Source organism: the organism of the source record quoted next, unplaced genomic scaffold (genome assembly GCF_019419815.1).
Source record: "Pyrus x bretschneideri cultivar Hongxiangsu unplaced genomic scaffold, Pyrus_bretschneideri_v1 Contig15, whole genome shotgun sequence".
NCBI lineage: Eukaryota > Viridiplantae > Streptophyta > Magnoliopsida > Rosales > Rosaceae > Pyrus > Pyrus x bretschneideri.
In genome coordinates this window covers 750373-822461 of record NW_025999446.1, presented here as the reverse complement: position 1 = coordinate 822461, position 72089 = coordinate 750373, and the positions used below count along the sequence as shown (strand labels likewise).

The following is a 72089-nucleotide window of genomic DNA, read 5'->3' as shown; positions in this document are numbered from 1 at the left end:
TAATATTATATTCAAAGCTACTATATTCAATTTTTTAATAATTTAAGTCATGTTACTTGCATATAATACATATTGAAGGGTAGATTGGTAATTTTACATAAAGAAATAGTGTATGGAGTTAACTTTGGAGGGTAAATTAGAAGTTAGATCCACAACCTATATGAAATGTTAAGGGCTTATGGGCGAGAAAATAACGGTATTACATGCGAAGTGTGTCAAGTGATTTGTTAACAAGAAATTGGATAAAATAACTTTGAATATAATAGTAGGGATGAAATTAACAATTTTTAATGAATTTAGAGACTTATTTTACCAAAAATATAATTCAGAGATCTAATTTTCACTAAGATCATAATTCAAAGACTAAATCGGTACTTTACTCTATACTCTTTCAACCCCCAAAATCAAAAACAAATCAAATGGAGGGAAACCTATTCGTCCCATCAGTATCCATCCTCATAAGCTTTCCCAAATCTAATTTCCCAATTCGATTTTCCCGATTACAATGGCTTACACTCTGAGCCCTAATCCGGCAACCAAGTAGCGGAGGCTCCCAATGGCCGCTCGTCTCCAGTCTCCAACCAGCCCCTTCTTCCTCGGCTCCAACGACGACAATCGCGAGCGTGCGCAGGCTCGCGCACCACCCGCCGCCGCAATTCGAAGGAAGTCCATTGAGCTCAATCTGCTGCCACAGCAGGGAGACCCCAATCACAGCCTCGGAAAGGCGCAGATCCTCGAGCTGTTCCAGAATTGCATCAAACTCGCCAGTGAAAATGTCAGTTTAGATTTTTCAAGTAATTGAAAGTTTTGAAATTAATTTTTTTAACTAAAAGTTTCAATTTTTTTTGAATTTTATTTGTCAATTGAGTGAGCCATTTTTACTGTATTAGATTTCGATGTTTGTTGTGAAATTTTTCTTAAATGTTCGATTTTGATCTGTTAAAGGAGCTCATCTGTAAATTGTAATAGTGATTTCGTTCACTTTGGACCTGTGCTCCATTGATCTTGTTAGTATCTTAATACTGTTGTAATTTTAGATACCAGAGTAGAGGATGCCAATGCTGACAATGGAAAAATGCGGCTAGTTTCAATAGTGCGAGACACCAGAAGAAGGTTTACTGTTCTATAGTGTGAGATGCGACATAAATCCAAACATGCAGATATCTCCCTTATCAACGCTGGAATCATCTTTTGAGGCTCTAAATGTAAAATAGTTTATCCTTATTACTAGTTTTATAGTGTGAGATGCGAGGCCAAGTTTAATACAATTTTGATTGTATTTTCAGTTGCATTTGCAGTTGATCCCCTCTATCATCAGAGAGCAGACGTCTGCACAATTTGATGAAGGTGGGGCCAAGGGTCTTTTAATGAATACTCTTGAAGTATATGGTGGAAGCTTCGAAAGTACCAGGGAAGCGCATAGCATCTGATAATCAACTTGATAAATCAGATACCATGGATCCTTCTTTCGCTGGTGGTGAGTTCCGTTTTCGGTATTCCATTGAGTTCTTCGAAATCGCATCTTCCCATTTTTTTTCCAAATGAGAATGATGTGGTTTACTAAGATTAATTTTTTCTTGATCTTTTATACAATATGTAGAACAGATGGTATTGAACATGCGAAATCAAAGACGAAATTTCACCAATTCTCAGGAGTTTGGTTGATCGATTTGATGAGGATAACGGAAGGCCACCAGATATATATATACATACATGTGATCAAGAATCAGCAGAGCAAGTTGATGCTGCCTATAACAATGAAGCTGATTTTGATTGTGATGTATCTGAGAATTGCGGGAACTGGGATTATGATCATGATGACCAAACAAGCGTCGTGGAGGACCTTAACTGTGAAAGTTCAAATTTCCCTAGTTATCACGAGGTTTTTCGAACATACTATTCATATTAAGTTTGAATCGTAAATTTTGTTCCATCGGTTTTTCATTTTAGTTTTATGCAATGTATTAAAAGCGTGAGGCGTGGGCAAGGCGTCTAAGGGACAGCCCGATCTAGGCATGAGGTGTGAGGCAAGTCTCACGGGATCTAAATTTTTTAATATATACATCGAGCATACACATAAATTATATTAAAACAAAATATTAATTAATAATCACCTTAAGCACACACATATATTATAAATATACACCCATATATATATACATATTATATATATATATATATATAAATAATAGATGATGAAAAGCACAATGAGCACATATATAACAATGCACGCAAACAACACACACATCCATTAGAGCAACTCCAGCGTTGCAAAGACCCCTTAGGGCTATTCACTATTGAATCCACCAAGTGAACAGTAATTGCCCTTAATGAACCAATAACTGCTTTTTGCATCTCCACCCCTAAAACTGAATAGCCTTGGTAATAGGCAATACAATATTAGTATTTTTTTTATTTTATAAAATATTAGATTTTACTCACTAAGCAAATCCGTCATCATCCGTCCTCCTCACTCATCGTTTTCACAGCCTGCAAATTGGTGATGTCGGATAGCTTCTTCCTCATTATGCCACCCAAAGACAATCTCTTGGCCATTTTCTCACTTCCCGTACTGTTCGAAACCGATTTAAACTTCAAGATTCACAATTGGGCATTCAGGAAATGCAATTCCAACACTAAAAATAGTGATGTTATTAAAAAAAAAAAAGGCGGGGGGGGGGGGGGTGGGGGGAGCGGGGAGGGGAAGCACTTCGAGTGCAGAGAACCCAGAATTCGAATTGGAAAATCTAAATGAACAAGCGACTTCGGAGATGAAGCTTGTGCCATCGAAAATCAAGGTCAAGGAGGACGAAGTTCAAATAGAGGGCGACATCGATGAGCTTGGTCTAATTGGTGAATCGGACGACAGAGCTCGTAGTTCTTCGATTAAGGCTCGAATATGAGGCCTCTTCACAATTCTGAGTAAGGGGCGATGAGAGAGAGAGAGGAGAGCAGCAAAAAGAAGGGAGAGGAAGTGAGCAGCGAGCTCTGACGTTAGCGTTGCATCATCTGCACCTCGGGCTCTCGGGCCAGATTCGTACCGAGCATGTCGCTTGGGCTCCCTCCGGCGCTGAAGCCCGCATGGGCTGGACTTGATCGCCCCAACGATTTGCTCCTGTGCAATCCACGGTCCATCAGGCTAGTGGCCTCACTGGAATTGCTCTTATATAAAAAAATAAAAAAAAATCAGAAAAAATAAAAAAATAAATAAAAAAAAAGGCAGAGAGACAATAGTGCAAGGAAAAGGTATGAGATGGTTAAGACCCTAGCTAAAATTTGGGTTTGGAAGTTGAAAAAAATAAATAAATAAAATAAGTATCCAAACAGAAACGCCTAGGCGCCTTGAGGCGAACCTCCACCCACTCTCTCAAAAAAGAGATGGCAACCCTCACACCCAGTCTCAGAGGCTGCCTAGGCACGCCCTAAGGCGAGCCTTTTAAAACATTGGTTTTATGAATAATTGAAGAATGACTTCATTCCTCATAATTTTCAACTTTTGTAGAATAATGAACCGGGTACTTACCATGAGCTTGATATGGATGAGAGACTTGAGAAAGTTGATGGGTTTTTGTTCTTAATTCTTGGATTTACTTCAAAACAAAATGCCTGGGTAGGTCCTGATCATTGGAAGCATCGAAAAATTAAAAGGTCAGGTTCAATGATCATGTCATCAACTAATATGTGCATGCGTATCTCATGTGGTTCAATAGTAATGTAACACATCACACAATCTGTTTTTTCAGTTTCAGGAAACGATCGTCCTGCAGAAAAACCAGTAACAGTTAAACAAAAGAAGACCAAAGTACAGCAGGATCTTGATTTCACAAAATCCCTGGATGAAGAGTTCTCAGATATTTTTGCTCCTCCCAAAAATCCAAAATCCTTGCTGCTTCCTGCAAGTGGAGCACCCAGTAATACAAAACTTCCTGAGGATTGCCACTACTAACCAGAAGAGTTTATAAAGCTATTTCTTCTACCTCAAGTAAAGGTAATGTGTGTCAACTGTCAACAATCATACCACATATTTTTGGTGTACTCTTTCTATTTCATGATATGCTCTTTTTTGCTCTAGTGCCTTGGAAGGCGACGCAGGAAGTCCTCAGGTAATAAATTCTTTCTTGATAACGAATAGATATACCAATAATTAATTTTTTGGAACGTCCATTTGTTTTCTCAATCCTTTTATTTATTTATTTATTTATTTATTTTATTACTGATGAAATGTGCAAGTAGTTTATATAGAGTACTTGATGCTGCATCAGATGAATCAGGGCAACACTGTGATGACGATGGGCAATTTCCATACTTCGATGATGAAAGTGGACTTGGGGGACAATATGACGACGGAAATATCCATAGTGATGTGAAGGACTTTAGCACACTTGTTTCTCAGCCTCGCCAGGTTGGTTCCAAACTTTTCAGCTTGATGTAATTTAAGTTAGCTCCACGAGTCGGGATCTTAGTGTCATATGGCCTATGACATGAGTTGTGGTGGTTTTACCAACTTGATTTCAACTCATGTAGTTTAAAGGTTTACAGTTGGATTATGTCTAGTTTTATGATTAGTTTTACACTTTTAGTATGTAATTCATAATCCGTTAAAACAAATATGTGGAGTTTTTTGCTTTACGGTTTGCTTTCTACATCTAAACAATACAGGTTAACAAAATCGAAGTCCACTACGACAAGACTTCCAACACAAGTCGATGTGCAGGCTTTGAAAGAAACTCTTTGAACCATGTACAAGAATCTGTTCAAACGTTGACCCAGGTCTGCTAAGTCATTTGCTCATATTTTTTCAGGTTTTCTGTTTTATTAGGCAATATAACATATAGGAAACCATCTTTAATAAAAAAGAAGTTAAATTACATAAGAAAGTAAATACCCCCAAACTTAGCTTTTTGCTTGTCCTCAAGCAAAATAAATCTAGAAAACAAAAATAAAAGCTAATGAAGTAAAAACTTAAATGAAATTTAAATAAATGACAATTTTTAGTTTAAACTTTCGATCCAACCCATGTAGCGAGCTTTAAGTCAATGACTCTCAAAATGCTAGGGCACTAGGTGTAGAACATTATTAACTCGAGCTGATTAGGCATGACTAGTACGGTTACTAAGTAAAATCTCAGGTGGAACAATTATTACTTTGATTATAACAAAAACTATACTTTACTTTATTTAGATCAAAAAATAAAAAATAAAAATAATTTAGACTAAAAGTAAATGTTTCAATCTCACTCCCCACAAATCATGTTAGTGTGGTTCAAAGTATAACTCATGAATTAGTGTCTAAGCAACGATAAATGGAAAAGACTCTACTATGGGATTAACATTTACCATGTCTATTTGTTCTAATACTTAACAACATCTATAAATATTAACTTAAAAATAATGAAATTTTTTTAAACTAACTCAAAAATTAAAAACCTAAATGTTCTTACCTCCCACCCCAAACTTATTTCACACTTTGTCCTCAAAGTGTGGAAAATAAAATAAAAGTAATAAGAAACATAAAACAACAAAAAGAAAAATAAACAAAGATCCTATTTTACGAAAAAGAAAAGACAAAAATGAAAACTAGAAGAAAAAATATAAATAATAATAATAATAATAAACAAAACGGAAAATAAAAGAAATAAGAGGGAATTGGACACACCTGGAACCCAAGGGATGACCTCGTGCTTGATTGATTGATGTGAACTATTGGGCTGGGAAAGATCCAAGTGAGCTACAAGCCTGAGCAACCCATTTGTTTGTTGAAGTTCAATCTCGGAAGCAAGCCCAGAACCAAAAAGAGAGAAAAATGCTGAACATGTAATAAGAAAACACCATCACGAGGTGTCAAACTTATTAACTACATTGCAAAAGATGCAGAATTGGTACAGAGGAAGAGGATAGAGAGAAACTAACAGGAGAGAATGTACTGATTGTTTTGAGAAAATGTATACAACTGAACTTAAGAAAATGATAGCTATACAATCCCTTATATAGCCATATATCCTAATTACTATAATACCCTTCTAACTATATTTTTGTTATATCAGTTATTACTCCCCCCTCAAACTAAACTTAGAGTATCCAAGTGAAGTTTGAACTAGCCATGTATTTGAGATTGATCTAGAACTACTAGACTAAGATGTCTGCAATGCTTCAAGAACATTGGACTGTGTGATCCTTTTGTAAATACATCTGCAATTACTGTTATGAAGCTAAACACTGCAGAAAACCCCAAACCCATGTCTCTTGCAGTTTGGAACTTGCTACTCAAACTTTCACTCTCTGTGAACTCGCGACTGCAACAAAGAACTTCAGGCAATCTTTCATAGGGGAAGGGGGATTTGGGCGTGTATACAAGGGGCAACTTGAGAGCACTGGTCAGGTGATTGCTATTAAACAATTGGATAGGAATGGACTTAAGGGCAACAGAGAATTTCTTGTTAAGGTTCTCATGCTCAGTCTTCTGCATCACCCTAATCTAGTGAATCTTATTGGGTACTGTGCTGATGGAGGCCAACGACTTCTTGTTTATGAATTTATGCCCTTAGGATCATTGGATTGGAACACATGAATGAAAACAACTTCTGGTGCAGCCAAAAGATTGGAATACCTTTGATACAAGTTCCACTTTTAATGCTGACAATAACCATTTCTGATAAATTTGATGATCCAACATTGTAGCACTTTGATTAGAATCACCAACTTTGGATTAACCTGCTGCTAACAAGAAAGCACCCCCAAAACCAATCACCAAATCTTCTAGCTTTCCTAAAACCCCGAATCAAACAAGTGCACCCCATGACACCTTTGTAACTGCTGACCAAAAGATTACTGAGAGCTTTTGCAGCTTCTTGAAGAGTTGAGGCACAAGACTACAACTTATGCCGTTGGTGAAGCCACGATGAAAAACACAAGTACAATCTAGAAATCAAAACAGATAAATTCTTCTAGGCAGCAAGAGAATGACACTCTTGACACAAATGCTAAGGCAACAAGAGAATGACACTCTTTACAAATTCTAAGGCAACAAGAGAATGATACTCTTGACAAATTCTATGGAATCAAAGAAAGAATGATACTTTCTTATCCATCAAGAAAGAATGACACTTTCTTGAAATCTTGTAATCCAACCAAATCACTGAATGAAATAGTAGTTTATCTTAGACAATTCATCCAACAAACAACAAAACAACTTGACAAACGTGTGTCTTCACCAACTTCACAAAACAACTTAAGCTGTGCATTTCTTCAAACATGTGGACTGCACAAAGTTGAGAAATTTTCTCCACAACGGAGAACAGAACATGGATCAAAGTGCCAGATATAGAGAACAGAGTACACAAACGCTAATCACAGAATACACAAAACAGTAATTCCTTTGAGCAGCAACCCCAAACTGAACACATTCTAGCCCCAACAGCATCTCTATGAATCAAAATTACTAACCGAGTAATTAGCAATAGTTTCTTCATAAACCCAATTAATAAATGAGCCCCAACTTGCAGGTTGCCACCTCCATGAATCGAAAACTGTGCTAATCACCTACTAATGAAAGTACCTAATTGAACTCAATTCACAATCCACTCTATTGATCAAAGATCTCTAAGAACCATCCAAGAATCAACAAATCAAGCTACCTAGGAATGAAATTAAGCAATTGAGTCGGAAATGTGACGTTACCAGGCAAGTAATGCAAACACCAAGAATTGCCCAACCGCCATGATCAAGACATCAAAGAGTCCTCTGCAGGCACAAGAATTGCTTCCACTTCCTCCAATAATTGCTTCGTCTTCGCTTCCAGGAAGCTTTGAGATTCCGCTGCTTTTTTGAAAGACTCAATTGCAGACTCCGTTTACTGAAATTTCATTGATGCATAAGATCAAACATGTGGTAGGCAAGAACCCATTAGAGAGAAAGAATACACAAATTCCAGATTCCAGCAAACAAGAACCACAAGATTGTGGTGAAGCAACACCAAATTTTGAGGAAAACCCAGATCCCAACGAAGCAGCAGAACATTGTCACTCCACTTCCATATTCCAATTTGATCCCACACCCTGAGCGCACGGTGCCGTTTCACCTCTGGAGAAAGCAGAATCAGGATGGGGTCCAAGTCGATGGGGAAGTGGAGTCTGTAGCATCGGTTTCAACACCTGAGTTTGATGAGACTGTTCCGGTTTTCATTGGACAACAAGCACAAGTAAACCCACTGAGAATCAACTTCAATGCGTCCGATTCTGGTGAAGCGAGTAAAGCAGAAGCACCAAAGCTTATGAAACCTAGAAACCCAATGAACAAGAACAAGAAACCCAGAAAGTAATAGAACGATCGCGGAAGCACTCAAAAATTTATTGGAACATCTAATGAAAATTTGGAAAGAAACCAAAGCTATAAACAGATGAAAAATAATGGGAAGTTGAACCACCAAAATCCATGGCATGAGCCTGTGGCTTTGATACCATATTAACTACATTGTAAAAGATGAAGAATTGATACTGAGGAAGAGGATAAAGAGAAACTAACAGGAGAGAATGTATTGATTGTTTTGAGAAAATGTATACAACTAAACTTAAGGAAATGATAGATATACAATCCGTTATATAGCCATATATCTCAATCACTGTAATACTCTTCTAACTATATTTCTATTATATCAGTTATTAGAACTGACCTGCTGGTCCAACATGAGCCTCTTCACGCGGGCCACAGGTGCTGATGGCAACCATAGCAGATTCTTATATAAACTAAGTTTTAGTTCTCTCCCGAAACTTAGTTCTCTCCCAGAGCCGTGAGGGCTCTTTCCATCTTGCTCTCAAACCTTAACCCATCTCAACTTCATTTCTCTACCATCATCACAAAATCAAAACTACGGCGGAGCTCTCCAATCAAAGATGGCCCCAGCCATCAGATTGTACTGCTACAATGGCGGAATGTAATATGTCAACTGAATACTTCTCTTCTTTCTAGATGGGATTTGTAATGTTTGCCTTCTTGGACTGATTACGAGATTTTGGCCCCTTAAAGTGCAGGCTAAAATTTTTTGTTCATCTTGGATGCAGCAACATAGATGAGCTCTCTATCTCAAATGTTCCTCTTGGATCTCATAGGTATGCAATACTTTCTTCACTAAGCTCTACTATTGAATCACTTTCCTTTAAGTTTTGCTATTTTTTTTCCCTCAAGTCCAACTTTTAATTTCTTGCAAATGCAGTTCCTATTTATTTAAAAATCTGACCCTTGAGGAATTAATTTTCTTAACTGAGGGTAATTAGCATTATAGGTTAATATGCAAGATTTAATTTAAATTGAGAATTGCCGAGTTTATATCCTTCTGGTGATCATTTGCTTTTGATGGACTCATTTATATGCTACTGTGCATTGAAACTTGTTTGCATTTCAAGGAAAGGAAATTTACCTTCCATGATTATGTAACATCTGATGCAGATTTTGGACTCATTTAGTAATGGCCTATGCTTTTACAATTTGGACATCCTACATATTGAAAACAGAGTACGAGAAGGTTGCAACAATGAGGTTGTGTTTTCTTGCATCAGAACAGCGGTGCCCTGATCAGTTCACAATAAGATCAACTTGATTATTCCTAAGCTTATGTGATAAATTAATTGACATTGAAGCACAGTAGTCGGGACATAACATTAACAGCCACTAGCTAGGGCTGGGGTCAAGCAGTTAAATGTACATCATTAAATTGTAAATGTTCAATATGTTTATATACCGAGTCTTGTTTACTCGTTTATCTTTCAACATGATCCTACTCCTATGCACCATCCAGTTACATTATTGAGTGGGAAAACTATAAAATTGGTGTTCTTTAAACATTTCTTTTCACTGTTGTGGATCTAACTGTTGTGAAATACGTAAATTTGGTGTAGGTACTGGTTAGAAATGTGCCACCAGATCCTGATGAAACAGTTAGTCAGCTCGTGGAACATTTTTTTCTGGTCAACCATCCAGACCACTATCTCACTCATCAGGTTTGGTCCTCTTGCTTTTCTTTACATCCTTAATAGTTAATACTGATTCACACAGAAACGGGCGTTCAAGTTATAAAAAAAAATTTCAATTTCAACAGTCGCTGCTCTGCTTTCCACAACTATAGAGGGGTCTAAATAAAGTAGGGTTGTTCTATAGTAATAGTTGTAATGATTACTGTGAAAAGGGATTTACACCTGTGCTCTTCTTCCATGTATTTCAGTTATATGTTTAATTTCTTACTGAACTATTTGCATGCAGGTTGTTTACAATGCAAGTAAACTTTCTGAATTAGTCTATGAGAAGAAGAAAATTCAGAATTGGCTTGACTATTATCAACTTAAATTTTCTAGAACTTCATCTAAAAGACCATCTAAGAAGGTATTTGCATTATTCTTCTGATTTCTTTCTTCGTTTTTTTTCTTTTTGTTTCCTTCCCTTTTCTTTTCATCATGCTATTTCTCATTTCCATTAACAACGTCTTGTAAGCAGACTGGATTTCTTGGTCTTTGGGGTAAACGGGTGGATGCAATTGATTTTTATACATCTGAGATTGAGAGGCTATCAAAAGAAGTAATTATCCCTTAATTACTGTAAAATTTCTTCCACCAGTCTTGCACTCTTGCTCACTGTTGCTTCTATTTGACACTGGACAAGGAAAGCTTCGGAGTTAGCTCAAGCCCTGATTGACTACTTCTTTGTCTTTTATAGATCAATCATTATAGGAACACTTATGTTCTTTCTTTTTCAAATCAAATTTATTGTTGACAGATATCTTTGGAGAGAGATAAGATTACAAGTAGCCCTAAATCTATCATGCCAGCAGCTTTTGTTTCCTTCAGAACTCGATGGGGGTGCCGCTGTTTGTGCACAAACTCAACAATCCAGAAGCCTAACTATATGGTTGACTGAGTGGGCTCCAGAACCCCGTGATGTTTATTGGGATAACTTGGCTATCCCCTATGTTACATTGACAATTAGGAGGCTTGTAGTTGCCGTTGCTTTCTTCTTCCTCACCTTCTTTTTTATGATCCCCATTGCATTTGTACAGTCCCTTGCAAACATGGAGGGTATTGAGAAAGTAGTCCCCTTCCTAAAGCCCATTATTGAAGTCTGAGTATTTTCTTTCTATATAATATATCTTTGTTTGAATGTGTTAGACGAGATCATTCTGCTAAGTGCAGAATCCTAGTCGGCAAGCATGGGTGTATGTACCTGCCATCATTACAACTATAGTCATCATTGCCATAAAGGAAAGACAGCAAGGAGGACATGTGATTGCTGACTCATGGACAGCAGGGAGGATATTTTATTATTGCTGTGCTATTGCATCCGATTGCTGTTGTGTGCTGTTGCTATGCTGCTGCATGTGTGGCGTGCAGTCACTTGTATTTTAAATTGTAAAGTTTGTATGTTGTAGTGTATATAACAAAGCCTTCCCGTAAGGCCTGAGCGGGAGAGTGGATTATTTATTTAGATCAGAAATTATAACATGGTATTGAGCCTTTTTTTTGTCTAACGACATCGATTCTCCTTTTCTTCCCACGCTTCAATGGCTGAGAACAATGTTGTCCCCTCCTCCTCCGCTTCCAACCCCACTTCCCCTCATCCGTTCCACCCCTTCACCACTGTCGTTAACATCAAACTTGACAGGACCAACTACCCACTCTGGTTGGCCCAAATTCTCTCAATTCTCAAGAGCAGAGATCTGATGGGATATGTTGATGGAACGATGGAGTCTCCTCCCAAGCATCTGCCGGGTGTAACAACTGTGAACCCTGCGTACACTGCATGGGTCCAACAGGATCAAATGATCCTTAGTTGGATCAATGGCTCGTTGACGGCTTCTGTCCTGTCTATCGTGGCGAGCAAGAGGACTGCTCGAGCCACCTGGGAAGCACTCGAGCAACGGTATGCCTCTACTTCACAAAACAGGATTTTGTTTCTGCGAAATGAATTATTGCAGACGAAGAAAGGTGATCTTACTGTGGCCGATTACCTTGATCGCATGAATGCGATTGCTGACAACCTTGCCCTAGCAGGGCAACCAGTGAGTGATGATGAACTGGTCCAGATTGTGTTAAACAACCTAGGACCTGCCTTCGAGATGACTGTCAATGCTGCTCAAGCTCGTGATTCTCCAATCACTTACCCTACTCTTGAGGCACTGTTGTTAACTACTGAGCGTAGAATGGCTGCGTACACTGCTCCATTGGTGGAATCTGTGCAGGTCAATGCTTTTGTTGCTTCTCGTGGTCGAGGTGGTGACCGCACTCGAGGGACTGGGAGAGGTGCTTCTTCATCCTATCGAGGTAACGTGTTCAACCAACGAGGCAATGGTCCTCGAACCAACAACAACTCTCGCACCATGCCATGCAGTGGAGAGCGGGTTGGCTCTAATGGTGAGAGAATTGTTTGTCAAATCTGTGGCAAACCAGGTCATCCGGCCCTTGATTGTTATAATAGGATGAATGCTGCGTTTGAAGGACGAATTCCCACTCAACGCCTTGCAGCCATGTCATCTGCCCCTGTCACTCTCAACAAACAACAGAATGGTACCTGGCTGTTGGACACTGGCGCAAATGCTCACATAACTCCTGAGATTCAGAACCTTGTTAACCCTAAACAGTATAATGGTAATGAAACTATTGGGGGTGTAGGTAATGGCTCTGGCATTTCTATCTCTCATTCTGGTTCAAATAAATTACATACTCCAACTTGCTCGTTTGACATGCATAATATCCTTCATTGTCCTTCTGCCTCCCAAAATATACTTTCTGCGCATAAGTTCATTTTGGACAACAATTGCTATCTTCTAATCTTTCCATATTATTTCCTTGTTAAGGACCTCAAGACTCGGAAGACGCTTTTCCGAGGGAGATGCGAGAATGGATTATATCCATTTCCATGTGGCACTGGACAACTCAAGCATCCAATTTCAGCATTTGTAGGCCTTCGGTGTTCGGTGAATACATGGCATGCAAGACTAGGTCACCCTGCCAATTCTATAATTAAGTTTTTAATTTCCAAAAAATTGGTACCAATTCACGGTACTTCAAATGTAAGCTTTTGTCAGTCGTGTCCCTTAGGCAAGAGTACAAAGTTACCTTTCAAATTGTCTGAGTCAATGTCTCAATCTCCTTTGCAACTTCTACACTCTGATGTGTGGTGTTCTCCCATTAATTCTAATGAAGGTTTTCGTTATTACGTTTTGTTTGTGGATGACTACTCTCGTTATTCTTGGATCTTTCCTATGAAAAACAAGAGTGAAGTGTTCGAAATCTTTGTTACATTTAAGGCCAAAGTTGAAAAAATGTTTGATTTGTCCATTAAAACCCTTCAATGTGATGAAGGTGGCGAGTATAAAAGCCATGCCTTTCAAAAATTTCTCAATGATAATGGCATTTCACAACGATTTTCTTGTCCTAAACACCCTGAACAGAATGGAATTGCCGAGCGAAAACATCGACACATTATTGAAACAAGTATAGTCATGCTTTCACAATCTCACATGCCCAAAAATTTTTGGTTTGATGCCTGTTCCACGGCAGTTTACTTGATAAATCGTTTGCCAACTAAACTTTTGTCTTACGCATCCCCTTATGAGAAACTTTTTCAAAAAAAACCAAAGTATGATGTTTTAAAGGTGTTTGGTTGTCGATGCTTTCCTTGGTTAGTGCCTTATACACAAAATAAACTTCAACAAAAATCCAAAGCTTGTGTTTTCTTGGGTTATTCACTGAACCATCAGGGCTACAAGTGCTTGGATCTGTCTACAAGACGCATTTATGTGTCTCGCCATGTCCTATTCGATGAGGACTGCTTCCCTTTTCAAGGACTCACATCTTCTTCAGAAAGCGTCACATCTTTAGGTATCCTTCTGACCCCAGATCTCTTATTGACATTTGACACCCCTAGCAAATCTAGTTTGCATCAACCACTTAACCCTAATCCTGCTGTCTCATCTCTTTCCCAAGACGTTAACCCTAATCCAACCACTCTTGCCACAGGACCCTCTCCAACTGACACCCATCCTAACCCTATTTCATCTCAACCTTGCCCTACAATACCTGTGCCATCCCCTACTATCCAGTCTGTTGCACCATCAAATGAGCAAGTCGCTGAACATTTTGAACCTGTGCTCCCTGCTACTCCTGATGTTCCACACTATCAAGTTACTACTCGTTCCAAGTCAGGGATTCATAAACCCAATCCCAAATATGCCATGCATTTAACTGTTGACACGTTACCTGTTGAACCAACGTGTTTTAGTCAAGTTGTTAAGTATCCGGAGTGGAGAAATGCGATGAGTCAAGAATTTAATGCATTGCAGCGATGTGGAACTTGGAGTTTGGTTCCCCATCATTCCAACATGAATTTGCTTCCTAACAAGTGGGTGTTTAAGTTGAAGAGACGTGCAGATGGTACGATTGAACGACATAAAGCGAGGCTTGTCGCCAATGGGTTTCATCAACAGGCTGGAGTGGATTACAGTGAGACCTTTAGTCCTGTTGTCAAGCACAGTACGATCAGGCTTGTTTTAAGTCTTGTTGTGTCTAACAAATGGCAGGTCAGGCAGCTTGACGTGCAAAATGCGTTTCTGCATGGGTTTCTGAAAGAAGAAGTTTACATGCGCCAGCCGCCGGGGTTTGTTGATCAGCAATTCCCAAATCATGTGTGTAAACTTCAACGTAGTCTTTATGGTTTGAAGCAAGCGCCCAGGGCTTGGTTTCAGAGGTTCTCAGATTTTTTGCTCGAATTAGGGTTCCAGGAATCCACATGCGACTACAGTTTATTTGTGTTCAGACACAACGGTGTGTATTTGCTTCTCCTAATCTATGTGGATGACATACTCATCACAGGCAATAGTTCTCACCAAATATCCCGATTGATTCAGCGCTTGGGTACGTTGTTCTCCATGAAAGACTTAGGAACCCTTCATTATTTTTTGGGGGTTGAAGTCAACTATTATGGGACTGCTATGCATCTCTGTCAATCTAAATATGCATTGGACTTGCTATCTCGCACCAAATTTACTGAAGCCAAGCCTATATCTACTCCCGTCTCATCCGGTCAAAAGCTCAGTGCGCATGGGGGCGAACTGTATGACAAACCAGATGTGTATCGTAGTGTGGTTGGAGCACTACAATACCTGACAATTACACGCCCAGATTTGTCCTATGCTGTCAACCAAGTATGCCAGTTTATGCATGCTCCCAAAACAACTCACTGGATGGCCGTCAAACGGATTTTACGATATTTGAAGGCCACACATACTCATGGTCTTCTCTATAAACCTGGACCTACTCAACTCAGTGCTTTCTCTGATGCGGATTATGCAGGGAATCCGGATACTCGTCATTCAACTGGAGGCTTTTGTATATACCTTGGTTCCAACCTTATATCCTGGAGTTCAAAGAAGCAGAAGACTGTTTCTAGGTCTAGTGCTGAAGCCGAGTACAGGCAGTTGGCATACACTGCGGCTGAGCTCTCTTGGTTAAGATCATTATTCAAAGATTTGCATTTGTATTTGGTTCGTCCTCAAATCTGGTGTGACAATATATCTTCCATAGCTCTCGCGTCTAATCTAGTTTTTCATGCACGAACTAAACACTTGGAAGTTGACTATCACTATGTACGGGAGCAGGTGGTTCATGGGCAATTATTGGTTAATTATCTTTGTTCGCAAGATCAACTTGCTGACTTGTTTACCAAAGGTCTGTCTTCGTCTCGGTTTAAGTTCCTTGTCTCCAAGCTTCCTGTTGTTCCACAACCTGTCAGCTTGCGGGGGGCTGTTAGACGAGATCATTCTGCTAAGTGCAGAATCCTAGTCGGCAAGCATGGGTGTATGTACCTGCCATCATTACAACTATAGTCATCATTGCCATAAAGGAAAGACAGCAAGGAGGACATGTGATTGCTGACTCATGGACAGCAGGGAGGACATTTTATTATTGCTGTGCTATTGCATCCGATTGCTGTTGTGTGCTGTTGCTGCGCTGCTGCATGTGTGGCGTGCAGTCACTTGTATTTTAAATTGTAAAGTTTGTATGTTGTAGTGTATATAACAAAGCCTTCCCGTAAGGCCTGAGCGGGAGAGTGGATTATTTATTTAGATCAGAAATTATAACAGAATGTTCCCTGGCTGGATGGTCAGCTCTTAATTACTTTTTTTTACCGTCGTTTTGTAATAACAACATCCCGTTTTTCATGCAGGAAATTCATAAAATCATTTATCCAAAGTTTCCTGCCTGGAATTGCTTTGAAGATTTTTCTTATATTCCTTCCCTCTATATTGATGGTAATGTCCAAATTTGAAGGTTTCAGTAGCGTATCATTCGGCTACTAGATATTATATTTTCCAATTTGCCAATGTATTTCTTTGGAGCATAATCACTGGAACTGCATTTCAACAACTAGATGAATTCATCCACCAATCTGCCAATGAGTATGTCCTTACATTTGCACCTGAACTCCTTTTAGTTTGCAGTATCCTGATGGTTAGTTATATGGAATGTACTTTTTCATTTCATACAAATACACTAATGTGAGATCATGGAAGTAAGCAAGTCAATCAAGTTTTGACATCATCTCTTGTGTGCATAAATTGATAGACTGCAATGAATATAAGCTTCGTCTGCTCTGTATCTGATATCGACAGTGCTGATTGATGCAAAAAGTTTTGATAATTAATTGGCTATTTGAAGGATCCCGAAGACAATTGGTGTTTGAATTCCAATGAAGGCAACCTTCTTTATCACTTATATAATGGTTGATGGGTGGGCCGGAATTACAGGTGAGATTCTAAGGTTGAAACCCTTGATTTTATATCACCTGAAAAATTTCTTCTTGGTGAAGACTGAAAAGGATAGGGAAGAGGCCATGGATCCCGGAACCCTTGGTTTCAACACTGGTGAACCTCAAATACAACTATATTTCTTACTTGGCCTTGTTTATGCTGTGGTGTCACCAATCCTACTTCCGTTCATAATAGTATTCTTTGCCCTGGCATATGTTGTTTATCGTCATCAGGTAAGTTGCGACATTTTCCAAGAGAAGGGTTTAGTTATTTTTTGGTTGAGATATTCATTTCTTGACTGAGTAATTCTGCTAAATTCTATACGCATTTCATTGGTCGATTCTAGATTATAAACGTCTATAATCAAGAGTATGAAAGTGCTGCGGCATTCTGGCCTGATGTCCACGGGCGCATCATAACGGCACTAATTGTCTCACAACTGCTGCTGATGGGATTGTTAAGCACAAAAGATGCTGCTCAGTCAACTCCACTGCTCATCACACTCCCAGTTTTGACCAGATGGTTCCCTAGATTCTGCAAAGGCCATTACGAACCTGCTTTCATCAGACATCACTTGCAGGTTTGTTTCTTTCACTATTGGTTGACCTAGTTCTTCGTTGTGTTGGTCAAAGTGATTTGACTGTGATGAACATTTTCTTATGGTGGATTGCAGGAAGCAATGATGAAAGATACATTAGAACGCACAAGAGAGCCGAATCTGAACATGAAAGGCTTCCTTCAAAATGCGTACATCCACCCAGTTTTCAAGGGTGAAGATGACAGCGAGAACGATGCACCTGCCCAGGAATTTGAGAAGGAGCCCGCAGTTGTTCTAACAAAATGCAGTTCTCGAAGGAATACACCAATGCCCAGCAAATATAGCGGTTCTTCTTCATCAGCATCCATACCCGAGGACGATACTGAGAAGATGATCCCTCAAGAGTGTGTTGTACTCTTTGTTTAGTTAGCTGTACATATTTTTTGACAACAAGAAAAGGTTAGCGGTACATTTTTGGCTTCGGAGGTTGTAAATGAATTGTAGAGAGAATTATTAGGATCTTCATTCTGTAAAGAAACAGTCGAGGAAGGAAAAAAAACGCCTTTCGGTTTTAGATTTGAGGTCGGATTCAAACACAATACGACTATTCTGCGGGTGTAGTGGTAAGTATTCTTATTCACTTCAATCCCGTCGAACCTCATGTTGTGAATACCCCTTTTGTTGTTCATGAAAAGCTTCGATCGGGTTGCTCTACCACGCCATTTATAGGGCACCGTTCGTGCAACTATGAGACCTCTTGTATCCTTGGTTCCACCTGAACACACTGATCCAACCTAATGCGAGGTGGTATTCTAACATACGGCCTGTCAGACCGGGCGTTTTGTGCGGCATAACACCAATAGCGAGCCCTGCTATGTCATGTCCCACCTACTCTAAAATTAACGGATCCAGATTCTCTCATCTCCTATACCTTCCTTCCATGCAGTCATTCAAAACAATTCCAAGTTAATTCAAAGGTGAAGATTTGTTTTACACGCTATGAATGAAGGGTGAGGATATGAGGGATTGGGAAATAGGAGGAGAGGGAACCATAATGCAAGATTGACCTTAAAACTTCAAAGTTATGTGTAATGTACCAAAGAAGGGATAGAAGAAGCACTTTACTTGTGAAGGATGAAGAGAATTTCATGTTCCATGGAAATTACTTTGCTTCTTCCACAGTGAATCAAAATTCCAAAATTCTATATTTCTTGCTTCTTACCAAATCCACCGCATTCATTAGAAAAATAAAAAATAAATAAACTTAAGTAATAAAAAAAGTAAGAGAAAAAAAAAGATGTATTGTCGGTTTGTCCCCTGAACTTGTACAAAGGTGCCAATTTCCTCCTTGACTTTAATTTTAGCCGATTGTCTCCCTGAACTTTTATAATTAGCCAATTTCCCCCTTAACTTTAACTTTAACCGATTACCCCTCTAAACTTTTAGACCTAGCCAATCACCCCCAGCATAAGATATTTTTTCATCCAATTTTCACCCATCCAATTGTCCATTCTTTTTGCTCCTATATAGTTGTCATGTGTTGTCCACGTGATCAAAATGGATAAAAAATTGGATGAAACTTTTTAAAATCTAGCATCAGGAGAGAAATTGACCATTTATAAAAGTTCAGGGGTAATTGGCTAAAATTAAAGTTCAAGGAGGAAATTGGCTAATTATAAGTTGAGGAAATTGATAGATCTATACAAGTTTAGGGAACAAATCGACAAATATGCCAAAACAAAAATCCAGTAGCCCCTTTCTCCTGATTGGATGGTGACAATCCATTCCAACTCATCTCCGATTGGCGGGTTGAACTCGGCTATGGGGCCCAGTCGACTCATACTCCTCATCCTCTTTCCATCTTTTCTAGTTTCCACAGTCTTGACTCTTGAGAGAGAATGGACGAGCTGATGATGGCTGCGGATGCGACGATGTCGTCTTCGCCGTCAACAGTGGTGTCGATCCCATTGAACCTAACTCTCTACGCTGCGTTCCTCGCCTGTGCTCTCGCTCAATTGCTCAAGCTCTTCACCAATTGGTCCATACAATTTTTCATTTCTGCAGCTCAATTTTCCAATTTTAAATTAAATTAGGAAATTTAGTGTCAAATTGGTGTGAAATGGAGTGATGTGAGTGTTTTTAAGGTACAAACAAAAGGAGATGGGACTCGAAGAGAATGCTCGATTCCCGCAAACATTCTGCCACTTTTATTCACTATCAATCATTTTAGTAAAAAATATTTATTAAATAAGAATAAAATAACAAAAATAGCTTCAATTTATGTCAAATCATTTTAGCTCATTGTTTATTAAATTGATGGTATTTTGTCATTTTGGTCTTTATTTAATAAAACTTAAAACTTCTGAGAAAGAATCAGAATGCAAAATTGAACTTAAAACTTCTGAGTTATCTGTAGTGTACTGAAGAAGGGATAGAAGAAGCACTTTACATGTGAAGGATGAAAATAATCTCTTATTCCATGGAAATTACTTTGCTTCTTCCACAGTGAATCAAAATTCCAAAATTCTATATTCCTTGCTTTTTACCAAATCCACTGCATTCATAAAGAAAAAAAAAACATAGTTATAAAAAAAAGTAAATAGAAAAAAAAATGAAAAGGATTTAAAAAGTTTGAGTTTTAATAATAAGGAAAAAATAAAGAGTCGAATGAATAGTACCAGGATTGACTTTTTAGTATAAAAATGTGGTTTTTCGTTAAAGTGAACAATACCGAGAACTTTTCATTAAAGTTACCAAAAAAAAAAATCCAAGAGCCCCTTCTCCTAATTGGACTCAGTTGTGGGGCCCAGTCGACTCATACTTCTTTTTCCCTCTTTTCTAGTTGTCACAGACGGTTGCAGATGCGACGACGTCGCCTTTGCTGTCAACGACGACATCTATCCCATAGAACCTCACCTATGCTCTCACTCAGTTCCTCAAGCACTTCAGCACCTGGTCCATACAATTTCGCATTTCTGCAGCTCAATTTTCCAATTTGAAATTAAATTAGGAAAATTTAGTGTCAAATTGATGTGAGTGTTTTTAAGGTACAAAAAAATGACATGGGACTCAAATAGAATGCTCGATTCCCGCGGAATGTCATCGTCGCATTCCGCCACATTTGTTTACCATCAATCATTTTGGTAAAAAATCTCCATTAAATAAGAATAAAATGACAAAAAATAGCTTCAATTTATGTCAAATCATTTTAGCTCATTGTTCATTAAATTGAGGGTATTTTGTCATCTTGGTCCTTATTTAATAAAACTTAAAACTTCTGAGAGAGAGTTAGAATGCAAAATTGACCTTAAAACTTCTGAGTTATGTGTAATGTACCGAAGAAGAGATAGAATAAGCACTTTACTTGTGAAGGATGAAGAGAATTTCTTGTTCCATGGAAATTACTTTGGTTCTTCCACAGTGAATCAAAATTCCAAAATTCTATATTTCTTGCTTCTTACCAAATCCACCACATTCATAAAAATAAAAAAAAAAGTTATAAAAAAAGTAAGAGAAAAAAAAATTCCAGCAGCCACTTTTTCTTGATTGAACTCGATTGTGGGACCCAGTTGGCTCATACTTCTCCTCTTTCCCTCATTTCTAGTTCCCACAGTCTTGCTCATGAGAGAGAATGGATGAGGTGATGAAGGCTGCAGATGCAACGACGTCGTCTTCGCCATTGATCCCATCGAACCTCTCTCCTTGGTGCATTCCTTGCCTACGCCCCTGCTCAGTTCCTCATGCTCTTCACCACCTGGTATGTATAATTTCGCATTTTATTTTCCAATTTGAAATTAAATTAGGAAATTTTAGTGTCAAATTAGTGTGAAATTGAATGATGTGAGTGTTTTTAAGGTACAAAGAAAGGAGATGGGACTCGAAGAGAATGCTCAATTCCGCGCAATGCTGTCATCGCATTCCGCCACGTTTGTCCACCATCAATCATGTTAGTAAAAAATCTACATTAGTCAGAATGGCTGCAATGATTGATGGTAGACAAACTAAGGGTCATTTCAATTGATTTCAAATCACAGGGACAAAAGTGAGGAGTTAATTTAATCTCAGAGAACATGTTAACTAAAAAACCTTCTATTAAACTTGAAATGGTTCTACCATGGCCGACTTGGGCATAACTAAGTGGTTAGGGTGCATTTGTTGCACCAAACTATCTTGGACTGAATTAGTTTCAGGGTCTAAACTGGACTGGTTTAAACTAAACTAAGCTGGACTGACTTAGTGAAGCATTTAGTGTAATATCGAACTAAGAAACAGGAATATAAAAATAATAATAATTAATTCTCTTTTTTTTTCTTTTCCTTTTTCTTTTTCTAGAACGCTTTTCTTTTTTTGTCCTTGAAGCTGAATCCCTTTGTTTTTTGTTTTCAATGCTGCAATACAAATAGGGGTGTGATATCCACACACCTCATTTTACTTCTTACACACCTTTTTAATTTTTAACTGTTGGATCGGATGAATTGAAGAAGATCAACGGACATAAATTATCAAGGGGTGTGTGAGAAGTAAAATGGGGTGCGTGGATAGCACACCCCTACAAATAATAGGGATGCCTTGAGTCTTTTTAAGTGGCTGATTTGTTATCATAAACAAGCATACACAAATATGAACTTTGGCTGCACTATGTGCACATAGCTTAACATGAAGATTGCCCAAAAATTCAATCCCTGAGTATTAATTTTGAGGTATTTGCCGATTTACCCCCTGAACGTATAAGAAATTGTCAATTTCTCTTATGAACTTTAATTTTAGTCAATTACTCCTTGAACTTGTGTAATTCACCAATTTATCCCCTGCCATTATATCTTAGAATTTTCCATCCAATTTGGTCACATGCTCAACACATGCTAATGGTGTGAGGGCAAAAAGGTAATCATATACCACAACTGAACCTAATCGTTGTTGGGTATATGGGGAAGCAGGGAAGGCGAGCCACAAAGAATTGGGCATCCTAGCATTACAATCTGAGAAAAGATATGGAGAATATACGGTGAAATCAACAGATTGCTATAAAATATCGAAGGTATTTTGAGCTTTGAAGCTCAAAATGATGAGTATCGTGGTTAGAGATGGTGGGCATCCTTCAAGATATAGCAAGTCTTCACCTTTTCATTTTCAGTTTGTTTAATATGCGAAGGGTGTTGTGAATAATATGTGGATGGCCCACATGAATAGTTTGTTACTATTCATGCACAATATTTTCACTATTCATTTATGGAAAATTTGTAAAGTGAATAGTGTTGCTATAGTAATCTTTTTGCTTATAAAATGAGAGCATACGGAAAAAAGTGGAAAAAAAAAAAAAAGCCAAAAGGCTCACGGCAAAAAGAGAAAGAAGACAAGAGAAAATAAAGAGGGTTATCTTTGTAATCTTATTATTCTAGATTATAAATGAAAGAATCACTACTGCCCAGAGGACGTAGTCCAGTCACACCGACTATAAAGGAACCTCGTAAATTTTGTGTCTTGTTTATTCCACTGCACACACTGCCGATTTTACAACACTTTTAGCTCTCGTGTCAGTGGAACACACAACCTCCTCCGCCACCTATGATGGCTTCTCTTTCAGGTCCCCCAATCAAGTGGGAGACCATGGGGCTTCTTATGTTCAATCCCTACTCAATGGCTTCGGTGCATCACTGCATGGAGCTGTTAATTCTCAGTCTCCAAAATACGAAATTCTTGATTAATAATAAGATAAGTAAATTTTTGGGGGAACTCCATAGAATAGATTTATTGCATCGGTTACTATTCTTGAATAGTACAAAAGAGATAAAAATAACTGTGTAGGTTGGGCGGTGTAGCTACTGTTGCTCCTCTTGTTGCTGACATGTCCTCTGAGGACACCACTGAACGAGGAAGGCGAGATTGATGAGAAACAGAGAAAGTGCTCAGCCTTCTTTCTTTTCTTTTTTTTTTTTTTTTTTTTTTTTTTTTTTTTTTTGGGAAAATTGGACATTATATTCCAGGGCCCAAGGCTAAACAAAGATACAAAGAGGTCCACAAACTACATAAGTACAAAACAAAACAGTGGACCTGAACAGTACACACAAAAGAGCCCAAAACAAGTTTAGGGGCCCAATACAAACACAGACAAAGCTACAGAACTCCCTAGAACCTTGCAGTCCCCTTTGTTGCTGGAAATGTCGAGAGCCACCATCACAATTCGTCCAGCACGTGCGACCAACCAAAGCCCCAGGCATTAACAAAACCAGTGCTCCAACACCGCAAAGCATCCACGCCATCACAAACCCACACCCCAAACCACCACCAAGCAGCCACTGCCCAGAAACAAAGAATATGTTGACTCTGACAACATGCAACAACCCCTATGCTGATCACAACCAGTAGATGAAAGAAGCCGATAGAGAATCCACTGACGACAATGCCAATAAAGGCAAACAAACAGAAGGTGGTGATGTGTACACCCGAGTAAAAACTCTACGCACCTTCCAAAGAAAACACAGCCGAGTGCTATGAAGAAAAGAGGTTGCAGATCAGGAAAGAGAAAGCAACAAGGAAGGATGGAGCCCACCCGAAATAGGACTGAAAGGAATTAGGAAAACAAAGTAAGAGGGATTGATGAGAGACATGGAAGTGGAAGGGAAACTAAGGTGAGGGTAGATAGAAACGGAAGAATGGAGGAAGAAGAAAAAGGAAGGACAGCAGAGTACTGCCACCGACCTTTGCCAGAGCTCAGGCCGGGGGCTAGGGAGAAAAAACGACGAAGAAAAAAACTTACATAGAGAGGTGAAAGACTCTCAGAAGAGAGAACGACTCTCAAGGAGAGAGAAGCTTAAGTGCTCAGCTTTCTAAGCAAAGGAAGAAGTATTATGTGGAGGAACTAGAGGATAAGGCAAAAGCAATGGGACCATTTGAAAAGATAACAAAGAAAATAAATAATAAAATAAAATAAAATAAAAAATAAAAATAAAAAAAAAGGAAGAAGGAACATGGTGCATCAACACCAAGGAAATAATAAATAAAAAAGGAGAAGAGGTTTGGAAGGGTGTCGACATAAAAGAGAAAAAAAAGGAAGGGTCTGACACTTTTTATTTATGTGAACGGTGTTGGCTTAAAATCATTTCACAAGTTCTATTTACTTTAAAGCAATTTATTTATCATGGACGGTTTTACCGCCTACCGCTTTAAGTTTTGATTTATATGAATGGTGTTGAATTAAAGCCTTTGTCACGAGCTTTATTTACTTAAATGCAATTTATTCACTATGGCTGGAATTACAGCATATTGCTTTAATTTATTTATCGTACTTCTTTTGTTACGATGAGTATATATAGTACTTGAAGTTCCTTGATCAGATTAGAACCTGAAGTTTCTTGATCCTCATCATATAAAATAATTGGACTCGAAGTTCCATCATGCAAAAAGATCGGGCATGAAGTTCTTTGATGAGTACCTTAAGTTTGAAGAGCCGGAGTGTCACAACTTAATTGTAATAAAGTTCGTAAGTGTCTCAGTCTATGGACTATTAAATAAGGACCAGAGTCCATATTCAAAATGGTTTAGCAGAAATATTTATTAAGCGGATGAAATTGATGGCCCGTGTTTTGCCCATGAAAACGAAATTGCCAAGTCTTCTACATGGGGACGTGTTGTTTTACATGATACATTATTAATTCGGTTGAGACATGTTATCAACCATCAATACTTCTCAGTACAACTCGTGTTTGGGCAACAGTCAAACATTACACATTTACGAGTTTTTGGTTGTGTTATATATGTGCCTATTGTACTGCCATAATGTACTAAAATGAGGCATCATCTCATATTGGGCATTGATGTTGAACATCGTCTATCATTCAATATTTGGAACCCTTGACTGGAGATATGTTTACCACTCGGTTTGCAGACTGTCATTTTGATAAGACAATTTTTCCAACATTAGGGGGAGAAATAGACTGTTCTAGAAGAACGACGAGAAAATACCGCTCCAGAAGAACGAAGAGAATTTGTCTTATTTTGATTCAAGAAGCAATCAATGAGAAAATGAAGTGAGAATAATTGAATGATGCAACGATGTATCAATCAAATGCCAAATGCATTTAATGATGTAACGAAAGTGATGAAATCACATATACAAGAATTGATGTCCTTATTGGACAAAATAATAAGGCAGCAAATGATTTATCTGTTGCACGCCTGAAGCATGGCAGATTCGCAGACTCAAAAAGTTCAGTCCTTCAAAAGAATAAGAATATGGCACTACTGAACTTTTGCATTCCCAAAGCATAACTGTTGCATGCCGAAAGCATAACAGTCGCTACATGGATACACGTCACAGAAAGAACAATCTGCAGACATGGGAACATATGTCTCATGCATGAAGCATGATAGACCTATAGGTTCTAATGACTCAACTCACCGAAAGTGAAGATTAAAATCCAAGCTCTATAACGCTCAAGAGGAGGTTATGATCTGCATTCTCTAAACTATGACTATCCTGGAAGAGATAGTGCAATGCCCTTGAAGAGACAATGGATATTCAAAGAAATGAAAAGCTTTTATGCCTGCGCATACACATGAGAAAATGGGATCACGGACTGATAATAACCAATGGTAATTTTGGTTTTTACATGTAGCTACTAAATTCATCAATGAGCTATGTTGATATTAAGTCCCGTTCTTTTTCCATCGATGAAAGGAAAATTATTGGCCAAAATGGAGAAAGGCAATTTCGTTACAATTTTGTAAGAAAGTGGGGAAAATGGACATATATGTATATAATACAAATAGCCAAAAGATGTTGAACCAAGAAGGTTACCAATACAGTGAAATACACTCACATGATATGACACAAGGTTACTAATTGAAACTTAAAATTATACTCTTGTAAACGAGTTCATATGAATGGAGAATTATATATGAAGGGTTGTGAGTTGCCTACATCATATCTCAAGTAAATCCCTCAAGTATACATAGGAGCAAATTACTCTGTATAAGTTCCAAAGGAAAATATGTTATGAAGTGTAGAAAATCCCTGAATGATTCAAATTGCTTGAAGTAAGCCCCAAAAGGGTAAAGAATAAATTATATACTCAATATCAATGGATGATATAAATTGCCTTAGTGAGTACTATCATTATGATATTGTTGCAACACACTAAATCTCTTGCAAAAGTTGATGATATTAAATTGCAACTCCTAAAGAGTCTAGAAAGATTATAAATTGTTGAAAGGAATATTGTCACAGGCTGCAGATTGAACAATATGCCAACACGAATCTTATCCATGATGTTTATGATAATAAAGAACCATATGGAATGAAGATTATGAGTTGAAAACTCAAATGCCAATATTTAGACACTAAGAAAGATGATTTATCTTCATGAGGATAAAGATGAATTGATAATTGGTCAAGAAGTACTACATCTTAGTGAAGTATATGCTTTGTTGTATTTAGCACAATACATTGAATGAAATAAACCTTTTCTATTATTATCTTTGAGAAATTACAGACATATGCATACACATAAGTTAAAATAAACATACAAGAGGAAGCCTTCGCAAAGGTTGCTCATATGAAGCCTCAATACTTGGCGGAACCCCCGAAGGGGGAAGCACTGGAGATTGATCATGTAACACCTTAGTACTTGGCGGAACTCCAGAAAGAATAGATACTGGAGGTTGATTATTTGGAACCTCAAGACTTGGTAAAACTCCAGACGACGAAGGCAATTGGTGCCTTTGGAATAAAGCCACAAACCTCTGATGGTCACTTTGAACCCGACTTTCAGATTCCTGCAGCTGGTCAAACTTCCTTTTCATGCTTGTTGAGTAGTTATTCGCAAGCATATGCAACTCTCTATTCTCGTGCTTAAGCCCTTTGATCTCTTGTTTAAGACTTGCCACCTCAGCCATCAATGATTCAACTTGACGTGTTTGAACAAGTACGCGTTGACCCATATTAGATACAGAGCCTGCACACTGAACACTGAAAGTCAAAGAGTCTTCAACAGCCAATTCATCGGACCGTTTTGAAAATATCCTATTTTCCTTAAGAGTAAGAAGATTCCTAGCTACCACTGAAGCGATTATGTTATTCTTCATCACAGAGTCCCCAACCGTAAGAGGACTATTAGCGGATAAGAATGATGGGTGCCTTATGTTGTCTTGAGAAGAAATGTCTGCATCTTCCAAAAGATTCAAATCAAAACGATGGTCAGATAGGCAAGCCATTTTCAGAAACGATGAAGGAAAATGAGGTCACATAAATTGAAATCTCAGAAGTATAGAAAAGGGAAATTTCTACATGCAACAATTTTTCGAGCGTGCATTTGGAACACAATTGATGTCTCTATAAAAAGAAGAGGTAACAGGGCAACTTGTTCAAAAATTGAAGAGGCACCGCTCTCCGAATTTCAAAAGCCAGATTTTCCTGAATAAAGTTCGTTGTCAATTTTCAGACACAATCTCAGCTTTTCGAATATCACAGGCAACTTTGTTAAAGATCTCTGACAAAGTTGAAACACGTGAATCTCACTATTTCAATTACCCAATAGTTGCCAACAAGAGTAAATGAATAGTACCACTACTTGCTATTGGGAAATCCATATATATGTTTACTTCCGTCCTCTATGCAAGGCAGACCTTCAAAAATGCCGAACTCTTCATCCTCTTTGAGAATGCATCTGCAACAAAGCATCTCGAAATACTCAATTTTCTTCATCTCCGAGAATACCTCTTCAAACAAGTTACACCAGAGCAAGAGTATCTCATATCATGCTTTTTCCATGTCTTTTTCTTTGTCTTTGTTCGTACCTGCAAGACAAGGAGAAAGGGAACAATCAGTCAGCACTTCGAATCAAGCTTCCGATCTGGAACTGATTGTCTGGAACCCTTCCCTGATTGATTACCTAGCATGGCTCTCGAGTAGTCATCTTTGATTGTTGCAGAGAAGATACCACTCCTGCATCAGGGACAAATACTGCAAGAGAAGAAACCACACATGCATCGGGGAAAACTAGGGAAAATACCATTTCTGCAAGGGGAACAGATAAAGCAAGTGAAAATGATACATCGAAGCTCATGGAGAATCAACAAGCACAATCAACATGTGCTGATTCATTCCCGACAGAGTCGAAGATCACTTGCCACTTGAAGCTCCTCGTGGTTCAATTTCATTCAAGATCAAGCATCAACGACCCTTAAAGAAATCACAAGTCCAACTCAAGATCAAGTGTCCACCACCCTTGAATCAAATTTAGCTCCAGATAAATGAGATAAATTTAGACTTTTGGAGGAAACCAGAAAACCCTCCAGCCCAGTTCAAGACCACGCCTGTGGAAAGTCAACAAGCACAACAAATGTGGTACTACTCATCAGGGAGAACATCCAAAAAAAAAAACAGATCAAGATTTTAAACAAGTCAATCGAAGACTTGTGGCCATCCAAGAAAGAGTGTTGTGAATAATATGTGGATGGCCCACATGAACAGTTTGTTACTATTCATGCACAGTATTTTCACTATTCATTTGTGGAAATTTTGTAAAGTGAATAATGTTGCTACAGTAATCTTTTTACTTATAAAATGAGAGCATACGGAGAAAAGCGAAAAAATAAAAAATAAAAAATAAAAAAAAGCTACAAGGCTCACAGCAAAGAGAGAAAGAAGAGAGGAGAAAATAGAGAGAGTTATCTTTGTAATATTATTATTCCAAATTATATATGAAAGCACCACTGTTGCCCCGAGAACGTACTCCAGTCACACCGACTGTAGAGGAATCTTGTAAATTTTGTATCTTATTTATTCCACTGCACATACCGCCGATTTTACAACAAAAGGGTTACTTTGTGTGTTATTTTTCCAGTCGTGTGTGTATATCAGTATATGGGCTCCCTTGTTCGGCTTTTTATTTTTATTTTTTTTTTGAATTATTCTCTTTTGATTCATGCTTCCATAGATCGTGCCCGAAATAAATAGGCTTGTTTGTATAACAGGCAAAACCAATAATTAGTAAATTATTTTCTTTTGCTGGAAGCTTCCCCAGATTGTGGCCCAAAATATTTAGCAAGTTGTTTGCTGCTTGTTTGGATAACAGACCAAGCAAATAATTAGCAAATTATGCTTTCTTGCTTCAAGCTTCAGATAGAAGGGAGCTAACAAACAAGCAACATTGCAGGTCTTTGCTGTTATAATCTTTGTGGTGCAGCGTTGTTGGCACTTCCTGTATACTAACAACTTTGCATATATAATATGTTTAGTTGTTGCTTTTATTGACTTTCTTTAAATAATTAGCAAGTTAGGTTAGTAAATGTTGTACATTGGTGGATATTTGGTTAGTAAATATTGTTTGGTGATCCTGATTATATTTTGATGCTTGTAGGTAATCATGACCTATTCACACTTGACTGGTCAGTATGTGGGTGGTATTGTACAATGGGTTGACAATTATACTAAAGATTATATGTCCAGGCTTGATCTGTATGAGGCTGCTACAGTGTTTGGGTATAATTAAGAGACTGCAAGTTTTTACTATTGGCATTTGGCACCAAATAAAGGTTTTTTTTTTGTGAATTGAATGCGATGTAGATGTGTTTCAGTGGGTTTCACTCATATCTCCTCAAGTTAGGCTGCATTTGTTATACTCGGTTGACTTAAGGAAAATCACAAACAATCCTGGGAGTGATGTGTGCAGCTTCTTTTGTTGATGTGGATGCTCAGTTTGAGGGGTTTAATGCGGATGATGAATATGAAGAAAATAAGAGTGTGGAGGTTGTTGGAGACACTATAGAAGAAATAGATGAAGAGGTTATAGATTCAGAAAAAGAGGAAGATAACAATGGGGTTACTTTTATATTCAAGGATTCTGACTATGAACAATTTGAGGAAGATGATGACAAAGGTGCAAAAAATGTAAAGGGAAATGACATCTTGTTTGATCAGATTATAGCAGGTGATTCTATTGAAGCCACCTTGCCATTGGAGTAGATCTTATTTCAGAACATTGGTAAAGTGTGATTTGTTATTGAATGAAATGTGTGAGTCATTTAGTTCTGCAATTTTAGATGCAAGAGATAAACTGATTATTACGATGTTACAAAGGATTCAAAAATATTTGATGTTGGCTAGGCTAAGATAAGCTAAGTGGACCCAACAAGTTGGACCTAGAATTTTAAAGATTGTTGAAAAAAATCAAATGGATGGTTTCAATAGTTTTGCCAATTATTCAGGGAATGATCAATATCAAGTGCATACTTTGGTTGGTAGTATGTTTGCAGTAGATTTGGAAAGGCATACTTGCTCTTGTAGGAAGTGGCAGCTATGTGGCATTCCTTGTCCCTATGCTATATCCGCAATTGCTAGGAAGGAGGCTAGTCCACAAGTGTTTGTTCACTCACTTTACAAAATGCCAGCTTATGATAGGTGTTATGAAGTGTATATTGCTCCTATGCCCAGAAAGAACAATGGAAGAGAACCTGTCTTAGGCCTATTAAACCCCTTTTTTACCACAAGCAACTTGGAAGACCTAAAGGCAAAAGAACAAAAGCACCAAAGAAGGCAACAATGCTAAGGAAATATGATGTTGTAATGCAATGCCAAACCTGTGCAGAGGAAGGACACAACAAAACAGGTTGTCCACAAAGGCTACTACAATCACAATAAGGTTTTGGACTCACAAAAGAGGTAATTTGATCAGCAAGGACTGTATTTATTTTGAGTGTTGTTATATATCACTTCTCTAGTCGCTAAGTGAACATAAATAATGTAGAGTCATGGGCAAACAATCAATACAAGCATATCTAAAGGGTCTAGCTCAAATGCAAATGAACCTAAAGCAGCAAAAGGAAATAACACAATAAGAGGTATTAACTCAAAAGCAAAGGATTGAGCACAATTGCAAAGGTAACTGTAAATTGGACTTGTATCAAATACTTATATTGTGTTTGACTCTACTATATACGTAGTTGTATGAAATTAATAATTGGGTATAAATGGTTTTGATGTAGGAAACTGGTATACATCACCACTTTGGGGCTGCTTCATCTCAAACTAGGTCATAAGGAACTTTTAAACTACATGTAATAACAAGAATCTATCTTTCTTAATTAAAAAAATAGTTGTTATAGATTAATTTTTGTTGTTTTGGGTTTGCTAACATTTTTGTTGCTTTCGTGTTGAATTGAAATAGGTGAACCGAGGTCAGAGACGGATCTACAGAGGGACCTGGGAGGTCCCAGGACCCCTCGACAATTCTAAAATGCTGCTAGAAATTTTCCGAAGGACCCCTCGTACTTGAACACGAGGCTTGTGCAGACTGTCTGTGCTGCAACAGCAGCAAGTTGCAGCTTGCAACGGAGAAGAAAGAAAACAGGGCATTTAAAAAAATTGGTCCAAAACGCAGTGTTTTGGCCAATTTGTTATTTTATTTATTTATTTATTTATTTATTTATTTTAAAACCAATGAGATAAACGTTGCAATTGGTCCACCGTTTGCAACATGATTCCATAATCTTTTTGAAAGTCTAGCCCCACATGGGCCATCTTTCTCGTCCCGAGAGTCCCTTTCGCTTCTCCTTTCCTCGTTCCACTGCTTTTTCCCCCTAATTCTCCCATCTTTCTTATTTTCACCCAAAACCCTAAATTTCTAATCCCACCCAATCCTATATTATAATTACATTACTCCAATATCATACCTCCACTTGTTTCAATTCTCACGGATCGAGATAGATCGGCACTTCAAGATCAACTTGATATTTACATTCATTTTGTGCGTTCTGATAATGATTTTTCTCAATTGCGGGGAATTAATGAGCTTGCTAAGAAAATGGTGGAGAAAGGGTTGCATCGAACATTTGCATATGTATATTTGCTTGTTCAGTTGGTTTTGGTTTTACCGGTTGCAACTGCTTCAGTGGAGAAGGCATTTTCCGCTATGAATATCAATAAGGGTCCACTTCGCAACAAAATAGGAGATCAATGGTCGAGTGACAGCTTAGTTGTTTACATTGAGAAAGATGTTTTTTCATGTATTGGTAATGAAGCTATCATGGAACATTTTCAGACTATGAAACCTCGTTGTGGACGCTTGAATTAGGATTTTATAGCTTGTAATGTTGTTTTGCACATGATTTTTGAATGAAATGTATTATATTTAACTTTTCAATGTTATTTTTGTCTATAAATTTTTTAACCTTTATTATTGGGACCCCCCGAGTTTAAAATCCTGGATCCGCCACTGACCGAGGTGGTCGTGTGAATCAAGTCACAAGGACAGCTAATGAAATGGCATCACAACCCCAACATGTTCCCGAAAAAGCAAGACCATGGAGAGTGTAACCATGATGTGTTGCAGGACCTTTTGTACTGTTAATGAAAACCTTTGGTGTTGAGATTAAGTTGTTCTTTTAATAGGATTATGCTGCAGAACTATAAATTTGATAGGTTTTATTGATTTTGGCAATAGGTGCAAGTCTATTGCATATTTTTTGTGGATGTTGTTAAACTTTATTAAAGCACTCAAAATACAAAACTAATTGTAGTAAGAATCGTTAATTTCATTTTGGTAAACTGGGTGCAAAGCTAATATTTTGCAATTGCTAATTAAAGTTCTATGGCTAATTTAGACAAAATTGTACGGAATGAACTAGCGGAAGAGAAGAAGAAAAATAGAATGTCTACATTATGGATAAAATTACTTTTTTACCCTAAAAGAATTGGCTTGTGCCGTGCATGTGACCAAGTTGGATGGAAAATTCTCAAATCTAATATCAAGAGGGTAAATTGGTCAATTACAAAAGTTCATGGGGGTAATTGGCTAAAATTAAAGTTCAAGGGGAAAATTGGCAGCTTCTTACAAGTTCAGGGGGAAAACAACTTAGTGAAGCGTTTGAGATAGTATCGAACAAAGAAACAGGAATATAAAAATAATAATAATTAATTCTCTTTTTCTGTTTTTTTTTTCTTTTTTCTTTTTCTTTTTCTTTTTGTCTTTTCCTTTTTCTTTTTCTTTTTTCGGAACGCTTTTCTTTTTTAGTCCCGGTGAAGCTGAATCCCTTTGTTTTTTTGTCTTCAGTGGTGTAATACAAATACTAGGGATGCCTCGAGTTTTTTTAAGTGGCTGATTTGTTATCAGAAACGAACATACACAAATATGAACTTTGGCTGCACTATGTGCTCATAGCTTAATATGAAGATTGCCCAAAAAATCAATCCGTGAGTATTAATTTTTTCTTACTAGTTTGATCTAACATATGTTCAATTGACATAAATTTAGATTTCATAAATTTACAGATTGAAGATGACACGCACAGTTGTCCCTAGTCCAATTGTCCATGAACTTCTAAACAAAAATAACTATGAAGAATGGAGTTTGCAAGTTAAAACCTATATGTTGGCAGAAGATCTTTGGGACGTTGTAGAAGCCACCACTAAGCCCCCCGAACAAGAAGATGATGAAGTTGAATTTAAAGCTTGGAGGAAGAGTAATGCCAAGGCTTTGCACTCCATCCAGATTTCTTGTGGGGTTGATACTTTTTCTTTTATTATGGGCGCCAGCGCGGCCAAAGTTGCCTGGGATATTTTGGCAAAAGAGTTGAAGCCAGCTAAAGCATCCCAAGCCACAGGAACCGGTATGTGTACCTTCGCCTTTTCCATATAATTAGGCATTTGTCTTTGGAATTAACTTGGATCCTCACATGACGATGGAAAGTTTATTATCAAAATACTTTGTGATTGATTTACAAAATTTTATGCTTGTGATCAAAATTGTTAATGTTATAAATCACTTGGTAATTAAAGATTCTTTTTGTAAAATTAATAAAATATGAGATCATTTGATCATTGAACTGTCTAAAAACAGATGGTTAAATTCAATACAAGCGTTACAAACCATCTATATCTATATGCAACAATTGATTGACCAACAACCTTAGAATTAATTGATTTTCTACAAAAATGATTTTTATTGAATGATTTATAATTTGAACGATTTTTATCATAAGCACGAACTGTGAATCAATGACGAAGTGTTTTTTCAAATTTTTTTATGAGGAACTCCTCAACTTTGAGGTTCCAAACATACATCTTTGCCTTTTTGTCGTACTGTATACAAAGTGTAGGGAGCCCGATTTATTTGGCCTTCCAAAAGGAAAAGCCACTAATAGTTGACATTTTGTTTTTGTTCATATTCATTAAAAAGAGAGACGTCTTTTTTTTTTTGTCAATAAAAAGAGAGACATAAATTGTGTGAGTACTGTCAGTTTTGGCTTCGGCCTGGTTCTTTTCAGTTGAATAAGATCTATCCCTAATAGAATAGTTCAATTTAAACTACAGCAAAACTAAGATTGGAAGAAGAAGAAATATATTTCCCAATAGAGAATGATGGGATATAAACATAAATGATTTTATTTTTCAGGGGAGATATCCAACGATCACACGAATAACAACCCAAAGATTGTTGAGGCAGAGCCAGAGAATGATGTCATAAAAGAATTGCCCCATGAAGGTATTATGTCTCAATTCTTATAAAGATTTCCATTCAATATTTATTAATTAAACTTCTACTTCTACATTGTTATTTGCACTGTAAAATAATCACTTCTTTTGCTTTTTTCATGGAGAAAACTAAAATGCACAATGCCATTGACTTTGAATTCCTATCAACAGTTGCAATTTACAAAGAAAAAGAGACGGTATTCAATGGTAAAATAGAACAAAAGTAGTTTATATATACAATAAAATGAAGAAGAATAAGAAAAATACGTAAGAAGTATTAGTCTATATGTTTTTGTTTTGGTGATGAGGGTAACAACTATATGTTACGTACATTATGGGGATATATATAACGTTAGCTAGCTTGGCAGGAGACGAAGACAACCAAGTTAATCAAACTATTACGGATTTCATGAGGAGGGGTGAGTTTGATGCTGCGATGGGGCTTCTTAAGCTAAATCCTGAGGCAGTAACTGCGATAATTAGGGAAGATGAGACTATTCTTCACTGGGCAGTCTCTTTTAAGAAGCTGGACATTGCAAAAGAATTGGTGCACTTAATGAGACCAGAAGACTTGGAAATACAAGACTCTGAGGGTCTTACTGCTCTTCATCGTGTTATATTGGATATTCCAGAAAGCGTCGAACTAGCCAAATGCATGGTTGAAAAGAACAAGAAGTTACTCAGAATTGTCCTTCCTTACCAGAAAACCATCCCACTTTTGGCCGGCAAAATTACCCCACTTATTCAGGTTCATTGTCGTCTTCGTGGAGGAGAAAAAATGGCTCAATACCTTTATTCCGTCACTCCGCACGAAACACTGAACGATTCCGAACGCGCTGCGCTTATTATCCACGGTCTTATGTTAAAAAGATTTGGTAAGATCAACATTCAAATGATAATTATTATTAGTGGCGCCTTAATTTCTTTTACTTGTGTACATTCTATAAAACCGTTGTATATTAAAATGTTGAGACTAATCTAATTTTATACTAGATCTATAGAGGTTATTTCTAAACACTTCACAATATGTAGATATTGCGTGGAATTTAATTCAGCGTTGCCCGGAGTCAGTCATTGCTAAAAATTTTTACGGGAGAACACCTTTAAATGAACTAGCTGGTATGCGTTCTGCATTCTTAAGTGGAAGCTCGCTCAATTTCTGGGAACAATGGATTTATGACGGTTAGTAATGCTTTCCATTTTCTCTTCATTTTAAATTTTGTCCTAATTAAGCTTTCTATTTTCTTTTATTCTTATGAGACGCAGCAATAGAAAATTCTTAGTTCAAGGAACTAGTTTATATCACTTATTGATATATAAGTGGGCTTGTGTTCTTATCTTGAAAGGCATACAAATAAAACCAATTGAGGAACCTATTCCTACCATTGATGATGCTGTTTTTATAAACGTTCCAAAATCGGAAGATGGCAACCAGAGTAATAAAAGGCAAAGGCATCTCATTTGCTCAGGTACGTATGTTACATGACAGACGTGCCATTTTTTTTTTTGTTAATGTTTAGTTGTTTCATACATTAAGGTACCACAACTATATATAAATCAATTAGCAAGCATATTTTAGGAAAAGCCCTTATATTTCAAGATAAACCCATTGACCATATTTTAGGAGAAGCCTTTATTCTTGAAGTGAAATTGGCAAGGTCAATCTCCCTATTGGTTCTGTATATATCATTTTTATTTTCCCTTTTTATTTAACTTGATTTATAGATCCATCTGGATGCTTCTTCTTTTTTATTTTTTTTATTTTTTTGTTCACTCCTACGGTCCTACTACTATAGTATCTACCTCGATAATGGATATGCAGGAGGTCATTTTCTTCATATTTACCTCTTTTCTAACTTGGTTTCAAATGATGGTGGGGCTTATCTTCTATCAACATACATATCAAGTCTTGGTCTTATATTTTTATCCATTGTAACCTATTAATTAATATATCATTTTATGTTGCAATTTATGTTTTTAAATACAACTATGTATTACAAGTAGACACTTATTTATAAGTCATATAATAATTTAATTAAATTTGAATAAAATTGCTTAGGCCCTGTAGTCCAACTAGCGGCTTTTAAAACATTGGTCAAAGCTGTCAAATCTAGTGGTACTAAAAGTTTGATTAGGGCTGGGCACGGGCCGGGCCGGGCCCAAATTTGGAAGAACCGGACCTACCCGTTTTAAAATGTAACGGGCCGGGCCGGGCCGGGTGTAGGGATTTTAAGTTTGGGAACCGGACCTAACCCTGCCCGTATCAAACGGGCCGGTTCGGGACGGGTCCACGGGTCCAATAACTTTTTTTTTTTTTTTTTAATCTGGTTATGGGCATACTAAGATTGAAGCAGAATGAGGTGTGGTTCCAGTGCTGATGAAAAGGAAGAAGCTTGTAGAACCAAATAGCAGAATGAGGTTATGTGCATACCAAGTAGAATTGCTTATACGAAACCCCTGTCAAATTTGAGGATACACAAAAGAACCAGGAAAGAAGCAACTAGGAAAGGTATCAGTAGTTTTACGAAACCCCTGTCAATGGAAATCAATATTTGTTTCACAACATGATGCAATTTCTCTCACATAACTGTCAATTCAATAGTATCATCAGTGCGTCTTAAACTCTCGAAACAACAGACAAACCAAGCACCAAAACTAGAAGATAATTGTCACATGGAATGGTTAACATTTGTGCCTTGTCCACACAAGATACTCATCCAACCAAAATTCATCACTCTTTCAAATCATAAACCTCGAAGATCAAATACATCTTACTTCCTATTCGATTTCCTAGTGTAGCTTTGCTCATAGAATAAGTACGCTATATCGTACACTATATTCAACATGATTCAAAGAACACGAGAAATGATATAGCGAGATCCCAACATCTCAAAGAAGCAAACTTTTATCCTAATAGTCCTCTTACCATCTTTCACCAAAACACCCAAACTAACAAATCACACAATTAGAATTAGATAAAGAGATTCTAAATCGAAATTAGCACAAATGCTGAAGACCATTACCGTGGTGTCCTTGACTTGCAGCAGCATGCAAGGGATCAAACCCGGACCGGTTCTTCTTCGTAACGGTCTCCCGATTCGAATATTTCAACAGCTCCTTAACCACATCAAGGTGCCCTTTATCCGCCGCCGTGAACAAAGCCGTATCTCCCAGCTCATTGACCTCATTCACTACCGCCGCCCGAACCTCAGCCACCTCCGTATCAAACTCCGCACCGCTAACTGTCCCCACAATCTGCGAATCGATATTGTCGAGAATCTTCTTCACGGCGGCTAGATCCGCACGCTGAGCCGCCAAGTGGAGCTCCGTGTCGTTGTGCCGCCCGGTGACCTGCTTCAAGTACTTCTTCTTCCCCGCCTGGTCCATCCGCTTTCCGGAGTTGGAAAGCACCAAAGCCGGCGCCGACGTCGTGGAAGACGGAGACGGCGACGGCGATGGCTCCGCCAGAGAGTTCTGGTTTGGCTGTGCAGTCATCGGACCCTTCTCTAAATCCCCATCACCTCCTACAAGTGAACACTGAAGTCGTGTCGTGTCGGAGAAGGTGGACGGAGGAGCGGCGCTGCGAATTTGAGAAAGGGTTGGAGTGTTGGAGAGATTGAGATTTGAGACTGAACACTGAAGTCTGAAACTGATTTGGAAACCTAGGTTACAAATTAACGGTTCAGATTGAATGATAGGTTATCATTCAATCTCAACCGTTGATTATAATATGAAACGGGCCGGTCCGGGGCCCCGTTTTTCTAAGGTGTAGGAACCGGCCCGCCCCGTAAATAACCATGCCCCGGCCCGCCCCGCCCCGTTTGTTCCCAAAAAAAAAGGGACCCGGCCCTTACCCGCCCTGAACCTACACTACCCGCCCCTACCCGCGGTTCCTTTACCCGTTTGCCCACCCCTAAGTTTGATTATTGTGGTTGTTTTGGAATTATTCAAAATATTTATGGAGTTTGGAACCCTTTTGCCTTTTTATTAAAATCGATATTCTACACTCATCTAAACTAAGTAGAAAAAGAGAGTTTAAACCTGGGACTGAGTGGATTGAAGAAAAATGTCTAATCACCAGGGCAATCCACCACCTACTTAGGTCTTTTATATGTGGGTTAGAGTTGTTGATTTTGGTTTCAAAGAAACTCACCTCCAACAACTGTAAAAATGTGCAGGCACAAGGAGGCTATTTACACAATATTGATTTTGATTTTGAAGAAACTCATCGCATTTTTGTATCATATTAAGTAATGTTAAAGAGATCAAATTTTTGTATCATTTTATATGGTTTAAACGGGGATATAACCTTTTCTTTTCCTTTCCTTTCTTTTTTTGATAAAAAAGGGATATAACTAATTGGTAATGGATTTGGATCCTCTTCTGAGCCCAAGAGGAGGATCCTCTTGACCAAACATTGTGGGCTGTTGGATTTTTATCCAACGGATACAAACAGGAGGGTCCCTTTAAAGTTTATCCCACAATGCTTGGTCAGGAGAGGATCCAAGTCCATTGGTAATTGAAGACTTTACTGACAATTTGGAATTTCAATGCAGATACGAGTTTATTTCGTGGACTAGTGGTCAAGACCTTCGGTAAACTTTTGGGTACGCTACATTATGAATTGATTTCTATGGAAATTCATTCCACACATTCTTTTTAGTCTTTTATTATATTCTCTTACACATCTTTGTTTAATTTTGGTCGTTGATTTTGTTTGTTTTATTCAATTTAATGTCCATATATAAATAGGGGTGTGTGAAAAACTTAAAAGGGTGTGTAAAAATCACTTTTCTTTTCTTTTCCTATTTATTGTCTTTATAATTTTTAATTACTTTCTTTTAATTTTTTTTTTCAATTATTTTCTAATTCTATATACATAATTAAGGGTATATTGTTTGATTTGCTTTGAATGTTAATGTAGGATTCGATCGTATATATCAAATGAAATTGGTCCATGTTCGGATCCTTAAATTTCTAGCACACATGTGTGAAGTGACAAAAAAGAAAGATGTCAAAGAATTGCAAGGCTTGGAAGCAGCAATGTTCCTAGCAATAAAAAGAGGACATGTGGAGTATATTACTCATTTATACAGAGCAAATTATAACCTCCGTCAAATCACCAATGAAAAAGGCCGGAACATCTTTCAATTTGCAGCTGAATGTCGTCAACATAAAGTTTTTAGTCTATTATATGGACTACATGAAAACAACCGGGAATGGTTCGTAAGTTGGAAAGATAAGTCGAGAAATAACATGTTGCATGTGGTAGGAACTATTTCCTCCGCCGCACAGATTAATCTTATTCGAGGTGCAGCTTTGCAAATGCAAAGGGAACTGCAATGGTTCAAGGTGACTACTTATATATAGAATTAATTATATATTATACTTATAAAATCTAGGTTATTATATAAGCGACTACTTAATCATATTCGTGAAAATTGATGATGGAACCCCTCCTTTCTCCTATTCACCATCTTCTCTCTAGTATAAAATTGAAATTTATAAGGAAATCAGAAGTTATTTTATTTATTTGTGGTCCATTCTTTCATAACGTGAACTGAAAATACCTTGAGACTTGGCCATAAGGATTTGTACCAAGAGATAAGAATTACTCTTCGGATGTATATAGTCACATCTGTTCTAAGTTTTTGTTGAATGACATGCAGGAGGTGGAACGTTTTGCACAGCCCGTAGATCATGAAGTAATAAATAAAACGGATGAGATGACACCACGTGAATTATTTACCAAGGGTCACAAGGACTTGGTGAAAGAGGGTGAAAAGGCAATGAAAGGTACAGCAACATCTTGTACAGTCGTAGGGGCTCTCATCGTTACTATCATGTTTGCTGCAGCGTTTACGGTTCCTGGTGGAAATAAACAAGATACAGGTCTTCCTATGTTCTTAAGTCAAAGGGCATTCATAACTTTTATAGTTTCAGATGTTATATCACTCTTTTCTTCCACAACTTCAGTAATGATATTTTTGGGAATCCTCACATCGCGTTATGCTGAAGATGATTTCCTGAAATCATTGCCAACAAAAATGATATTAGGCCTTATCACCCTTTTTTTATCTATCGCCACCATGATGATAGCTTTTTCTTCAGCCCTTTCCATTATGCTTCATGGAAAATCATCTATTGTTATTCTAGTTACTTTGCTTGCAAGTGTTCCAGTTGCATCTTTCATATGGATGCAATTTCCCCTCCTTCTTGAGTTAGTCATTTCTACTTACGGAGCAGGAGTGTTTGATAGCAAAATAAAGGATTGGCCTCGTGAAGACCCCAAATACTCGGTCTCGTGTTAACGTGATTATAAATTATGCTTATTAGTTTTGGAGTTGCTATAATTTTTTTATTATTTTATTATTTTTTATTTTATTATTATTATTATTATTATTATTATTATTATTATTATTTTATGCTTGTAATGAAATGTTGTTTGGATCATGTATAATAAAACCAAATCCACCCTGGTTGTAACGAAAAGACATTAATGTACGTGTTTGAACATTTAGCCTTCGTATTGCATCCATTCTTCTTTTGAATGTGACATTTTACTGCAGTAGCAGAAAGTAATTATGTCTATACATTTTGATGCCGGTTAGAATGAATGATGACTTTTTTGAAATGCTAGCTTGGCAGCTCTCAACACACAGAAGTAAAATTGACTGTCATAGATTGGTTAACAAAAGAAAATGGATTTTTATATCAAATGCACCAGCAGCTACGTATTATATATTTGGGTGAACTGTCAATTTAATCCCTAAATTATCACTTGAGTGAAAATTAGGTTCCTAAACTATTTTTTTCAGAAAAAATCAGTCATTGAATTATAAAAATATACCAATTACATCCTTAATAGAGTAAATTGTAGCAATGGTCCCTCAACTTTAACTCAATTGAAGCAATGGTCCCTCAACTAAAAATCCATTACCATTGGTCACTCAACTCATCAAAACATCCAGCTATGATCCCTCAACTAAAAATCTATTACCATTGGTCCCTCAACTTTGATCCAACTAGAGAAATAGTCCCTCAACTTTAACCCAATTGGAGCAATGATCCCTTAGCTTTAACCCAACTGTAGCAATGGTCCTTCCAACATAACTCACTTTGGACAAAATTTAGACGAATTTGACGAAAATGATCATATCTACACGTTTTGATGAGTTGATGGACCCTCAATTCATCTAGACGTTAGATCCGCAACCTATATGAAATGTTAAGGGCTTATAGGCGAAAAAATAACGGTATTACACTCTAAGTATGTCAAGTGACTTAAGTTCACGAAAAATTAGATAAATTACCTTCGAATGTAATAATAGAGATGAAATTAACAATTTTTAATGAATTTAGAAACTTATTTTAACAAAAATCTAATTCATAAATCTAATTTTCACTGAGGTGAATGACTAAATTGTTGGAACTGAACTAGGTCACTAAGAGTTTTGAGAATGCAAAGTATGAAAGCACTGGTATACTCGGGAGAATTCTTATTTACTTGAAACAAACAACTTCGGCTATTAAATAGCCTTACATCAAACAGGAAATCAAATAACAACCCACGATTATTCAGGACCTAAAATCGTGGTGAGCAACTAGATTAAAACAGAAAACAACTTGTCCCTCAAGTATAGGAGGGTTATTAGCACGTCCAGGAATAAAGCCTAGAATAAAGGAACCCTAACAACTAGACTTTTGACTATTTCAACATCCTCCCTTAAACTGAATACCATTGATATTTAGTTTATTCCAGGGTATTCACGAACACCTATTAACTCTCGCATCTTCAAAAACACTTCAAGCTTTAACGGCTTTGTCATGATGTCTGCAGTCTGTTCTTGAGTAGAACACTGTAACAGCTCCACAACTCTATCTTTGACAAGATCTCGAAGGAAATGAAACCGAACATCTATGTGTTTACTGCGACCATGCATTACCGGATTCTTTGAAAGTTTAATGGTTGAGACATTATCACAATAAACTACTGTTGGACCACTTTCCCTCAAACTTAAACTCCCCAGAATTCTTCTTAACCACACCACTTGACATGCACTTGAAGCTGCAGCTATAAACTCTGCTTCAGTAGTAGAGAGAGTAACCACTGGTTGTTTCTTCGAAGACCACGAAACTGCACCTGAATTCATCATAAAAACATAACCTGAAGTGCTTTTTCTGTCATCTTGATCACCGGCATAGTCACTGTCCGTGTAGCCAATAAGCTCTTCATCTCCTCCCTTCTTGTAAAACACCCAAAAACCAGTGGTGCCTTTCACGTACCTTAAAATCCTTTTAGCTGCCATTAGATGAGTCTCAGTAGGATGCTCCATATACCTACTAATCAAACTTACAGTGAACATAAGATCAGGACATGTAGCTGTTAAGTACATGAGACTTCCTACCATCTGTTTATAAAGCGTGCTATCAACATTCACCCCTTCTTCATCACGAGTTAGTTTAAAGCCAGGAACAACAGGGTTGTGCACTAAGTTGCATTGATCCATATTAAACCTTTCTAACACTTCCTGTGCATACTTTCGTTGACTGATGAATATTCCATCCGTTGTCTGCACCACTTATATGCCAAGAAAGTACCTCATTTGTCCGAGATCAGTTATGTCAAACTCATCCATCATGGACCTTTTAAATTGCTCAAACAATGACTCATCATTTCCAGTGAATATAAGATCATCAACATAGAGGCATACAATTAAGTTTTTACCTTCATTTGTTGCCTTAATGAACAGTGTATGCTCGTAGGGACATTTATTGAAACCTTCCTTGATGAAGTACGACTCTATTCGACTGTACCATACCCGTGGAGCCTGCTTGAGTCTATAGAGTGCCTTATTGAGACGATATACCTTGGACTCACTCCCTTTATGTTCATAACCAGGTGGTTGTTCAACAAACACTTCCTCATCAATTGCATCGTGCAAAAAAGCTGATTTGACGTCGAGTTGGTAAATCTTCCAACTTTTTTGTGCAACAAGAGAAATGACCACTCGTATTGTATCCAGTTGAGCCACTGGTGCAAACACCTCAGAGAAATCAACTCCATATTGTTGACTATATCCCTTTGCAACAAGCCAAGCCTTATACTTGTCAACCTCCCCATTTTCATTCAGTTTTGTCTTGAAAACCCACTTCACTCCAATAGTTTTTCCCCCCGATGGCAAATCAGTCAACTCCCACGTATCATTCTTCTCTATAGCTTATATTTCTCGATCCATTGCTTGTCTCCACTTCTCACTCTTCACGGCATCGTAATAAGTTGTTGGATCACCATTAGTAAACAAGGCTAGGTGAGCCAAGTTTACACTTTCTTCATCAGCGAGACCTTTACCAGTTTCATAATCTCTCATCCAGATTGGTGGTCTTCGAGTTCGTCCTTCTTGAGATGCACTGCCTTCAACCGTGACTTCTCCTACTTCAAATGAATCGTTACCATGAGACTCATTGGTTCCCATATCTTCAATAGCTCCAGATCCTTCTTCATCTTCTATGATTGTTTCTTCATCAGTTTCCCATTCAAGATCAGTTAAGATAGCCTGCTCATGAATGTCATCCCAATTCCATTGTTCATCTTCCTCAAAAACCACATCTCGACTTACAATAATTTTTTGTGATATGGGATCAAACAGTCTATAAGCTTTAGATTCCTCACTTACCCCTAACAGTATGCATTTGAGGCTTTTGTCATCAAGTTTCACTCTTTTGCTATCAAGTACATGCACGTGAAATACACATCCAAAAACTCTAAAGTGATCCACCGATGGTTTGTGCCCACTCTAAGCTTCTTCAAGTGTCTTGCTTTTTACGGCAAGAGTTGGACTTCGATTCAATATATGCACTGCCCAGTTCACTGCTTTGGGCCAGAAAGTTTTTGGAATTTGCTTCTCTAATAGCATGCACCAAACCATATTCATGATAGTTCGATTCTTCCTTTCAGCTACGCCGTTTTGTTGAGGTGTGTAGGCAGCCGTCAACTGTCTGTGAATGCCATTCTCACTACAGAAACTTGTGAATTCATGTGACGTGAATTCACCTCCTCGATCTGTCTTTAAGCCTCTTATGAACGCTCATGTTTCCTTCTCCACTCTAGCTTTATAAGTTTTGAATGTAGCAAAGGCTTCTGATTTCTCCACCAGAAAATAAACCCACGTTCTTCTACTAAAATCATCAATAAAAGTGATGAGATACCTCTTCTTGCTATTTGAGACTGGACTTATCGGGCCACATATGTCAGCATGTATCAATTGTAATATCTTGGAGGCTCTCCATATACTTTCCCGTGGAAAAGAGTCAGGTGCTGTTTTCCCACAAGACAATCTTCACACACTTTCTGAGACGCTCTGAACTTTGGTAACCCTTCAACCATATTCCTTTGTTGCAGCACTTTCAGTCTATTCCAGGTCAAATGCCCATACCGACAGTGCCAAAGAGTTGCTTGATCAGTGGTTGTCATGGTGAGACTTTTTTGTTCCTTCAGTGAGCAACGAACAACCAAGGCAAACATCCTATTGCACGTCATCTCAGTCTCAAGAATTAGACCTTTCTCAGGATGAAAGATCTTGCACTTTCCATGTTGCATGAGCACAGCAAGTCCCCTCTCTTGAAGTTGACCAATGCTCAACAGATTATTCTTTAACTCAGGTACAAAGAAGACTCCTGTAACAACATGCACGATCCCATGCACCTCTATTCGCACCTTGCCCTTGCCCTTCACACTGAGACTGGAGTCATTTCCTAGCTTTACTGATTCTCTGATACTGTCATCCATCTCGATAAATACTTCATCACTGCCACTCATATGATTACTACATCCAGAATCCAGGAACCAATTGTACTTTTTCTCAGTTCCCTTAACATCCACTTGCGCCATCAGCAACATTTCTTCCTTTGTTTCTGCAAAATTCGCCTGTGAACCACTAGCTTTCTTTGGACATTCCCACTGAAAATGCCCTAGCTCATGATAGTTGTAGCATTCAATGATAGATTTGTCGAACCCAAATCTACCTCTTCCTCTTTCTCTTCCACGGTATGAGCCACGACCACCGCCTCTTCCTCCTTGTTGAATTCCAGAAGTGACTTGAAGAGCTTATTCATCCACAACTTGCCGACTGACTCTTTGTTCATGCACAAGAAGACTGCTCTGGAGTTCATCAATGGATAAAGCATCCAAGTCATTCGACTCTTCAATCGAGCAAACAACATAATCATATTTTGAAGTCATGGACCTCAAAATTTTTTCAATAATTACCACATCCTCCATTCTTTCTCCATGAAGCCTCATCTTATTGGCTATAACAAGCGTTCTTCCAAAATAGTCATTCACAGTTTCTCCAGCCTTCATATGCAGTACTTCAAACTCCTTTCGAAGTGCCTACAGATGAGCACGTTTCACACATGTTGTTCCCTGATACTTCCGCTTCAAGGAATCCCATATATCCTTCACAGTTTCCTTTTTCAAGATCGTTTCTAGAATCGCACGATCAATGGCCTGGAACAAATAGTTCTTGGCCTTCAAGTCTTTCAATTTCTGCTCCTCCAGCGCCTTCTTCTGCAAGTCATTAGATTCTGCCCCTCCTACTCCTATAGTGATTCTTGTCTCCACCAAGTTCCAATATTCTTTGAAACGCAGAAAGTTCTCCATTAGCATACTCTAGTGATCATAGTGCCCATCGAACCTTGGGATGGCAGGTTGTACAAAGCTACTCTCAGACGTCATGTTCTTGTTCTCTCACACTGACACCAGGTTTGGTCAGGCCCCGTGATAAGGCTCTGATACCAGATGTTGGAACTGAACTAGGTCACTAAGAGTTTTGAGAATGCAAAGTATGAATGCATTGGTATACTCAGGAGAATTCTTATTTACTTGAAACAAACAACTTCGGCTATTAAATAGCCTTACATCAAACAGGAAATCAAATAATAACCCACGATTATTCAGGACCTAAAATCGTGGTGAGCGACTAGATTAAAACAGAAAACAACTTGTCCCTCAAGTATAGGAGGGTTATTAGCACGTCCAGGAATAAAGCCTAGAATAAAGGAACCCTAACAACTAGACTTTTGACTATTTCAACATAAATCGACATTTCATCATATACCCTTTCAAACCCATCCAACCCTAATCAAATGGAAGGAAACCTGTTCGTCCCATCAGTATCCATCCTCATAAGCTTTCCCAATTCAATTTTCCCGATTGCAATGGCTGACACTCTGAGCCCTAATCCGGCAACCCAGAAGCGGAGGCTCCCAATGGCCGCTCATCTCTAGTCTCCAACCAACCCCTTCTTCGTCGGCTCCAATGACGACAACCGCAAACGTGTGCAAGCTCGCGCAGCACCTGCCACCGCGATTCGAAGGAAGTCCATTGCGCTCAATCTGCTGCCGTAGTAGGGAGACCCTAATCACGGCCTCGGAAAGGCGTAGATCCTTGAGCTGTTCCAGAATTGCATCAAACTCGCTAGTGAAAATGTCAGTTTAGATTTTTCAAGTAATTGAAAGTTTTGAAATTAATTTTTTTTTAACAAAAAGTTTCAATTTTTTTAGTATTTTATTGGGTAAAGTACAAAAAACTACCTCAACTATTGGTGTCACGACACTTTCGTATCTCATCTTTTAAAATTAACAATGTCACATCTCATCTTACGAATCTGTGCCAACGTTATACCGTCCGTTGGCTTGGCATGAATTTCTCAGTTAAATGCTGATGTGGCTTGATTCAGGGTCCACTTTCTATTAAAAAAATTAATAAAATATTATTAAAAACTAAAAAAAATCATTTAATATTTTTTAAATATTAAAATAATAAAGAAAAATAAAATAATAAAATAAAATAAAATAAAACAAAACCTTTCGTCCCTTTCCCCCTCCCTCCCTTCCCCATCTACTTGCTGCAACCTAGAAAAAGAAGAAGAAGAAGAAGAAAAAAAAAAATACAAAACTTCATCCCTTCCCCCCTCCCCTCCGCGTCCTTCTCTCTTCTCCCCTATCCCCCCCCCCCCAAACCCCCTCTTCTCCCCCACCCGAGCCCTTTCCCCGCCCCCCCCCCCAACCCCCCACGTGTCCTTCTCTCTTCTCCCCCATCACCCCTCCCCCCCCCCCCCCCACCCGAGCCCCTACCTGCAATCCAGAAAAAGAAAAAAAAAAAATTCCCAGTTCGTCTTCCCCTCACTTCCACCCTTCGCACCCAACCTCACACCCACCCCCGCAGAATCGGGCTGACAAACGGGATCTGGGTTTTTTTTTCTTTTTTCTTCTTCTTCTTCTTCCTCCTCCTTCTTCTTCTTTCTGGGTTGCAGGGGTTGGATTTTTTTTTTTTTTTTTTTTTTTGGGGGGGAGGGGTGTGGTTGGGTTGGGGTTGATGGGTTTTCAAAATTTTTTTTTTTTTTTTTTTTTTTTTGGTTGAAGATCAAGCAAGGAAGAAGATGAAGATGGGGAGAGAGATAAGGGGGAGGGGGTGGAAGGGACGAAAGGTTTTGTTTTTTTTTTTTTTTTTTTTTTTTTTTTTTTTTTTTGTTTTTTAACTTTTTTTAGTTTTTTTAATATTTTATTAATTTTTAATAGAAAGTGGGGTCTGGATCAAACCACGTCAGCATTTAACTGACAAATTAACGGCAGACTAACGGAAGGTATAACATTGGCACAAATTTGTAAGATGAGGTATGACATTGTCAATTTTAAAAGATGAGGTATGAAAGTATCGTAACATCAATAGTTGAGATAGTTATTTGTACTTTACCCTATTTTATTTGTCAAACGAGTGAGCCATTTTTACTATATTAGATTTTGATGTTTGTTGTGAAATTTTTCTTAAATGTTCGATTTTGATCTGTTGGGTGCGCAGAAAATTAATCAGAAAAATACATGGGAGCTGAATTTGATTGACCATTTAACGGACATTATTAACGTTGAAGAGGAAAAGGATGCAGAGGCGAATTGTCAAAAGGTAAATTCCGCCTATTGATACTACGATGTTTCGGATAACTTTTGGAGTTTGAAATCCATCAAGACCAAGATTTTGGTACAACCACTTTTGAAGTGAGTGGCCGAAAGTTCACATATTCGATTGCATATGCTATGTTTGCTTAAATATGTATCAGTTCTCTATATGTGCAGGCAAGCTGCACTCTTGAAGCTGGAGTCAAAATTTACTCAATGAGGGTGGATTCAGTACACTCCGAGGCATATAAGGTCCTTGGTGGGATGAATAGATTAGGCCAAGAATCCGAACAAGGTTGGGTTTGCTATCGGCTATAACTTTGCCCGTTCGTTTTTTACTGAAGTGTATTCACTTGCAAGACAAAAAGAAGTATATTGATTTTAAAAGTGGTTCTGTACTTGATTCAGAACAATTTTCTAACCTGCGGACAAAGTAAATTTTGTGAAAGTTGCGTTCTTGCCATATTAGTCATTATACCGTTTCAAGGTAGATAAAATCGATAGTTTTGCTGTATTAACCTTTGCATTTATAACCTATACAATGAATTAGAGAACATACAATCAATGACCTTTCCTGGCAGAAGAAATGTGATTTTTTTTACGGTTTATTGGAATGATGATTATGTGGTATAGCTATCTTTAAGCAGCTCATCTGTAAATTGTAATAGTAATCTCTTTCACATTGGACTTGTGCTTCATTGATCTTGTTAGTATCTTGATACTGTTGTAATTTTAGATACCAAAGTAGAGGATGCCAATGCTGGCAATGGAAAAGATGCGGCTAGTTCCAAGAATGAGACGCAGAAGAAGGTTGACTGTTCTCTGACTCACTACAGTGATTTATTGAACTCCCCGTATACTAAATGCTGACATAAATCCATACATGCAGATCTCTCCCTTATCAATGCTGGAATCATCTTTTGAGGCTCTAAATGTAAAAAAGTTTGACGGTGATCACTCATCCTGTGCTATCTTTATTACTAGTTTTATATTGTGAGATGCGAGCCCAAGTTTGTGATACAATTTTGTTTGTATTTTCAGTTGCATTTGCAGTTGATCCCCTCTATCATCAGACGTCTGCACAATTTGATGAAGGTGGGGCCAAGGGTCTTTTAATGAATAATCTTGGAGTATATGGTGGATGCAGAGTGCTCTTTGACTCTTCGGAAGTACCAGGGAAGCGCATAGCATCTGATAATCAACTTGATAAATCAGATACCATTGATCTTTCTTTTGCTGGTGGTGAGTTGCGTTTTCGGTATTCTATTGAGTTCTTCGAAATCTCATCTTCCCATTTTTTTCCAAATGAGAATGATGTGGTTTACTAAGATTAACTTTTTCTTGATCTTTTATAGAATATGTAGAACAGATGGTATTGAACATGTGAAATCAAAGATGCAATTTAACCAATTCTCAGGAGTTTAGTTGATCGATTTGATAAGGATAACAGAAGGCCACCAGATATATATACATGTGATCAAGAATCAGCAGAGCAAGCTGCTGCTGCCTATAACAATGAAGCTGATTTTGATTGTGATGTATCTGAGAATTGCCGGAACTGGGATTATGATCATGATGACCAAACAAGCGTCATGGAGGAGGACCATAACTGTGAAAGTTCAAATTTCCCTTGTTATCATGAGGTTTTTCAAACATACTATTCATATTAAGTTTGAATCGTAAATATTTGTTCCATCGGTTTTTCTTTTTAGTTTTATGAATAATTGAAGAACGACTTCATCCCTGATAATTTTAATCTTTTGGAGAATAATGAACCCGGTGTCAACTCTACAAGCAATCTTACACTCTAAGTAATCTTGAGAGATGAGAGAGAAGTTAGAGAGAGAGATATCTATGAAAAATGCACTGATATTTCATTAACCGTATATTGTGATAATTACACTCAGGTATTTATAGTTTACACCTTATAACACCACTTCACTAATCTAAAAACACATGGCACTATCCTAGTCGTCCATTCCATCATATAATCTATCATCCTCCCTCAATCACATGCTGGGAGCAACCAAGCATGAGATTGGAACAATTAAAACGAAATTGCGGAGAACACAACCCTTTGGTAAACATATCAGCATACTGATCACTGGAATTGACAAACTACAACAATATTGTACCTTCTTGTACTCTTTCACGTACAAAGTGACAGTCAATTTCAATGTCTTTTGATTTGGAATGGAAAATTGGATTAGTAGCAAGTGCCATAGCAGAAATATTATCACAATGTAGTAAGGGAACATCAGACTGTGACAAGTGAAGATCGTGAAGCAATTGTTGAATCCATACCACTTCTGCAATAGTAGTGGCCATAACCCTATACTCTGCTTCAGTAGAAGACCTGCTCACAGTATGTTGTTTCTTGGAACTCCAAGAAATAGGATTTGAACCAATAAACACCACAAAACCAATGGTTGATCTTCGGTCATTAGGATCACCGGCCCAATCAACATCAGTGTATGCTTTTAAATGAAGGGAACCAGGTGTAAAACATAAACCTAAATCCATAGAACCCTTAAGATATCTCAGTATACGTTTGACTGCAATGAAGTGTGATTCAAGAGGTTGGTGCATAAATTGACAAACTTGGTTCACTGAGAAGGTTATATCGGGCCTAGTAAAAGTGAGGTATTGCAGAGCACCTACAAAAGTTCTGTAAGTTGTAGGATCTGAAATAGGAGGACTGCCATGATTCAAAAGCTTCTGATTAGGATGCCAGGGTGTAAGACATGATTTGCAATCATCCATGTGAGCCTTCTGGAACAACTCTTTCACATACTTATGTTGATGAACAAAAAGACCTCATGCCTGATATTCAATTTGTAACCCAAGAAAGAAATGTAAAAGACCAAGATCTTTCATATCAAACTCTTTGGTCAACTGGGATATCACAGATTGAACAGCTTCATCACTATCACCAGTTAAAATGATATCATCCACATAGACGAGAAGAACAACAATGGAGTTACCAGTAGACTTGACAAACAAGGATGGATCTGCATAGGATGTCTTGAATCCTAACCGAAGAAGAAACTTAGAAAATCTCTCATTCCAAGCCCGTGGAGCTTGTTTGAGACCATACAAAGACCTTTCGAGCTTGCAAACATACTCAGGATGCATTTGATCGACAAAACCCTGAGGCTGAGACATATATACCTTTTCATTAAGAAATCCATGCAAGAAAGCATTCTTGACATCTAATTGCTTGAGTTTCCAACCAAAAAAGCAGCCAATGCTAAAATCAACCAAACTGTAGTAGGTTTCACAACTGGACTAAAGGTCTCATAATAGTCCAAACCGGCTTCTTGAGAAAAACCTTTGGCTACCAACCGAGCCTTATATCGCGTCACAGACCCATCTGAATTTTTCTTGAGTTTATAAATCCACTTACATCCAACACAATTTTTGTTTAAAGGTAAAGGAACAAGTGTCCATGTATGTTGTTGTAAAAGAGCATCCATTTCTTCCTTCATAGCAGCTTGCCACTACACAGACTTAGCAGCTTGAAAAGTAGATGGTTCTTGGAGAGACACTGAATCAGAGCATTGTTGAGCAACATAAGCTTTCTTTTTGTAAATGCCAGACTTAGACCTAGTCTGCATTAGATGACAGTTAAGTATCACAAATTGAAGATCAGCAACCTGAGAAGTAACATCTGGATTGTCCTCAGTATGTCTCACTGAATTAATCGAAGACTCCCGTATTGCAGAAGCAACTGAATCACAAGTGCTAAAACCCTTTGATGAAGAATAGACAAGGTCATATTGTTGAGTTGATGAAGGACTGGACTGAGTAACATGGGAACCAGGAGCAGTGAAAGATGGACCCACAATAGGATAAGGAATTGGAATAGAAGTAATGGGAGTAAATTTGGTAGGATGACCAACTAAAGAAGATTGTTTAGTTGTAGGTGAAGTGGACTGAGATGGAACAGAAAAACCAGGAAACTTTTGTTCATCAAACATTACATGTCTTGACACAATGAGTTTATGGGTATGGATATCATAGCATATGTATCCTTTATAATGAGATGCATACCCAAGAAACAAGCACTCAGTAGTTTTGGGTTCCAACTTAGTGGATCTATATGGTTTCATAGATGGATAACAAGCACACCCAAACACTCTGAGATAATGAAGTGGAGGTGGGAATTTGTATAAAACTTCAAATGGAGAATTCATGTGCAATGTAGCAGTTGGCATCCTATTAATAAGAAAAGTTGCAATGGCACAAGCATGGAACCAAAACTGAGAAGGAAGAAAAGCTTGTTGTAAAAGAGTGATGGCAGTTTCTATACTATGTCTATTCTTTCTCTCAGCCAACCCATTTTGTTCAGGGGGATATGGACAGACTTTTGATGAACAATACCCCTGTCTTTTAAAAAACTTTGAAATTGATGTTTGATGTATTCCCCACCCCCATCACTCTAGAATATTTTAACTTTGGCATCAAACATATTGGATATGAAAGCCAAGAATTGAACAAATGTATGAAAAACAGCTGCTTTATTCATCAATGGAAAAATCCAAGTGGACCTCGTACATTCATCTATGAAGGATACATAGTACTTAAATCCTTCTGTAGACATATTAAGTGATGGACCCCAATCATCGGTGTGAATGACTTCAAAAGGAACAACAAATTTTGATGCAACACTGGGAAAAGGCAGTTTAGTGAACTTGCCTTGCAAACAAGCAACACAGATTTTGGATGGTGAAGTACTTGGTATAGACACATTACATTTATTTAAAGCAGTTGACACAACAATATTACTTGGATGACCTAATCTATAATGCCACAACTCCGAAGAGACTTTCTAACCAAGAAAAGCAGCAAGGAAGGAAGCTGGAGAAGAAATGAGCCTTGAGGGTTTGAAAACAAAAAGAGGATATACAGCATTGTTACTCAGTCCTTTGTAGAGGATTAGCCCTGTGACCTTGTCCTGTATACAAATGGAAAATTCATCAACAATACAACGACATTTGTTATCTCGACATAACTGATACATTGAACATAAGTGTTGTGATAACTAAGGCATATGCAACACAGATTTAAGCTAAAACTTATGTTGTGATGTAGAAATACAAGAAATGCCAATATTTGCAATGACTAAATCTTCACCACCAGCACCAGTGACAGTCTCAGAGGATGGATAGGGAACTGCCTCTTATAAATTTGAGAGATCAGAGGTCATGTGATTGGTAGCACCAGAATTGACTAACCAAAACACTTGTTGAGGTGCGGAAGGAGAAGCCACAATCCTAGCATTCAAAGTAACAAGTGGTGATGGATGCTGATAAGAAGTGCTAGGTTGGTGTGGATGTGATGCATAGGTTGGTGGAGAAGTAAACGGTTGAGAAGAAGGCATCACAGAAAACTGATAGTATTGAGGATAGTTATAAGACTGTGATGAACACTAAGTAGAAGAATTTTTCCAATCAAAGAAAATGGCAGCAGTATGGCCAACCCTGTTACAGATCTGACAACCCCGTTGAAAACAGTTTAAAGCAGAATGACCCTTATATCATATATTTGACATATTTGAGAAGGATTATAGCCAGAAGTAGCAGGACTTTGTTGTACAGGAGTTGAGTACACAAAATGAGAACCAACTGACCCAAACTGTGACTAGGGAGAAGTCTGAGAATTAGAGTAAAATTTCTTCCCTTTCCCTTTAGATTTGTAATTATTGCCTTGAAAATTGTAATAAGAACCAGAGGTATGTTAAGTAGCATAAGCAACTGGTGCTAGAAACATCTGAGGATATGAAAAAGCTTGCAGATTTTGCATGGATTGCATAGGTTGCAGGGTGACAGATTTTGCATAGGAGGCATAGACTGCATAGATGATAGAAATGGCATAGACTGAACTGGATACTGGGTAAAGCTAGAAGGAGGCATAACAGAGGATCCAGAAGAAGATCCTAATTCATACACCGAAATAGACCCACCATGTGCCAACATTGCAGTCATTAATGGAACTTGTTTGATAGCTTCATCCAAAGTAGATTCTTCAACCTTCAACTGAGAGCACAATTCAATCAAAGATACCAAATTCTCTCGGCCCCTTATAACAACCTTAATGGTATTGTATTCGGATGGAAGTCCTCTCAATGCAACAATGACAATATCCTCATCTGATATAGTAACACCAATTGCAACCAATTGATCCCTTAAATCTTTGATACGCTGCAAGTATTGATCAATGGTTTCTGGTCCTTTTTTAATATTCTGGAGATCAATCTTCATTTGAACAATATTAGTACGATTGGTACTAGCAAACCACTGACGCAAATTAATCCACATCTCTTTAGAGCTTTGACAGCCAATTATACAGGATAACACAGAGGAAGACAAGGTTGCAGCAAGAAGAGTCATCAAAGCCTTGCCATGAATTTTCCGTACTTTGTATGCATCAGAAATCGTCGGAACCGGATCCACAATCCCATCTTCAAAATCAGTCTCACCAAATTTCTCCGGACATGGAATACTGCCATCAATGAAACCTATAATTCCATTTCCTTCCAACAACAAGTCCATTTGAAAATTCCAAGTAACATAATTGGTGTCATCTAATTTCACAGTGACAGTGTTCTCCACACTCAGAATTAAGGACGAAATCGGTGATTGAGTTAGCGCCAACAAAGTAGGATTCACCATTGTAAAAATCAAATTGCTGGAGTGCGAAGCTATCGAAGAATCAACAAAGAAATACAATAGTGAACGGACACAATCAAGAAAGTCAATCAAGAACAACAATCAACAAATACTCGCAAGGTAGAACCAAGAGCAATCTCCAATCAACAACTGTGAGAATCAACAACTCTAAGCAAGTAATCAGCGAATAGACAAGATGTAAGAAAGAAAACACCTCGCAATCAACGAAACGTGGAGCGACGAAGGCAAGTCACAGCAAGCACCAACTTTGACGAAAAATCCCCAAATTGATTAGGGTTTCAACCACCGACTGCAAATAGGAAACGTAATCACCGATAGAAATCACCAACAAACAGGAACGACGACGTCACAACCAAAGAACATAGGTAGCGGAAGCACAAGGATCTTCAACCGACGGCGGCGGCCATGGTCGGCAATGATACCATGTCAACTCTACAAGTAATCTTACACTCTAAGTAATCTTGAGAGATGAGAGAGAAGTAAGAGAGAGAGAGATCTATGAAAAATGCACTGATATTTCATTAACTGTATATTGTGATAATTACACTCAGGTATTTATAGTTTACATATAACACCACTTCACTAATCTAAAAACACATGGCACTATCATAGTCGTCCATTCCATCATATAATCTATCACCCGATGCCTACCATGAGCTTGATATGGATGAGAGACTTGAGAAAGTTGATGGGTTTTTGTTCTTAAGTCTTGGATTTACTTCAAAACAAAATGCATGGGTAGGTCCTGATCATTAGAAGCATTGAAAAATTTAAGGTCAGGTTCAGTGATCATGTCATCAACTAATATGTGTATGTGTATCTCTTGTGGTTCAATAGTATGGTAACACATCACACAATCTGTTTTTTCGGTTTCAAAGAACGATCGTCCTGCAGAACAACCAGTAACAGTTACACAAAAGAAGACCAAAACACAGCAGGATCTTGATTTCACAAAATCCTTGGAAGAAGAGTTCTCAGATATTTTTGCTCCTCCCAAAAATCCAAAATCCTTACTGCTCCCTGCAAGTGGAGCACCCTGTAAATTAATACAAAACTTCCTGAGGATTGCCACTACTAACCAGAAGAGTTTATAAGCTATTTCTTCTACCTCAAGTAAAAATAATGTGTGTCAACTGTCAACAATCATACCACATATTTTTTTGGTGTACTCTTGCTATTTCATGATATGCTCTTTTTTGCTCTAGTGCCTTGGAAGGCGACGCAGGAAGTCCTCAGGTAATAAATTCTTTCTCGATAACAAATAGATATACCAATAATTAAATTTTTGGAACGTCCATTTGTTTTCTCAATCCTTTTATTTATTTATTTATTTATTTTATTACTGATGTAATATGCAAGTAGTTTATATAGAGTACTTGGTGTTGTATCAGATGAATCAAGGCAACAATGTGACGATGATGGGCAATTTCCATACTTCGATGATGAAAGTGGACTTGGGGGACAATATGACGACGGAAATATCCATAGTGATGTGAAGGACTTTAGCACACTCGTTTCTCAGCCTCGCCAGGTTGGTTCCAAACTTTTCAGCTTGATGTAATTTGAGTTAGCTCCACGAGTCGGAATCTTAGTGTCATATGGCCTATGACATGAGTTGTGGTGGTTTTACCAACTTGATTTCAACTCATGTAGTTTAAAGGTTTACAGTTGGATTATGTCTAGTTTTATGATTAGTTTTACACTTTTAGTATGTAATTCATAATCCGTTAAAACAAATATGTGGAGTTTTTTGCTTTACGGTTTGCTTCCTACATCTAAACAATACAGGTTAACAAAATTGAAGTCCACTACGACAAGACTTCCAAAGAAGTCAATGTGCGGCTTTGAAAGAAACTCTTTGGAACCATGTACAAGAATCTGTTCAAACGTTGACCCAGGTCTGCTAAGTCATTTGTTTTTGAGTTAATTTTTGTTTAGGTTTTTAGTTTGTTAATTTTTGTTTTTGTTCTTGAATTTTGTTTTGCTTGAGGACTAGCAAAAAAAGTTAAGTTTGGGGTATCTGATGAGTCAATATTATACTATATATTTTATCCTAATCTTAGTATTAATTTATTGATTGTTTTGGTGAGATTTTGATACTTTGAATTATATTTCTAATGTAGGACATTTGACTTCCTCTTAACAATAAAGTAATCAAACGGGAGAACTTTGGAGCGATTCCAATCGAAGGATGTTCGTGAGTCTTTCAAGTTGATTGTATCAAAGTTTCAGATTTTTTTCTACCAAGCCGTTTGACCGTGGCAATGAAATAAAAGCCCAGCGCGCAGTTTTTCCAGGTTGACATTTTTGGATGTTTTAGGTATTTTAGAGGTCAAGATGACATATTTTGAGGAAGATTCCTTCTGAGGATTTGTTAGGATATCAAGCTTTAAAAAGAGACTTTTGGGGACCAAATCGGAGTTGATTTGGTCGGACAAAAATCTAATTGTCTAAGAAGTTCGAATTTCAGTTCAAATAGAAAACCTTTTATTTTCTGGTTTATTATTTTATTATGTTTCCTAGTTTTATTTTAAGACATTTTCTAGGTAGGGTTTTATTTTGTAGTTGTATAAATAAGGCTTTTTAGCCATTAGAAAAAGGAAAAAAAACGCATCAATTTGGAGAACTTGGTTAGGGTTTGACGATTTATATTTTCTTTTAAGGTGTTTTCTATCCTTTTTATATTTCAATAAAATTCCTTTTGTTTTATGGTTGTCCTTGACTAATTTCGGTGTGCTAGGGCGAAGCTACGAGCCTTAGTATGAATGTGTAGTCTTTTAGTTGATTGCTTATGATATTATGCATGCATATTTTGAATTATTAATCACTGTGTTTAAACTTTCTCTATATCTTAATGCTTAGCTATTATTAGGATGTTTAGATAATTAATCAGATGCAATTCGGTCAGAATATCACCAGATGATTGAGTATTGCTTCTTTTGGTTAATAATTGTAATTTCACCTAAGGCGAATATCACACTCTTAGGGGTTGCATGATTTTTCAAGGGGTTTTCATAAAACTTAATGAGTCTTGCATATTCATATTTGATTTGAATATTATAGACAGGTTGCATGTTATATATATGTTCTTGCTTGAATATCACGAGAAGAATATGCATAAGGAAAACCTAACCTTTAAAGTTGCATGTGTAATTCATTAGTAATTGGTAAAACTACATAGAATTGTTAAGATGACAGCGGAACCCTAAGCTTTTACAATTTGGTTTTCAAACGTTTCCTTTTGTTTTCTTTATTTTGCTAATTCTTTAATTGTTTTAGTTTAAAGTTCATTTTTAATATTTTAGGTCACAAAATCAATATTTTCCAAACTTTGTTTTAAATAATTAATTAAGAATTTGTTTTAAACACAAATTATTTATTCAATCCCTGTGAAAAACGATATTGTTTGAGGCGTTTATACTACAACTACCTTGTTCTATTGTAAGTATTTTTAAGTGTTTTTATTCCTATTTTTGCAGGTGGTAAAAATCCTATCAACTATCTATTTAAATCATATTTTGTAAATTAAGTAACGTGATTGTTAATGATTAAATTATTACTTAAGTGCTGATTAACATAACTTATACTTTGTTACTTACGTTCGTGAATATGAAATTCGTGGATTTTTTTAATCATATATTGTTAATTTGTTAGTTGGTATAGATTCCCATCCAAAGGGCTAAATAATTGCCATGAAAATTAAGTTATAATTTACAATTGACGTCAACTAATACATCCAGTTTCTTACCTAGCAAATTCCAAACGAGTAAATTGTAGCAATGGTCCCTCAATTTTAATCAAATTGGAGCAATTGTCCCTCAACTAAAAATTCATTACCATTGGTCCATCAACTCATCAAAATGTGTAGCTATGGTCCTTTTTATCAACTTCGTTAGAATTTGGCCAAAATAAGTTATGTTGGAAGGACCATTGTTACAATTGGGGTCCATCAACTAATCAAAACGTGTAACTATGGTCTCTTTCGTCAACTTTTTCAAAATGAGTTATGTTGGAAGGATCATTGCTACAATTGGGTTAAAGTTTGAGTGATCATTGCTCTAATTGAGTTAAAGTTAAGGGACAATTTCTCTAGTTAGATTAAAGTTAAGGGACCAATGGTAACGAATTTTTAGTTGAGGGACCCTAGCTAGACGTTTTGATAAGTTGAGGAACCAATGGTAATGGATTTTTAGTTGAGGGACCATTGCTCCAATGAAGTTAAAGTTTAGTGACCATTGCTACAATTTATGAATTTTTAGTTGAGAGACTATTGTTATAATTGAGTTAAAATTTAGGGCTCATTGCTACAATTTACTCATTCTAGAATAAGTCATCACTTCTAGTCTTTTTTAATTGCATTTCTCTATCGTTATTTCCCTCATCTTTAGGGCTTACTCTATCAATTAACTTGCACCGGCGGAGCTGCCCTTTGTTTTTTGTCTTCAGTATGGACTCATAAGTCCAGCTGTAATAAATAATAGGATATCTTGAGTCTTTTTTTAATGGCTGATTTGTTATCATAAATAAGAACTTTGGCTGCACTATGTGCATAGCTTAATCTGAAGATTGCCCAAAAATTCAATCTGTGAGTATTACCTTTTTCTTACTAGTTTGTTTTAACATATGCTCGAACAACATAAATTCAGGTTTGATAAATTTACAGATTGAAGATGACAGATACAGTTGTCTCAAGTTTAGTTGTTCATAAACTTCTAAACCAAAATAACTATGAAGAATGGAGTTTCCGAGTAAAAACCTACCCGTTGGCAAAAGATCTTTGGGACGTTGTGGAAGCCACCACTGAGGCTCCTAAACGAGAAGATGGTGAGGCTGAATTTAAAGCTTGGAAGAAGAGTAATGCCGAGGCTTTGCACTCGATCCAAACTTTTTGTGGGGACGATACTTTTTCTTTTATTATGGGCATCAGCACAGCCAAAGTTGCATGGGATATTTTGGCAGAAAAGTTGAAGCCAGCTGAGGATGAGGATGAGGATGAGGAGAAGTTCCTCCTCAAAATACTTTGTGACCGATTGACGGAATTTTGTGTTTCTGATCGAAATTATTAATGTTATAAATCATTTTGTAAAGATCATTTTTGTAAAATCAATAAAATATGAGATCATTTATTCATTGAATTGTCTAAAAGCATGTGGTTAAATTCGATAAAAGCATTATTTACGAACCATCTATATCTATTTGCTATAATTAATTGACTAAACAACCTAATTGTTTTGTTTTTACATAAATGATCATTTTTTAATGCTTCATAGCTTGGACAATTTTGATCATAATTACCAGACTGCGAATCAACCACAAAGTATTTGATGAGGAACTCCTCCTCAACTTTTAAGAAGCCAAACATTCCTCTTTGCCTTTTTGTTGCACTGTATTTTGCATAAAAGTGTAGTAAGCCCAATTTATTTGGCATAGGCCGAAGACATCTTTTTTTTTTTCCAATAAATAGAGAGACGTAAATTGTGTCAATTTTGGCTTCGGCCTGGCTATTTTCAATTGAATCAATATATCCTTAGTAGAATAGTTCAATTTAAACAACAACAAAAATAAGAAAGGAAAAGGGAGAAATATATTTTCCAATAGAGTGATACGATATAAACATTAAGGATTTCATTTTTTTAGAGGAGATATCCGACGATCACACTGATAGCAACCCAACCACTGTTGATGCAGAGCCAGAGGAAAGGTCGGCAATAGAAGAATCGCCCAATGAAGGTATTATATCTTTATTCCCACAGAGAGTTCCGTTCAATATTTATTGATTAAACTCTTTTCAAATTTTCCATCGTTATTTGTATTATAAAATAGTCGTTTATTTTTCTTTTTACAAGTAGAAAGTTAAAATGCATGATGCTATCAACATTGGATTTTAATTAACAATTGCAATTTACAGGAAAAAAAAAAAAAAAAAACAGTATTCAATGGTAAAACAGAACAAAACTACCCTATACACAATAAAAGTGGCTTTGTTATATTAACACCTCACATATTGTTGAATACACTTCATATATTTAATATACACCACATACATTCCTATAATACCCTCACACCCACACTCTCAACATACACCCCACGTTTTTTACATACACTGCATACTTTTCACATCTTAGGTGCAAATACACAAGGTCAACCAAAGATCTTATTTGTTTCTTCAAATTATGAGGTGGTTTCTATGTTGTTTCTCCTCCCTTTCAAATAATGAAGATTTAGATTTGAAAAGCCATCATTAATGAAAAAAAGAATTTAAGAGAATTGATTCCGCATTAACTTCACAAATATTATTTTTGGGTTGCTTCATACTTTCCCAGAAACTAGCCTACTCTTTGATAATGGCTATACTGCTGAAAATTTGAACAACTCGGATATTATGTTGGATGCCAAAGACATTCAATCTTAAGAGTGGCCATTTCATTTGAATGCTCAATGCTAGAATCAAACGCAAATTTCCCGTCATAGGATTCCACTGTACCTAAGCCCCCAATTTCGTGAGATTAACAGTGGATAATGACAGACTAGTTATATTTCTTCAGTTGCTCAAGTTATAACTTATAATTTGTAATAAATAACTTCAAGCATCTTGTGCTCAATCTCATAGCACAGTATAATATCAATGTTACTGAGACACAAGTTTCTATATCATCAACTTTAACAGTCTTGTTACTAAGCCCAGAGACACTAATCCGCTCCTTTGAAGAAAAAGAATATCCAAACAAGCAAGTACCTGACTGCAATATTTCAAAAGTACAACTTAGATTTCAACTATGATAGACTTAGCAGGATCCAATGTTAAGGGATATACTTGGAATATACACACTAAAAGTGATTTGGGTGTATTTAGAAATTTTGAAAAAAAAAAAAATTAGAACTTTATGAGGTCAAAGCTGTCATTGCATATTACGGTATATAAGTCCTTTAATATTAAATTTTAATGTGGTTATGGGGGGTGATAATAAAAGAAAGCCTAAAATTAAGAAGAATAAGAAAAATATGTAACAACTGTATGGTCTCTATGTTTACTTTTGGTGATGAAGGTAACAACTATGTCATATATATATAACGTTAGCTAGCTTGGCAGGACACGAGGACAGCCACGTTAATCAAACTTTATGGGATTTGGTGGAGAATGATGAATGGGATGCTGCACTGGAGTTTATTATCCAACATCCCAAGGCAGTAACTGCAAGACTTACGAAAAACGGTAGGACTGGGACAGTTCTTCAAATGGCAATCTTATGTAAGAAGGTGCACATTGCAAGAAAATAGGTGGACTAAATGAGACCAAAAGACTTTTGGAAATACAAGACGTTAATGGTTTCTCCAGTCTTCATTATGTTGTAGACGAAGCACTAGAAAGCGTCGAACTAGCAAAATACATGGTTGAAAAGAACAAGTTACTCAGCACCACCAATCCTAGCTGCAATGTCATCCCACTTCTCAGGTCTCAGGGTTTTGAAAGAGGAGAAAAAATGGCTCAATACCTCTATTCTGTCACTCCGCACGAAACCTTGAACGATTCCGATTGCGCTACACTTATTACTATCGGTGTTTTGTTAAAAAGATTTGGTAAGAACATTCAAATGATAATTATTATTAGTGGCGCCTTAATTTTTCCCTTCTGTAAATACTATAAAACCACTGCATATTAATAATGTTGAGAGCGAGACTAAACTAATTTTTATGACTAGACATATAGAGGTTTAGAAATACTACCCGCACATTGCTGCAGGATTGAAAAGCACATGAAAAAATATGTTTCAAAGGGATAAAATATCATCACAAAAGGTTAACGTTATTTACAATGAAAGATGCTTCAACTTTTTGAAAGAATTTTTCCATGAAGAGGATAAATTAGGTGAATCAAGCTCCTAGAATTCTTCAAACCACTTTATGAATAGCATGACCTGATTGTGTATGAAGGTTAGCAACAAAGTACAACAGTTTTACATGTTTTTTTTATTTTTTATTTAATCACAGAATATGAAACTATATGGAAAGCTGTAGTCTTCTGGTATACCCACTTGTAGTTTGAAAACCAAAAAAAGAATGCAAGACATAATATATACACAGAAAAGTAAAAACTGAAAAACATAAAGACACTAAAAATTGAAAAAGGTTTCAATTACTACATCAATTGTCACAAATAAAGGAAAATGTAACTGGCTCTTTGGTTGTTACAACTGAAAGATTTTAGTTTTGTTAAAGAATACTTATTGAGAGAGATGGAAAATATATAAAAGAAATTCATTAAGTAAATTGGTTTTTGAAACATAGACAGATTTCTACCTTCATTTGTGTACATTTTTATATAAACTGATACAATTTTATGCAAAGAGTTGATCCTCTCACTTTCGTCAGTACAATCACGCGTTAATTTGATGCAATTTTAGTAAATGCAAACATCGAGTATCAATGGAAGAAATGGGAATAAATAAAAACAAAGAAGTTAAAATTAAAATCATACAACAATTTATAGATAACGTGAGAATGAGGGAATTAAAGTTAGCAAAAATCTATGGACAAACATCAATTAAATCACTGTAACAACATACTAAAAGAGCAAAGTTGGAAATTCATGTACCATTTAAAAAAATCAAATCGAGTAATGTCTAAAGGTTAGAAAAGCATCCTAAAAAGAAAAAACCGTCTTACATGCATTAAAATGATTGACAAATTCTAAGTAAATCATCACCAAACGGGTACAATCGAAAGTGAAGACTGTAATCAAACTTCATAAGTCTAACTGAAACAAATTAAACACCTGCATCGAAAATGCATTAAAAAGCTGAGAATATGCCGTAAAAAGGTATTCAACTCTGCATTTACCTGCAATGCTTCAATCTGTCTACGAAGAGGCCTGCTATATTATGGCAATTGGGTAATCAACGCATTACATCAGCGTTCACTTGCCTAGAAAAAATTTAAAAAAAAAAAAAAAAAAAAAAAAAAGACTCACAAATGAAAAAATTGCAATATATTTGGAATACTGGTACATAAAACGTAATTTTCAAATTAGATTCAAGCTAATTGCAATGCCAGTACTTTTCAAGTACGCTTGGCAGCCACAGAACAGGGTGTGTCATAAATAGGAAAAGAAAAGACAGATGAACAACAAAATGTAAGTCATAATCTGCAGAAGATTAATACCTTGACTAACTAAATGAATCGAGAGTAAAAACATCTAAATACTATTAATTAAGTGCAATTAAAACGGGAAAGGAGAAATCAAATAGATTTGGAACTGATGATTGTGCAGCAGAGTTGGAGAGAAAGTATAGGTGGATATGGAAGACCCTGGTGACCCTGGTTTGCAAATGATCAATTATGTCAAGAGAAGAAAAAAAAAAAAAAAAAAAAAAAAAAAAAAAAAAAAAAAAAAGGTTTAAAAGTTGTAATTACATTAGTTGTTCAAGAGCTGTAAAGGTAAAAGCTTTCACCTTCAGTATAGATAGCTTGCAAGGATGCAGATACAACTGGGAAAAACAAAAAGGCAGGGTTTATCTAAAACAGAAAACAAAATGTAATTTTACAGCTACATATTGATGCATTTTTCAGATGCAGGGAAAACAAACGACAAATGAATTCTCATGCATGTAACTCACAGAATAAACAAAAAATTAAACTTAATTGCAGATTAAAATTGAAAAGCGAGAATTTGAAAATAAGGATAAAGCATGAGCCCCTAGTTTGTAATGCTTGGGAGAGGATCTTTTTTTCAGTGATTTCATAGGAACATCATCAACGTTTTGCAGGTGTGTATTTCAGATTTGTTTTGCTTCTTTATTTTAAATATATAGTAAAAATTGGAAAACATAAACATGCATTAGATAAAAATTGAATTTAAAAATGCAAAGAAAACAAAGCAGATAAAGTCTTAAATTTTTATGATACCATTGAATCCTCTAGGTCTAGCATGAATAATGTCTTTAGTGAGGAGGTCTAAAATTGTACAATTTGAAGAATATTGATTAAACACATGATCTACAAACAACAAAAAAGCATTTGTTAGAATTGGATAATAACGAAAGTTCCAAAACAAAACCAATGAGAATCAAACTCTGAACTCTCAAGTGTTTGCTTACCAAAAGCATAGAAAATGATATGAATCGGCATGTTGTCAACAAGAGATGCACGTTTGCAGGCTAATTATAACGTGTGATTCAAAATTATTGTCCTGAAATTGAAAAAGATAAAAGCGAATGAAATTTAAGAAATGAACTGAGGTTAAATTGTTTACCATGTTTGTCAACACAGTGGCAAGCATAAAACAAAGAAGTATTTGCCTGTCACAGGGAAATTGCTGTAAAACCTAGATTGCATTTTTCCTGTATTTAATGATAAAATTGTATAAAAAGTATTAAGATTGTTTTGTTGGCAGACATTTTTTTTTTCCAAGTCAAGTTTAAAATGTACTTAAAAAAAATGAAATTTAGTTATTCATCTAAAATAAGTATTGACCAAACGCCAAACGGTTAAATCAGCGAAACATGACACATTTATAAGAGTTGATGTTGAGTAACACTTTCACAAATATGTAATGAGGTTATATCCAGCAGGAAATATTAAATGATCGCAGAAATGGCAATATATATATATACACGCATGAAATGAGGAATCAACCAGTGATTTTGTGCAAAGAAGAATATGAAATATGAAAACTTTAAAATAAGGATAACTCACACAAAAGTAACATTTTGAAGAAGGAGAGCAAAGGTTTTAGCTCCCAGCATTAAATATGACATCAAAGCTTTGAAGAAGTGAGTCAATTCCTTATTTCTTTCAAATACCTGGTGAATAAAAACTTGCAGGTGAAGTTTAGGTTGAGGCAATTTTTAAACAAAGAAGAAAAACAATGATAATAGTACTTGAATAATCGCAGGTAAACTCAAATGCCATCAGCGTTTAGAAAATTACATTCAAGAAATATAGTCCTGAAATTCATTATATTACGTTTAGTATGACTAGTATTTATCTAATTAGAGTAAAGCTCTTGCATTTGTATTTCAACCAAACAAAGAGTGATTTTAATCATACTATCCTTAATTTTTTTTCCTATATGACATAAACATACATCCTGTTTTGCACCTATGAGCAACAGGCTTTCCACTGTGTATACAAAGAAAATAATTTTATGTGCCATAAAATTTTAAAGGACCATACAAATAGCATATATATATATATAAACACTTATCAATATGATTAACAAAGATTTGTAAATTCTAAATTTGACACTCTTGGTAGCCTGACTCACCTTTTTTTTTTTTTTTTCTTTTCTATTTCAGCAAGAGCACTTTGTAACTTATATATACTGCTTTGACAATAATCTGAAATAGAAAATGTAGTTACAAATCAGATACACAAAACACTAACATTACAATGGTTTTTTTTTTTTTTTTTTTTCCATTCAAAGCATTGCATAATTGAAAAAGCTATATTTCTAAGAAAGATTAAAACCTTTTTACGAGCACACTTACTGAAAAACCTCACATTTATAAACACTGGAAGTTTTTGTTCCAATTTTGTTTCCTTTACCTGTTTAAAGCTCATTTCCTCTCTCTGTTTTTCAAAGCTTCTCCATAATCTTCCCACCACCATGGCAATGCATAAAACCCAAATGAGAGAGAGAGAACAGCGAGATCCGATCTCCAATTCACAGGATTAACCAAAAGAGAAGGAAGTTAGGGCCGGCTGGCCTCTCTAGTTTTCTGAGAATTACAAAGACAATTAAATGAATTTAACGAACTGAATGAAACAATAAAGAATTACAAATACGGAATTAAATATTTCCATGTGATCTCAAATAATTGGAGAACCTCATATGATCCATCATCCATGTGATCTCTCTTCTTTTTCAAATGGGTAGCCTCCAATCGATCTAATATCTACTGAGTAACGCTCAAAGATCAATACTTAAAGCAAAAAACATACGGGGTTCCATTTATTTCCCAAATAAAATCAATGGTTTACATAGAAATTAGAAAAGCTGACCAGTGAGCGAAGAATTCGACTACGGCAAAGGTGGCAGGGGTGTCTCCAAGGAATCGAAGCTGGTGGGGTTCAAATCAACGGCGAAGTCACGAACCTCAACGTTTGGGAGTGAAAGAAATCTAGGATTCAGACCGACATAAGCCGAGAATTGTGAAAGAGACAGAAGTGAAAAGGAAAGGTGGAAAAGTCTAGAAGTCGAAGCAGAGTCGTCGAGGATGATCGACGCGTGGGCAGCGTGGACAAATCTCTCTTTCCGAAGCTGGAGCAATAAGGGAATAGTGGGTAATCATGGCAGAAAGGTCTTTTTACCGTGCAAAATAGCAAAAAATGTCGCACAAAGAAGAATTAGGAGGGCGTTTTAGTCCGTTCACTGTTAATAAACAGTGCTTTTGTGTTGGGTTTTAACATATGTATAATTTCTAAACAATGTTATTCTTCTTTCACTTCATAATATGTAGATATTGCGTGAGATTAAATTCAGCACAACCCTGAGTTAACAATTGCTAAAAACTACATTGGGGAAACACCTTAGATAAAGTAGCTAGTATGCCGTTTGCATTCTTAAGTGGAAGCTCGCTCAGTTTCTAGGAACAATAGATTTATAACGATTAGTAAAGCTTTTCATTTTCTCTTCATTCTAAATTTTGTCCTACTTGAGCATTTTATTTTCTTTTAATCTTATTAGACGCAGCAATAGAAGAATCTTGCTTCCAGGAACTAGTTTATTGTATTAATATATAACTGGCCTTGTGTTCTTATCTTGATAGCCATACAATTAAAACCAATGCCTACCATTGAGAAGACTATTCCTGCCACTGATGATATTTGTATAAACGTTCAAAAACGGGAAAATGATGACCAAGTTAATCAAAGTCATCTCATTTGCTCAGGTACGTATGTTACATGACAGACGTGCCATTTGTTTTTGTTAATGTTTAAGAAGTTGTTTCATAAAGGCACCACAACTATATATAAATCAATTCGCAAGCATATTTTTAATTTTATGAGAAATCCCTAGTTTTCAAGATAAACCCATTGATCATATTTCTCACTCAATTAACTTTCAATTATGTCCTTGAGTTGATGATATTATTTACTGGGAGAGGGGGTGGGCTAAACCTCACAATAGGTAATTAATAATATGGTTCAACTTCGTCTTTGACGAGAATCGAACCTAAAACATGTTACTTACAAATGAAGGAGAATATCATTAGACTGCAGTACTAACTGGCAAAATATATAATGAGTTAACTCATATATGTGTAACTCATCATTTGTTTTTAATGATTTATGGCCATTTTCATACAAAATATCAAACAAAAACGTAATTTAAGCAAGTAGAATTCTAGCTAGTGAACACCCTTCTCATTGGTGTGAAATAGGAAGAATGGGACACTGACTTGGGCGGCAACTATCAATGGCCACATAAACTTTGCTTTTTGTAATCGACTCCTCCAAGACTAGAATTCCAGAATATACTCCATCTTGATTAAACTCTTCTTTCATCTCTGACCAAATCGATTATTCAACCATATTTGCATAAATACCACAAATCAACGGAACGGTAGTTTTTAATCAGCATAAGAAAAACGAAAATGAAGACAGATTCTCATCACTGCAGAACGTCAAGCCATCACATGAATTAATAAAAATTGCACACGGAGACAATTATTAATAACAACAAAGAAAAACAATAATTCAAAACTTTAATCCATGAAGACTCATGCGAGATCAGTTCAGATCTCAAAAAATATGAACTCAAATCGAAAAGAAAAAAATATATATCTGAGGTTATTTGGAAAAACCCTGATGGTGGCTCGGTGAGAACTAGGGGCGGAGAGTCAAAACTTCCGATCGAAAAATTCTGGCCGTCGAATTTATCAAATCCAACCAAAACAACTATAAAATCCCAAATTAAACAAAACTAGAGAGAAAGAGAGGAATTCTACCTGGAGAGAGAGTGACGGAGGACCTGGCGTGGGAGTGGCAGAGAGGCCGAGCGAGGGGAGGGGCCGGTTTCTGTAATAAGAACTAGCATGTGGCACACGTTTTGCTTTAGAAATTTTTTTATTTTTGTTTTTGAAATAGAAGGAGAGAAGAGGGAAGGGATAGAGAATGTGAGAGTGGGAATTTTTTTTTGTAAAAAAAAATTTAGATATATATTAGGATCACATATACGTGAGATTTTGAAAAAAAAAATAGCAAAATTTGATTGTGTGAAATTACGTTTATGCTTCATATTTCTTATTCATATTTAATTAGAATCTTAAACTAGTAATTTTATAAAATTTTGATTGATAATAAATATTTTATTAATTAGTAGAGATCAGAAACTTAGCGATGAGAGACAGGGAAGAGAGTGATGAAACGGAGAGAACGAAGGGAATAAAAAATTGAAAGGGTGATGGATGGAGAGGAGAACCGTGGGTACTACAAAGTGGGTTTTTTTATCTTAAATTAATAATAAAACTAGTATACATTCACATGCAATGTGTGTGAAATTTTTTATTTTTGTGTTTAATTGAAACAGAGAGGAAGTGAGTGAGAGAGAATGTGAAAGTGAGAAGAGAGAGAGGTTTGTTTCTTGTTTTTTTAATTAATTTAAGAATGATAAAATTATTTGTATGTTAGGTTTGAACAAAAAATAACAAAATTTTATTTTGTAAAATTACATTACTGTCCTTAACTTTTTTGTTGTAATATAAGACAAAAATGTCTTTTCATGCTATTTTGATTAACAATGAGAGTTTCATTAATATATAGTTTAGATATAAGCACTCCATTGTCAATTTTCATAACTTCCGTCAAAGATAACCGATATCAGTATCGATATATTCATATTCTCAACACTTACCCTGACTTGACAAATTTTCAAGCCCAACACAAGAATAACACAAATTGGGTGACATAGAGTATGTGTGTTTGTTGGGTTTCATACGCACGTGAGGCAACCTACTTTAATACTAGAACATATAATTGAAGTTTTACCAGAAAATAAATTGGCAATATCATGAGTAATTCAACTACTTATGAACACATAAAAGATCACTTATTTCTCTAACGTGGAATTCATACTATCAACAAATTCTTCTCTTTCAATTTCCCAATCCTCCTTCTGTCTTAATCATTTGAGATTAAAAACTATTTCGCAAGAAAATAAGATTAAAACTTCTAAATCAATTAACAAAAAAACTTATAAATCTATCCAAACCCTGGACAAATGAGAAAAAAAATTGATGGGGATGGGGTAAAAGATCACCCACCACACTGTCAAAAGCTTCGCCTAGGGCTGCTTAGACTCAACTTAGGCGCTAAATGACCAACCACTACCCAAATTAATGTCTAGGCATTTAATAAATAAGAAAGAGCATCTAGACAAGTCTAGGTGCCCGCTTTGATAGCCCTAATAAGCCCCTGCCTAGGCGAGCCTAGGTGGGTCTAGGTGGGTTAGGCAGTCTTATAACTTTTTTTTTTATTAAGAAAATGTTTTTGGGTTACAACTCTCTCCCAAATAAAAATTAGGTAACTTCTATTTTACATTTTATGTTTTTAATAAATTATAAGAAACTTGTTGAATACTTGAAGTATCACATTCCAGTCCGGGCCCCCACCACATCCCAAGCTCGACTTCGCCATAGCACGATATTGTCTGCTTTGGGCCCCAACCACGCCCTCACAGTTTTGTTTTTGGGAACTTACACGAGAACTTCCCAGTGGATCACCCATCATGGGATTACTCTCGCACGAACTCGCTTAGCTTCAGAGTTCCGATAGGAACCCGAAGCCAATGAGCTTCCAAAAGGCCTCGTGCTAGGTAGAGATGTGAATATACATATAAGGCTTACAAGATCCACTCCCCTGAGCGATGTGAGATGTTACAATCCACCCCCTTAGAGGCCCGACGTCCTCGTCGGCACACTTCTAGTCAGGGATTGACTCTGATACCAAATTGTCACATCCTGGCTCGGGTCCCCACCTCATCCCGGGCTCGACTCCGCCATAGCACGATATTGTCCGCTTTAGGCCCCGACCACGCCCTCACGGTTTTGTTTCTGGGAACTCACACGAGAACTTCCCAGTGGGTCACCCATCATGGGATTGCTCTCGCGTGAACTCGCTTAACTTCAAAGTTCCGATAGGAACCCGAAGCCAGTGAGCTCCTAAAAGACCTCGTGCTAGGTAGAGATGAGAATATACATATAAGGCTTACATGATCCACTCTCCTGGACGATGTGGGATGCTACATGAATAAACACATTGTATCCTTGTTTCATACGTTCACAATATGTTATAGTACTTTATAATTTATCTATCATTTTATGGTGCAATTTATGTTTTCCAATACAATTATGTATTACACATAGACACTTATTTACAAGATATAATAATTTAATTAAATCAAGAAAAAACCAACTAAGCCTCACTGTCTGACTGGCGGCTTTTAGAACATTATTCAAAGCTATCAAATTTAGTGGTACTAAAGTTTGCTTATTGCATTTGTTTTGGAATTATCTGAAATATTTAGAAGTTTGGGACCTTTTTTATCTTTTCATTAAAGTCGATATTGTACACTAATCTACACTAAGGGGAAAGAGAGTTTAAATTTGGAAGTGAATGAGTTGAAGAAGAATGCCTAAACACCAAG

General features: G+C 36.9%; 1 protein-coding gene, 1 long non-coding RNA gene and 2 pseudogenes across 2 annotated transcripts; 3 read left to right on the top strand and 1 right to left on the bottom strand.

Moving 5' to 3' along the window:
• The first annotated feature begins 556 nt into the window (after window positions 1–556).
• On the top strand, window positions 557–4735 carry LOC125475427 (annotated as a pseudogene).
• Window positions 4736–33420: 28685 nt separating this feature from the next.
• On the top strand, window positions 33421–41166 carry LOC125475467. Its single transcript, XM_048580216.1, has 9 exons — window positions 33421–33515; window positions 33594–33931; window positions 34717–34806; window positions 35165–35671; window positions 35829–35978; window positions 36143–36265; window positions 39353–39403; window positions 39721–40148; window positions 40466–41166. Exons 1-9 carry the CDS (start codon window positions 33490–33492, stop codon window positions 41105–41107), a joined length of 2355 nt encoding a protein of 784 aa, XP_048436173.1. The 5' UTR covers window positions 33421–33489; the 3' UTR covers window positions 41108–41166.
• Window positions 41167–47015: 5849 nt separating this feature from the next.
• LOC125475426 lies at window positions 47016–57351 on the top strand (annotated as a pseudogene).
• A 9357-nt stretch (window positions 57352–66708) lies between these two features.
• On the bottom strand, window positions 66709–67652 carry LOC125475466. The gene is made up of 3 exons (XR_007256850.1): window positions 67445–67652; window positions 66989–67338; window positions 66709–66780 (listed from the first exon to the last, which is right to left on the bottom strand). It is a non-coding gene; the product is annotated as an uncharacterized LOC125475466 (long non-coding RNA).
• Between the last annotated feature and the right edge of the window lie 4437 nt (window positions 67653–72089).

Bases quoted from the DNA above. Each gene is read 5' to 3' on its own strand.
- LOC125475467 (XM_048580216.1), top strand. From the start codon at position 33,490: ATGAAGATTGCCCAAAAAATCAATCC. The intron at 33,932-34,716 runs GTATGTGTACCT...TTTATTTTTCAG, and splicing joins ATCCCAAGCCACAGGAACCG to GGGAGATATCCAACGATCAC. The intron at 35,979-36,142 runs GTTAGTAATGCT...TTATCTTGAAAG, and splicing joins GGAACAATGGATTTATGACG to GCATACAAATAAAACCAATT.